General features: G+C 35.1%; 12 protein-coding genes and 1 non-coding gene across 19 annotated transcripts; 11 read left to right on the forward strand and 2 right to left on the reverse strand.

Moving 5' to 3' along the window:
• The first annotated feature begins 9597 nt into the window (after window positions 1–9597).
• On the forward strand, window positions 9598–12034 carry LOC132046361 (protein trichome birefringence-like 34). 2 transcript variants are annotated; one of them, XM_059436968.1, is made up of 5 exons: window positions 9598–10081; window positions 10177–10348; window positions 10431–10624; window positions 10733–10891; window positions 11547–12034. In XM_059436968.1, exons 1-5 carry the CDS (start codon window positions 9732–9734, stop codon window positions 11899–11901), a joined length of 1230 nt encoding a protein of 409 aa, XP_059292951.1. In that variant the 5' UTR covers window positions 9598–9731; the 3' UTR covers window positions 11902–12034. The 2 variants fall into 2 exon arrangements, with proteins under 2 accessions (XP_059292951.1, XP_059292952.1); XM_059436969.1 differs by having other exon boundaries at window positions 9824–10081; window positions 10191–10348.
• Window positions 12035–14092: 2058 nt separating this feature from the next.
• On the forward strand, window positions 14093–16919 carry LOC132046362 (protein trichome birefringence-like 34). Of its 2 annotated transcripts, XM_059436971.1 has the most exons (6): window positions 14093–14675; window positions 14769–14940; window positions 15294–15487; window positions 15598–15756; window positions 16006–16190; window positions 16362–16493. In XM_059436971.1, exons 1-5 carry the CDS (start codon window positions 14344–14346, stop codon window positions 16148–16150), a joined length of 1002 nt encoding a protein of 333 aa, XP_059292954.1. In that variant the 5' UTR covers window positions 14093–14343; the 3' UTR covers window positions 16151–16190; window positions 16362–16493. The 2 variants fall into 2 exon arrangements, with proteins under 2 accessions (XP_059292954.1, XP_059292953.1); XM_059436970.1 differs by lacking the exon at window positions 16006–16190 and having other exon boundaries at window positions 14105–14675; window positions 16362–16919.
• A 1676-nt stretch (window positions 16920–18595) lies between these two features.
• Window positions 18596–20749, forward strand: LOC132046365 (basic endochitinase-like). The gene is made up of 3 exons (XM_059436976.1): window positions 18596–18907; window positions 19488–19641; window positions 20191–20749. Exons 1-3 carry the CDS (start codon window positions 18640–18642, stop codon window positions 20561–20563), a joined length of 795 nt encoding a protein of 264 aa, XP_059292959.1. The 5' UTR covers window positions 18596–18639; the 3' UTR covers window positions 20564–20749.
• Window positions 20750–22252: 1503 nt separating this feature from the next.
• On the forward strand, window positions 22253–25614 carry LOC132046364 (pentatricopeptide repeat-containing protein At2g17670). Of its 3 annotated transcripts, none has more exons than XM_059436974.1 (2): window positions 22253–23817; window positions 24873–25614. In XM_059436974.1, the coding sequence occupies exon 1, from the start codon at window positions 22396–22398 to the stop codon at window positions 23803–23805; it is 1410 nt and encodes a 469-aa protein (XP_059292957.1). In that variant the 5' UTR covers window positions 22253–22395; the 3' UTR covers window positions 23806–23817; window positions 24873–25614. The 3 variants fall into 3 exon arrangements, with proteins under 3 accessions (XP_059292957.1, XP_059292955.1, XP_059292956.1); XM_059436972.1 differs by having other exon boundaries at window positions 24748–24886; XM_059436973.1 differs by lacking the exon at window positions 24873–25614 and adding an exon at window positions 24283–24505.
• Window positions 25615–28324: 2710 nt separating this feature from the next.
• LOC132047808 (uncharacterized) lies at window positions 28325–29200 on the forward strand. The gene has a single exon (XM_059438792.1). The coding sequence runs from the start codon at window positions 28325–28327 to the stop codon at window positions 29198–29200; it is 876 nt and encodes a 291-aa protein (XP_059294775.1).
• Window positions 29201–33878: 4678 nt separating this feature from the next.
• Window positions 33879–35154, forward strand: LOC132048256 (uncharacterized). Its single transcript, XM_059439162.1, has one exon. The coding sequence runs from the start codon at window positions 34146–34148 to the stop codon at window positions 35034–35036; it is 891 nt and encodes a 296-aa protein (XP_059295145.1). The 5' UTR covers window positions 33879–34145; the 3' UTR covers window positions 35037–35154.
• A 445-nt stretch (window positions 35155–35599) lies between these two features.
• On the forward strand, window positions 35600–36497 carry LOC132048257 (stress-induced protein KIN2-like). Its single transcript, XM_059439163.1, has 3 exons — window positions 35600–35756; window positions 36040–36108; window positions 36198–36497. The coding sequence occupies exons 1-3, from the start codon at window positions 35700–35702 to the stop codon at window positions 36270–36272; spliced, it is 201 nt and encodes a 66-aa protein (XP_059295146.1). The 5' UTR covers window positions 35600–35699; the 3' UTR covers window positions 36273–36497.
• A 502-nt stretch (window positions 36498–36999) lies between these two features.
• On the reverse strand, window positions 37000–37083 carry TRNAL-CAA (transfer RNA leucine (anticodon CAA)). Its single transcript has one exon. It is a non-coding gene; the product is annotated as a tRNA-Leu (tRNA).
• Window positions 37084–42400: 5317 nt separating this feature from the next.
• On the forward strand, window positions 42401–44311 carry LOC132048259 (uncharacterized). Its single transcript, XM_059439165.1, has one exon. It carries the CDS (start codon window positions 43302–43304, stop codon window positions 44163–44165), a length of 864 nt encoding a protein of 287 aa, XP_059295148.1. The 5' UTR covers window positions 42401–43301; the 3' UTR covers window positions 44166–44311.
• A 2490-nt stretch (window positions 44312–46801) lies between these two features.
• LOC132047809 (uncharacterized) lies at window positions 46802–47653 on the forward strand. The gene has a single exon (XM_059438793.1). It carries the CDS (start codon window positions 46802–46804, stop codon window positions 47651–47653), a length of 852 nt encoding a protein of 283 aa, XP_059294776.1.
• A 4041-nt stretch (window positions 47654–51694) lies between these two features.
• LOC132048260 (uncharacterized) lies at window positions 51695–53105 on the forward strand. The gene has a single exon (XM_059439166.1). It carries the CDS (start codon window positions 52174–52176, stop codon window positions 52987–52989), a length of 816 nt encoding a protein of 271 aa, XP_059295149.1. The 5' UTR covers window positions 51695–52173; the 3' UTR covers window positions 52990–53105.
• A 3275-nt stretch (window positions 53106–56380) lies between these two features.
• LOC132047810 (uncharacterized) lies at window positions 56381–57963 on the forward strand. Its single transcript, XM_059438794.1, has 3 exons — window positions 56381–56417; window positions 56745–56958; window positions 57005–57963. The coding sequence occupies exons 1-3, from the start codon at window positions 56381–56383 to the stop codon at window positions 57510–57512; spliced, it is 759 nt and encodes a 252-aa protein (XP_059294777.1). The 3' UTR covers window positions 57513–57963.
• An 83-nt stretch (window positions 57964–58046) lies between these two features.
• On the reverse strand, window positions 58047–62926 carry LOC132046366 (putative disease resistance RPP13-like protein 1). Of its 3 annotated transcripts, none has more exons than XR_009412693.1 (3): window positions 62725–62926; window positions 59468–61346; window positions 58047–58745 (listed from the first exon to the last, which is right to left on the reverse strand). XR_009412693.1 is itself a non-coding variant. In XM_059436978.1 (3 exons), exon 2 carries the CDS (start codon window positions 61296–61298, stop codon window positions 59532–59534), a length of 1767 nt encoding a protein of 588 aa, XP_059292961.1. In that variant the 5' UTR covers window positions 61299–61346; window positions 62725–62925; the 3' UTR covers window positions 58047–58734; window positions 59493–59531. The 3 variants fall into 3 exon arrangements, 2 of the variants coding, with proteins under 2 accessions (XP_059292961.1, XP_059292960.1); XM_059436978.1 differs by having other exon boundaries at window positions 58047–58734; window positions 59493–61346; window positions 62725–62925; XM_059436977.1 differs by having other exon boundaries at window positions 59493–61346; window positions 62725–62925.
• Window positions 62927–69431: the final 6505 nt, after the last annotated feature.

Here is a 69431-nt window from a genome sequence, read left to right on the forward strand (position 1 = left end):
AAATATGATTGCATAAAAGAAGATTCTAAAATACTATTTGAAATAGAACTCATGAATGTTGCTGAGGTTTCGAAGAAAGAATATAATAATGCTATTTAAGAAATGCTTGTAAATATTGTTAATGCTCAAATAGAAATACAATAATGTTATTTGAAACAAGATTTGTAGTAGATATAGCAATTTGCATAAAAAGGAAACTTTAAATACCATTGAAAGTAAATTAAAAAACGTAATGATTTGCATATAAGTAATAGGTTTTAGCAAATTTGAATTTTGACTAAAATGGTATTAATAAGATAGATATTAAAGATAATGTAAATAATTTAGGATAGATATTATAGATACGTAACTAAAAATGAAGCCTGCGGAGTTAACTACTAACTTCCTTCTCTAATTAACTACCCATTTCCAAACTAAACCTACCAATCATTAGGATTTATCTAAACTATTAAAACAAACTAAACAAAAGAGTTAGTTGCATGATACAAATTAATATGCACAAACTAAATAGAGGAATAGATAATTTAAATGGGTTCAGCCCATTTTAAAATAGAACTGTTGCAATCGGGCATGGGCTCAGCCCCATTTAAAGATGCTACGGTCTGTTTGCTGCTGTTGGGCCTCGGCCCAGCAGAAATTTCACAAACTGCTGCGGATGGGTTGGACTCGGAGGAGATTTCGTTGTTTCATTGGGCCTTGGCCCAACATCGAATGCGGAAGACGAGTCCCTCGGACTCGTATGCGAAGGCCATGCATAAAAATGAGAGGAAACGGATTAGTATATAATAAAGACTATGGCCTAAATAAAGAAACCAAGCATACGGGTTGAATCAGCATATAACCCAATAATAGGACATTTATAGGAAAATGTTCAACGCAAATAAGACAATGATAAGGAAACAAACTGAAGCCCATGCGATCACTTTGAATAAACGTAGGCCAAGTAGGGTCATATTCAATATTTTTTGGAACAAAGGCCTAGTGAATAAAGAAAGGAATTCCCCAAAATGATCAACACTTAATGGTAGAATTAGCTGTCTAGGACGATATATTCAATATACATTAGATACACCATCATATACATGTTGAGATAAATGTACGGGGTTGCATATATTACGTGTATATGAGTATATGCCCTTGGTATGCTACATCAATTCAGTCAAATAAGAAAAGAAATAGGAAAGAGCAATCCTGCTGAGTTGTTTAACACACAAAGAACTCTATGTAGGCATCATCAAAGGACCAAAATGAAAACAAACGAGCCAGCAGACCATATGATTAGTTGTTGGTACAGATCTCAGAAAGCGACAAATTAAGCTTCAAGTAAAAGAAAAAGCGATCTAAAGGCTAGTGAGCGAGATATTTCACATTGCGGCGATTAGAAGTTAACCTAACAAGGTGCTAGATATAAATGTTCCAAAAGTGTGCAAGCAGGTTCCTAACTACATGAAAGCTCCAAGTAACAAATTTACAGAAGAAAACAGAGAACCCATATCCTCATTAACGTGCTTGAATGAAAGTATACTAGTAATATACTTCAATATATACAACCAAATACAATATGCTTGCAATACACTAACATATACAAGCAAAAATCATTACAACCCTTTTTACGTATCCGGACCCTTTCCGATTTAAACATTCAATGGGTATCTTGTTTTTGTTATTGTGGCCTCGTTGATACTAACTTTAAACAAACGAAACGGGGACTAAAAGAACTACCAACCAAATATCCTAAACGTAATCAAACCATAGCTAAAATAGAAACTCAAAAAGAGGACGGAGAATTATAATTTGCAAACACGTTACTACGTTTTGAATCTCGATCGCACCATCAAATTAACACATCACAAAGACATGCTAACACAAGTTCATTAACCGATTAATACTAAAAGGCATTAACTAGACAATGAGCAAAGACACTCTAATCATGTTGAGTTGCTATTAACATGAAGTAAGCTAAAGCAGCATGTGAAAAGCATATTAGACTGGACGATGCCAATATGAACAAGTAATTAACCTAAAATGCCTAATCATGCTGAGCTACTAATATTCACAAGTTTATTAATAATGGTAGCTAATGTCCATTAATCGTGCTTAAATCATTATTAATAAAGGTACTAAAAATAATCACTGATGCACATTAATTATGCTTAAGCTGCTATTAACTGAAAATTAAACCAAACAGCAACCAAGCATACAACAGCTAAGGCACAGAATCGGGATTTGTCCTAACACATTCACAAATACTACATACACGAATCAAATAGGGGCAGAAAAATGAATCAACACAACAAACGAGCCTAAAATAAAACAAAAAAAGACGGAATGGAAAGGAGAATCACCCGCTTCGGTGCGGCAACGGTGTGTAGGGTCTCCGATTTACACTCGAACACTATCACACTCGAGCTTGCGAGGCTCGGATACACCGCAGCGAAAAAATGAGCAAAAACCAAAAAATTGATCTAATGTTGTTGACCCGATATTCAGAATATTGCGACTAAGAGTTAAGATATTTTAAGGAATCTGGCGGTTGAAGGGAACTTCTTTTGTGACTAAGAACTTAATATTTTCAAGGATGCAAGACTGCTAAAAAAGATTTCACTTCTAGAGGGAATTTCTGCCGCTAAAAAAATCCCCCTTTTCACTTCCGAAAATGATTATTTATAGGCAAAAGATTAGGGTTTGGGCTGAGGTTTGAAATTTCGGGCGGGGTTTTTCTGGGTCAACAACGTTCGGATGACCATGGTCAGAAACCAACTAAGAAGAGAACAAAGACCATTAAAACTCGTACCCAAAAATACGAAAAGGGACTGATAAGATAAGATTCGGGTTCACGAATGAACAAAATTCATTAATTGCTTTTTTCAGATGCAAGCAGAGGGAAAAAAAAGAAGCAAACAAAATCTTTCCCTTCTTCGACCGTCGACCTCTGAACCGATCATTAATTCCTTTCCTAAGATGGGCACATGCACGGCCTACGGAATCAAAAGAAGTTAGCTTTTGCTACATGTCTTTGAATGGGAAAATGATGAGGCTGTAGGGTTCGCAAACGGACGAGTTTTGCACGGAAAAAGGGGTGGACAACTCTTGTCCATGGCTAAGGTAGGCTAGGTTTTGCCATTTTTGGTTGAAGAAAGGAGAGAGGGAAAGAGAGAAGGTGGGGTGTGCGGCGAAGGGTGAAAGAACCTTAATGGTTCACTATGTTTTGACATAGTCGGGTCGGGTCATCGGGTAGCGGGGCTGGGTAGCGTGGTGGGTGAGTTTAAAATATGGGCTAGTTATATTGTGGTGGTCATTAACGGGTAGGGTATTATTTTAGGTGACAATGGGCTTATAATTCTAAATGAAGACCTATTTCAATTAATTATATGCTACCGCGTGTTAAAATATTATTTGATATAAAAGTACGTATTTATTAGTAATCAGATAAAGATAAAATTATATGACGTCGTAATAGCCGTGCAATATTTTGAAAGTCGATAATAAATAAAATGTTGTTATTTAGTTGTGCGGAAATAAATGCGATGCGTGTGCATAAGATGGTAAAAATGCTGAAATGATAAAAATGCAGATTATCATAATACAGGTAATAATAATTAAATAACAATGATAATAATAATAATAATAATAATAATAATAATAATAATAATAATAATAATAATGATGATGATGATGATGATGATGATGGCAGTAACAAAATAATAACGGCTAGCGCATGAAACGCCGGCATTAATAAGAGGCTGATAATTAAAGCAAAATACAAATAATTATTTTAAAGTTGCCAAAATATCAGAAGCGTAACTAAATATTTTGGGGAGGACGGGACACAATTGGGTGTCAACAAATGGTTACAAGAGTCTATAAATAATATTAGTAAGTGGCGGAAGATTTGGAGGGTGAATGAATCGAAAGAAGCATGAGTTTCGTCAAAGTCGGCAAGTTGGGAATATGATAACTTGTATTTTGGGTGAGATTAGGAGTTCTTCACATAATAATAATAATAATAATAATAATAATAATATGAAGTTTTAATTGTATAATGGTCGTTTGTTAAGTTTGGAAGTCAAACAAGTTGTAATACAAAAGTCGAAAAAGGGCGTCGCAAGTTAAGTTTGTAAATTTCACTGAAATTTGGGTCAGATGTCTCGGAGCTTTTCTCTCAATATACTTGGAGTTACAGGATGATCCACCTACCAAATCGAATGTCTACGAGTCTAGTTTCCAGAGCATTTTACCGTTCATCGATACGACATCGGAGTAGAGAGATATTCGCATTTCCGTCCAGGAACATAAACTGTCATAGGAACATAAACTGTCATGGGAACAGTTTGCTGTTTTAAATTGCCCAAGTATATATAGGCCCTTGCACGAATTATTCTTCCATTTTTCACCATCCCCAACCTAGAAAACCCTCAAACCCTCTTAATGAATCAAAGAAGCATGAGTTTCGTCAAAAGTTGGCAAGTTGGGAATATGATAACTTGTATTTTGGGTGAGATTAAGAGTTCTTCACATGCTAAGAAAATAATAATAATAATAATATGAAGTTTTAATCATATAATGGTCGTTTGTCAAGTTTGGAAGTCAAACGAGTTGTAATACAAAAGTCGGCAAAGGGCGTCACAAGTTAAGTTTGTAAATTTCACTGAAATTTGGGTCAGATGTCTCGGAGCTTTTCTCTCAATATACTTGGTGTTACAGGGTGATCCACCTACCAAATCTAAGGTCTACGAGTCTAGTTTCCAGAGCATTTTACCGTTCATCGATACGACATCGTAGTAGAGAGATATTCGCGTTTCCGTCCAGGAACATAAACTGTCACGGGAACAGTTTGCTGCTTTAAATTGCCCAAGTATATATAGGCCCTTGCACGAATTATTCTTCCATTTTTCACCATCCCCAACCTATAAAACCCTCAAACCCTCTCCATTAATCCTCCATCAATCTCAATCCAAACCAAGAGCAAATATATCAACTTTAACATGAAGAACAAATACGGCGACTTCAAAATTGTGATTTCTTCACTATTTCACCTTTCGGAGGAAAATTTTGCTTTGAAGTAACTTGGAGTTTGAAGTGATTTTCATGACCTAAGGTATATTTTAACTTCCTTTTGATCTCTTTGAACTTCTACAAGTAATTGATCATAGAAATTGGTCAAAACCCCCGTAGAACAAGCTCTTGTATATTCTTTTGAAACTTTCGCGAACTTAGCTTATTTGTTGGGCTGTTTTATATGGTTTTGTTGTGTTGTTTGAAGTTATGGTGATATGGATGGGATCACATTGAAGAGGAGAAGTAGAAAAGTAGAATTTGGTAGCATTTTACGGGAAAATTTCACTACAAAAAGGGCCTATAAATTCATGCCCATGAGTTGCTCGATTAAATGTCTAAATGAAGATTTCTATAAGCTATGACCTTGGTTTTGATCTTGAATAGTCCGTATTATGTAGGAAATCATTCGTAAGGCATTCAAGGACTCGGGAAACATATATAACTCCATCGACGAGGTATGTAGGGCTTTCTACTCTTTTTGTGGCATGGTAAACTCGATGAACGTTTCATTGATACATTCATTTCGTGAAAACATAAGTCAATCATATTCTTATAATTGAGCAGCCCTCTACTTCATACATGACTTATATTAAAGTACTGTCCATATTTCCATGTTTCTTTGGTTATTGATTGAAACGTTTTCATAAAACTTAAGTCGGCCGTATCCCGAAATGGTTAAGTTTACCTCTTCTCTGAAATAGCTTGTATTAAAGTGTATTCCCGCACCCTTATTTTTCTTTTCCATCACATAAAGATGACAGACCTTCCATTGATATAAGTTTCCACTAAACATGAGATGAACACGCTTCCTTGTGATGGACTAATCTTTATTTCATATATGATTGCATCAAACGCCTTTCATGCTTCTATATCTCTTTTGGCCACCGAATTGGAATGGTTCCGCTAAACTTGGATTGATCATAAACCATCCGAACACGTTGGACTCTATTTCATGTGTAACTCATACCAAGTATCTTACATGTTCTCCATGTTGTTGTCTCTTGAATTGAAAGGTAAAGAACGTAGCGACAATAATGATAGTCGGAGGGTAACGACGATAGGTCACTCCGTCTCTTTTTATGATTTCTCTTCTGAGGTTAATCCTGCATTGCACTTATATATATGTATTTATTTTCATTACCGAGCTGCGCTATAGTCAGCCGGGTAGGCACTTATATGTGCACCTAGATGTATTTCTTTCTTTACCGAGCCGTGTTGTAGGCGGCGGGTAGGCACGTAGCTATGCACAACGATCGATTGGGCGAGGATGATGTTATGATGATAGGAAGCTCACCCCACGGACGGATTTATTATTGTTATATGATATGATATATGCCTCCACGTGGAGGAATGATTTTACGGGCACGCATTTACATTTATGTTATGATTATGGTCGCCCGCCAGGCCGCGTTCGAGTTTCGAGGTTGTCTACATCTTTTCCCAAGTTATCTATATCTCTTATGCTTATGTTACGTTTATGCTATCGTCTTACATACTCGGTACATATTTCGTACGACGCATTTTGTCTTGCTGTGATCATGCCCACAGGTACAATAGGCGGATTGTTGTACCTTTCTCGATGGGATACCAAAGTTCGGCGGGGATGTTCGCACTCATTCTCGGAGTTCTTGGTCGAGTCATTAAATAGGATGCATGCATATATATAGAGAGAGTATGGCTATGGGTACGTCGGGGCATCATTTGTCCCGACCGCCGATGCATATTAGTGCTCTTAGAGGCTTACGGACTATCGGTCGGTGTACGGGTATTGTGTTTGGCCTTACGGCCTTTCCGACTAGTTGTCTTTCTTAGTTGTGGCCTTATTGGCCTTGTAATGCATATATGTGTTATTGGGCCTTTTACGCTGCAGTTGTTATGATATACTTCTTACTATTGTTATTCGGCGGCCTCGTAGGCCTATGATTCACGTTACAGAGTTTAGATATCACAGCTGGTTCGCTCGGCCCTTCGGGTGCCAGGTGCTGGCCACACCCCAAGGTTGGGGTGTGACACCTAACTTTGCTACCAAATTCTGAGTCGGTGTTCGAACTCAAACCTCATGTTATTAGGCAATATGGGCAAAAATTAAAGACCGCCATTTTGAGGGGCAAAAATTAAAGAACAGTGCATTTGCAGGGCACTCCGCACAAAAAATTGAAACATTTTCAAGTTGAAAAGTCTTGGGCCGACTACTTCATTACGTAGACAAATTTGGGCAATTTGCAGGAATCTCCTTCAAAGGCACTGGTATTTAATTTTTGCCCCTCAAATTGGTGGTCTTTATTTTTTGCCATTCACCTAAAACTCCTAGGTTCCGGATTCGAACTTCCACTCAGTCAAAATAAAATAAAAATTCGCAAGGTAGAGTTTGGATTCGCTAGGCAGAGTTTCAAATCCTACCTTAAGGTAGAGGTTTGTATTTTTTTACCGCTGTTACCATCTAAAAAAACAATGGAATTGTACTAAATCATGATTCTGCTTAGTGCTTTCTTTCATCTATAATCTGTATTTCTGCAAAGTATGTAGAACTAGCTATTGGCTTTACGAGAAAAGTGACACGAACTTTAGTTGTGAACAGGGAAAGCAAGTGTGATAACAGCTGGTGGGCTGGTTGGATCAGCAGTAGAAAATTGGTTGCAAGTAGACATTCTCCCGTTTCTAGGTATACACACTCCTCCTATGGTTGTGAGTGAATTTATACTTTTCTCGCAATTTCTGGTCTCGTTGTATCTGATATAGGGCAACACAACGGCATGCAAACTCTGCCTTAAGGTAGAGTTTGCTACCATTTTTTTTCCGGTAATTATCAATTTTATTACCAAGTATGAAACTGTACAGCTCAAGATAAAAAACCAAGGAACCAGCTGATGAACACAAACCGTCCACTACAGCCAGTGCTCTACGCTACCAAAACTTCCTCATCTATAGCTTAAGGATAGAAATTTAACGTGTCCAGAATCGTTGTTAGCTTCAGTTTACCACAAGGCCTCTGAAAGACGTCTTGTATGATCTGTTTGATAATAGCTTCAGGTTGTCTTTGGGTGTTTTTGAAGGCTCTTTGATTCCTCACACCAGATGTTGTACACACTTCCTGCCAGAACAATCTATATAATTCAGCCTTTGTTTTTCCCCTTCATCACAGTGCTTGCCCAGAAAACTTCATCTTGCCATCCCATTGGGATTCTGTCCAGACCTTTCCAGTTCAACAACTTACTCCAAATGTTGTATGAGACTATGCGTACACTTGAAGAACAGGTGCTCCACATTCTCATCTTCTACTTCACACAAGGGGCATGTCTTTCGGTCAGTAATACCCCATTCAGACAACCTATCCCTGGTGTATAGTCTCCCCATAATGGCCAAGTATAAGATGAAAGTCCATTTAGGAGGTCCACCATTGCTCATTAAATATGAATGAAAAAAATGGAAAAAGTTACTTTAATACAATAATTGTTGGGTAAAAATTTGCCATACGAGCCTATTTTGGATAAAAGGCATTCTGACGAGTTGTCATTAATAAATTTCTTTACGCACATATACCCAGATTCTTTTTTTTTTTTTTTTTTTTTTTTTCTTGAAATCGATGTTCGACAGCTAATTTCTCCTTTAAAAAATTCAAAATTAAAGACCAGTGCCTTTGAAGGACAATCCGTGCAAAAAATGGACAAATTTGATACCCCAGAACTCGGCATTTTGTAGGATCGGAACAGCAATGTCTTCTTAGTAACAAATAGGGATTACAGTAGGGTGACAAAACTATTGACTAGACTTGGTTTACAAGATAAACTCAGTCTAATTTCACCACATCAAGTGAGGTTTTTAGTGAGATCTGAATTTTGTTTAGTATATGGTGAAGTTACCACACTTAGTATATGGTGAAGTTACCACACATTAGATTGTGATATCGACATACATTTTGTCATATCTAAAACGCCTAGGTTACTACAGGTGAAGAGAAAATTCTGTATTTAGATTCTTGATATTTGTTTCGGCTATTTATGATGACACACGTACATGACCCAAACAAAGAAGCAAACTTGACAATTACAATTCTGTGGAAAACTGAGAGTACAAATTAATGGTCGAGGGTTAAAGTGTTCACTGTTCAAACTTTTTGCCGTAGTTCCATAATATCATCTAAAAGGTAGTCAACTTTTCATTAAATATGAATGAAAAAAATAAATACTTAATTCAATAATTTCCCAAACTGAACATAGCAGTATGGTTGGCATTCTGACGAGCTGTTGTTTGCGACAGTCGTCATTAATAAGACACACACATATCCAGATCGACAGCTAATTTCTCCTTTAAAAAATTCAAAAGATTTGTCAAGCTTCAATCTTGCACGTGCTTCAAATTCAATTTATTAGTTACAGCTTGTAGTAGTAACAAGAGTACTGCTAATGCCGTTGAAATTGGAAGAAACTAATGAACATAACTCTTTACAATTTCAATTAAAATTGAATATATTATTCTACTCCATAATTTATTTAATCATGATTGTAAGTAGGAGCACGTTAGAATTTTAGGTGAAAACAAACTTACAACTACTACCGGTCAATTTTTTATTACTGCAGAGACAAAAATCAAGAAAAAGCCACCAGGAAGCAAGCCAATCAATAATGACATATTTCAACAACTTGTAAACAGAAACCCAACCAAAAAACTGAAAAATGAAAGGAAGACCAGTACTATTCTGTAGTAATTTGAATAACAAGGTAATGGGGGTTATTCAGCTGCTTGTAGCAATTATCACTGCAGTTCTACTTATCACAACTTTGTTCATGTCCAGAGAGATTAAGCTGCAGGACATTGGAAAAAAGCCTCAGTTGAACTCATTATCCAGCTGCAATTTCTTTTCAGGTAAATGGGTATTTGATAATCAATCTCGCCCTCTTTATAATGGGTCGAATTGTTCGTTCATTTCGTTCTTGGATGATGGAATGGCTTGTCAGAGTTATGGGAGAAAAGACCTCAACTACCTCTATTGGAAATGGCAACCCCATGATTGTGACCTTCCAAGGTAGTAGTAGTATTTTTCTGTTTTTCTTCTATTTTTTCGGCTTTTGGTTCCTGGGTATTGTTTGTTTTGGATTGTAATTCTTGATTTTGGCAAAGATTTAATGCCACAGCAATGTTGGAGAAGTTGAGGAACAAGAGGCTTGTGTATGTGGGAGATTCACTCAATAGGAATCAGTGGGTTTCAATGGTGTGCATGCTAGAGTCATCAATCCATACTCATCTCAAACATGTTCACTTCAATGGTTCTTTGGTCACATTAAAAGCTATTGTGAGTTTCAACTTTGCTAGTATTTGGTTTTTGAAGCTTGAAAATGCAGTGGGCTTAGATCTTGTTTCAAAAATTGGTGAAGGAATACAATGCTACCATTGATTTCTACTGGGCACCATTGTTGGTGGAATCTAATTGCGATGATGCATGGCATCATCGTGTGAAGGATCGCGTACTGAGAGTCGATTCAATAGAGAAACATGCTAGATTTTGGGAAGATGCTGATGTACTTGTCTTTAATTCCTATTTATGGTGGAGACTGGATTTGACTGTTCTGTGAGTACTTAGCCTTGCAACCTTTAACCATTCATATGAAGTACTTAATTTCAAAGATTTTAGGCATAATATCATGTCCATTAAATATGATAGATTGTGTAATTTCAGGTGGGGATCGTTTGAAAGTACAGATGCAAAGTATGAACAATTAGGGATGCTGCATACATACGAATTGGGGCTTAAGACATGGACGGATTGGTTGGACACTCATGTCAACCGCACCAAAACTAGAGTTTTCTTTGTTGGCACGTCACCCACGCACAGCAGGTATATAATTCACAACTTCTCTTTATAAATTTTTTTGTAATTGCACCATTGAACCAGAAGCGGGTTTGAAGTTTATAAGTTTCTATAATAATCTCAAGTTAATACTATAATAATAATTGTGTCAATTGCAAATATTTATAGAATTTAGTGATTTCTTAATATGTATACAAGAACTGGGAAAAGCTAATAAGTTCACCTGAACCCTAACTGACCCTCTAGATCTGCAGTTGCATTGAACACGCTATAACAACACCACTTACTACTAAGCTTCAACCCAAGCTAGTAGGGTCGGTTGTATGAAACCTCAATATCATATGCTCCATTTGGGGTCCATAATATTTCAATACTCCGTAAAGAGTTTTCTAAACATTAGGAGTAATCTAAAATACTCTAGTAAGCACTAGTCTTCTACTAGTTGGTATCACCTGTACGGATTTGTTAACTTCTGTTTCTGTTTATCTTTTGCTAGACCTGTCGGGACTCAAGATATTCTAGATCTTTTGAGATACTAACTTCTTTGCATATGATTTTTGGTCTACCTCTTCCTTGTTTTGACACACTTATTATATGATTTTAAAAAATATGAAAACAGGTTATCCAATTAATCATAGTAGTAACAATGGTTAGCAAATATGACTGATAAATATAATGGCAGGGGTGAAGAGTGGGGGAAGGCAGAGGGTAAGAATTGCTACAATGAAACAGAGCCAATTTCTAATGTCTCTGAGTATTGGGGATCAGAATCAGATCCAGAAATGATGAGATTGGTGGAAGTAGCCATCAAGAAATTGAATGAGAGAAGTGGTATCAAAGCAGATTTGCTAAACATTACTCAACTTTCTGAATATAGAAAAGAAGCTCATCCATCCATCTACAGAAAGCACTGGGATCCTCTAACCAAAGAACAATTGTTAAATCCAAGTAGTTATGCAGATTGTACACATTGGTGTCTTCCTGGAGTCCCTGATGTTTGGAATCATTTTTTATATGCATACCTTCTTTACTTGTGACCAATGTGGAATGAGACTAGTTCTTACAAAAGCGGTAAGAATGTAACTGGATCATTTGTTCTTTTAATGAAGATTCTTTGTGTTGTTAAAAGCTTGAACAATGAAGATTAATGACAAGTGCCAAATTGATCAAGTCATGTAGGAACAGACCTAAAGAGTTTATCAGTCTTTACGATGTTTTGAATTGCTCCATCACATTTATTTCTGGAACATCTGCTCTGTGCTCAATTGGTGCATGTCCTTAGAGCAGTCAACATCAGAGACTTAGTACACAGTCCGCAAGCGAACTGCGTAGGCACCCATTGATAGCGGAGGAGGTTACCGCTAGCAATGTAGCTGAAGACAACAACCCAAACAAGCCAATTCGGGGTTACTGTTAAGCAGTCTCATTGGCTACATAATTAAAAGGTGCCATCCCTCTAGGGAGATGTAGGAGAAAGTGTAGATATAGCAAAAGAGGTCGTAATGTAATAATCTAAGGGAAGAAAAAGTTAAGATCTAGGAATTCTGAAGATAGAGGAGAGAAGTGAACATTAAGGCGCTTGGTTCGAAACCAGGACAATCCAAGATTATAGTCCTAAGATTATAATCTGGATGATCAATCTCACCTTTTATATGGAGTAAGTTATACTAAATTTTGGTATAAAAATGATATTTGTGTTAACTAATACCTCCAACCAAACACTTTACGAATCTAATCGTAAAATTTATACTAGATAACTCACCTAATCCCTTAAACCAAACGGCCCCGAAGGAATAGAAAGATCAAAAGAGTTAACTTTTGTTCTCTGTAATACGATGATTACACAAGAAACTACCCGAAAATGACAAGGGAAAAAAATAGAACAATAAGGAAAATTTGAAACTAACAGAAACTCAAGATTCCTCCGACATTTAAAAAAGATTTTTTTTTCTTCTTTTTATATAGCAATGCACACAAGCTGAAGTCACTATTTGGGAAATTATAGATCAATTCAGATAATTGTAAATTTAACACGATCAGAAGATTACTAGAAGTTACTCGTACAAGAGGAGAAAGGAATATAGAGAATATTATCTTGTTGTTCGGGAGGTTAGAGCCCAAAATCTCAAGAAATCAGAACTTTTAAGGTTTCATTGGAAAAGAGAAGTAATGGAACGTAATTATTATGATGCCTCATGTTCACAACCAAATTTTTGATCTTATTTCCTCCTCTGGAATAGTGTTTTCAAAACTTTCGCAAACGTAGAGATCTAAAATATGCATTTGTTCAAAGTTCATACTTTAAATCGAAATCATTAAAAGAAGAAAAAGAAAAGAAATAAATGAATACAACTTTTATTTATTGTAAAGGAAAATCCTTTTCAATTTTCATTTGCCACTTTGACAAGGTATTGAGTCGACAGTCGTCATTAATAATTTACACACATACCCAGATCGGAGAGATACTTTCGCTTTCAATAAAGGTCCAAAAGCACTTGCTCCCTCCTCGATCTTGCTTAATTACAGTAGTGCCAATTTATTCTTCTGTGATTCATATGAAATTTTAAATATTATTTTAAATTAAAGTATTAAATTAATAATCATATTTTATAGTAATTTAATAAAAAAATATCATATTAAAATCGTCAAATTGAATGGTTAATGCATTTGAGTTATTAAATTTGCAAGAGAAGTATTATTTTATTATTATAAGAAAGAAAGGAGGAATTACTACAAAAATATCATATTAAAAATCCTCAAATTGAATGGTTAATGCATTTGAATTATTAAATTTGCAAGAGAAGTATTATTTTATTATTATAAGAAAGAAAGGAGGAAGTAAGATCTCTTGGCCTCTTACAATTTGAATAAAAGAATTTTTTTTTCCAAAGCTCTTATGTGGAAAAAATAAAAATCTCCTGTAAAAAGGTCATAAAACTAAAAAAATTTGTAGAGAAATTAAAAAAAGGGTTTGTTCCATAATAAGTAGCTAAAAATCTATTTCTCCCTAATTTACCTTAATTAATGAAAGAAAAGTATTTAATGATTACTCCCATTTCATATTGAAACAATAAGATTATAAATAAGGATAAGTTTGAAAGAATAAAATCAATTTTTTTGTTGAAATTCTAAAACACCACTTATTTTGAAACAATAAAAAAAATCTAAAACACCACTTATTATACAATAAAGGGATTATCAAATATTTTAGGCTGCTGGAAAGAGGATGTCGAATATATTGGGAATGATAAAGCAATATTAGTACGGAATTTGTTATTGCTGCAGAGACAAAAGGCACCTGTTGCCAAATCAGTCCCAAATTTGGGTTGTTGGACTGGGGGGTCAAAATAATCAGCCTAATTGGTTGCTTCTTTGACGAGTTCCCCATTTTCATCTCACACCAATCATGACTAATTCCATTTCGAAATAGGAAACCAACCACAAAAAAAGAAAGCAAAAGCCTGAAAAAGCACAGACAAATGAATGGAAGACCAATTAAGGGAATGGGTATTCAGCTAAGTTTTCAGTTATTGGTAGCAATTATCACTGCTGTTCTTGTCATTACAGCTTTGTCTATGTCTAGAGGGATTAGTGAAGCTCCAAAGTTAATTGAGAAGGAGACCAAGAAAAGCTCATTATCTAGCTGCAATTTCTATTCTGGGAAATGGGTATTTGATAACCAATCTATCCCTCTTTATAATGGGACAAAGTGTTCTTTCATGGATGATGGAATGGCTTGTGAGAAGTATGGTAGAAAGAATCTTGATTATCTTTATTGGAAATGGCAACCCAATGATTGTGACCTTCCAAGGTACAGTATTATCTGTTTTTTATTTTTTCATTCTCCTACTTTTTGTTCTTGGGTATTTGTGGATTTTAATTGTAGTTCTTGAGTTTTACAAAGATTTAATGCCATGGCGATGTTGGAGAAGTTGAGGAACAAAAGGGTTGTTTATGTGGGAGATTCACTCAATAGGAATCAGTGGGTTTCAATGGTCTGCATATTAGAGTCACAAATCCCTAATCGTCTCAAATATGTTCACTATAATGGCTCTTTGGTCACCTTTAAAGCTATTGTGAGTTTCAACTATTGCTTCTCCAATACCCCATATTGCTCTTGCTCTGTCTTAATTTATCTGACATTTTTTCATTTTTAGAGGGTCAACAAGAAAATCTTTTACCGCGATTTATCCGTATGCCCTTTAAATATTTTAAGTTAGTTCATTATTGTGACTTATAGTACTAATTTCTAAATATGTAAATTATTTTTCAAAAAGCTTAAAGATTGTATGTCCGAGTTCACGGTCAAAATAAAGAAGTCTGATTCTCGAAATCCGAACTATATCACATAAATTGGGACAGAGGGAGTACCTTGAAATTTGATTGCAGTTGCTAATTAGTTTTCATTTTTGAACATTGGTAAATTAAGGAGTACAATGCTACTATTGATTTCTACTGGGCACCATTGTTGGTTGAATCAAATTGTGACGATCCATCGTATCATCGTGTGGACGAGCGCATAGTGAGAGTGAATTCCATAGAGAAGCATGCCAGAATTTATAAAGATGCTGATGTGCTTGTCTTTAATTCATATCTGTGGTGGAGATTGAATTTGAAGGTTCTGTGAGTACATCTTTGCAACCTTTGGCCATTCATAAGAAATTATAGTCCTTAATTTCAAGATTTTTGGCATAAGGTGTTCATTAATATGAGAGTGATTTGTGTAATTCCAGGTGGGGATCTTTTGATAGTGCAAATGCAAAGTATGAATATTTGGGTATGTTGCGTACATACGAATTGGGGCTACAGACATGGGCAGATTGGTTGGAAACTCATGTTAACCGCACCAAGACTAAAGTTTTCTTTGTTAGCTTGTCACCTACTCACAGCAGGTATATAATAGGAGTATTACTTTTTTCGATCCCAAATATTATTCAATTTTAGCAAATAGAATTTGTTTCCAAATTATTTGACGTTTTAGAAAAACAAGAAGTCAGTGCTGTTTTCTCCATATGCTCTTACTGTTAAAATTAGTGAAGTGTTATTAAGTGTGACATATTAGGAGATATATGGTAGTTTCGACAATACTCTTACCACTAAGCTATTCCTAAAGTAGTATAATGGACTCATCGTTTTTACAGATGCTTGGCCATTTCTGAAGAACCTTTGTCACTTCAGTGCCCTCAACAACCCTTACTAGAAGAAATTATTAATTGCATCTTTGATTGCCTCCATATTAATTTAAAACGTGAAACCAAGGGTGGGATGGCAAGTCCAAGAAAATAAGTATAAATAAGTTGGACCTGATGTCAAGTTCCGTGTAGGAGTAAGTCTCCTGTGATATTAGATCATGTAATGGATCATCTTTTAAATTTACCTTTGGGGTTTGTACTTTGTATATAGCTAGTTGATTTTTGACTCTCAATTAGTTTATGACTTCACGCATACTGACTGAGTCATAGGAGTACTAATTTAATGAAGAAACATAAAATGGCAGGGGAGAAGATTGGGGGAAGGCAAATGGTCAGAATTGCTACGACGAAGCAGAGCCAAATTCTAATGCAACGTATTGGGGATCAGATTCAGATTCAAAGATGATGAAATTGGTGGAAGTGGCCATCCAGAAATTGAATGAGAAGAGTGGTCTCAAAGTAGATTTGCTCAACATTACTCAATTGTCTGAATATAGAAAGGATGGCCATTCATCAATCTACAGAAAGCACTGGGATCATCTGACCAAAGAGCAATTGTCACATCCAAGTAGTTATGCAGATTGTATACATTGGTGCTTACCTGGTGTTCCTGATGTTTGGAATAACTTTTTATATGCATATCTTCTTTACTTTTGATCCGTACAGAACAAGACTAGTTGGTACAAAAATAGTAAAAAAATAAAATTAATTTTTTCTTGAAAGGACTGAATCACCCTATTTCATTCCTTTGCTAAGCTGATAGTCCAGGCTCAATTAGAGCACTAAACCATGTCGTTGAAGGGAAAAAAGCTTATATGTACATGTTTATACCAAATCAATGAATGCAAGACTTGTGTTTGTAATTGATTCTCACTTTAAGTTGTGTTTTCATGTAGTTAAAGGGATTGGTTTTGCATAAATATCGGATGTGAGTACGTATTTTCTGTTGTTAAGCCCTCATGACTCAATAAAGGAAACAGAGTACGCACACCATAATTTGTCTGAAACACTTGGGGGAAAACAATCCGTCAATTGTCAAGGGTGGATGTATGAATGACCTATATATAATGTTCAAATCAGCTTATGTAATCCATGTTTGTCCAACATAGAATACACATCTGCCAACCCTGGGGTATGAACAATTGGTACTTTTGATTGAAACACGATGACAAAATAAGCTAGCAATGACACCCGCAAGGGTGGCTCAGTTAGTTGAGAATGGGGGAACTACATAATGGAGGTGCCGGGTTCGAAACCCCCCACGGAACGGAGAGATTTGCGCCTTTTCCGGATCGAGCTCGTCGCACATGGCTTGCTAGTGCGGGTTATCTCTATTGTGTAGGCGAGCTATTACACAAGAAATGGGTTCTTCCCTTGGAAATAAGGCGAAAGGGGTATGTAGGTTCCTTGTCATAAAAATAAAAAATAAAAAAATAATAAAAAAAAGTGAAAAAAAGCTAGCAACGACAATAGGAAAATAGAGACACCGAGTTACGTCCAGAGGCAATGAGAAGAATCCCGCTGGAAATTGTTGAAGCGTGTTAAAAAAGAAAATAACTCTCAATGTTTTACACTTATGCCCATTATAATTAATAGAATAAAAAATTAAAAACACTTCCCTGTTGATGATTAGTCCAAGCCAGAAAAGTATATCAACACGAGTTCGCTAGTGTAAACATGAAAATGTAGTCTTCGATTTGTCTATCAGAAGTGATGGAAAATCTAGGACGCCGTGTCTATACATCGTTCGACCTAATAGGGTTCAAAATCCTGACACATTGGCAGTTTCTTATCATACACAAGATTATCTTCTATTATCTTCTACTTCTGCCTAATTAACTAGTCCAACGGTCAATTCCAACAGGCGTTCTATTGATTAAGTATGCATTAAGAGAATAAAATTTATTTACCTAATTAGATCACTTATAAAGTAATTATAAACAAATCTTTGAAATAATATCGCTCCCAAATGTTCCAGTTTATGTGATGGTATTTGACTTGACAGAAAGCTTAAGAAAGAAAGAAATATTTTTGAAATTTGTGGCCTAAAGCAAGTCATACATAATTGTGTGACTAAAAGTGTCTCATTAAGGGTGAAATGATAAGTTTAAAACTAAATTATTTCAAATTGTAAGAAATATATAACTCTAATCATTTATTTATCTCATTCAAGAAAGAACAACAAATAGAAGTAGGCAATCAGGAATGGTAAAGCGTGTTATTATTTAGCAGTTGTACATTTTGTCAAGATGTATGAGTCATAACAGCTGATTGATTAGAAAAGAATATATCTAGTAGTAACAAGAATTCTACCCAAGACTAACTCAAGTGTTTTCCTCCCAACTTTGTCCATAATATTCATCCAAAATGGATTATAATAATACGCGTAACGTGACCCATTGTGCAAGCAAATGTCGTACTCATCAAAGGTAAGTGGAAGTGTTGAGATCAAGCAGCCACATAATTTCTCATTAAAACTCAGTTTGAAAAGTCTACCCACCCCTTCAGTCTGCTACCTATAAATACCAACCTTACCATAACTCTCAAATCACACAGCTTGGTATAAATTTAATTAAGAACAAAATGAAGTTTTGGGCAGTGGTTTTGTTTAGTGTCTTGTCTCTAACAGGAGCATTGGCACAAGATGTTGGTGCTCTTGTTAGTAAAGACATGTTTGAGAAAATGTTATTGCATCGCAACGATGCGAATTGTCAAGCCAAAGGATTCTATACTTATGATGCTTTTATAGCAGCTGCGAGGTCCTTTGGAGCTTTTGGAACTACTGGAGACACCAACACTCGAAAGAAGGAAATTGCTGCATTTTTGGCTCAAACTTCTCATGAAACTACTGGTATATATAGTTTTCTTAATAACTCCTTTCAACAATTAATATGCTTGAGTGTCCTAGCTTTACATTTGTTAGAAAAATGACAAAAATATACGGAATCAAGGACAATGTCATTAACGACCCCATGATCCAACAAACTCTTAGCTAGGCTTTTAGCAGGAAAAAAAATAAATTAAAATAAAGAAAACCCAGCATATCAGAATAGAGAAGGACAAATTTTCATGTGTATCAGAAGAGAAATCAGAACTTGGATTGGGCCTAATATTTATCTCCTGTGCATGCCCAACATCTTTTACCAGCTCTTTACAAACCTAATAAGAAATAACTCACTGTAAAGTGAAAAAGAGAAATTTTCCTGATCAATGAGGACACTCATTTTGAGATACTATTCACAACCTTTCTAACAACGTTCAACAAACATATATGTACATATATGTGCATGAGAAAATTGACCTTATTTCCGAGTATGAGACCCATTAATATATAGTACTACTAGTTAAATTAAAATGAGACCCATTAATATATAGTACTAGTTAAATTAACCTTACACAAGATACATAATATGAATTATGATGATAAATAGGGGGGTGGGCAACAGCTCCGGATGGTCCATATTCATGGGGATACTGCTTCAAGCAAGAACAAGGCAACCCTCCAGATTACTGCGTCGCAAATCAACAGTGGCCTTGTGCTCCTGGTAAAAAATACTTTGGTCGAGGTCCCATCCAAATATCCTAGTAAGTGGATATAGTATAATATTTTCGTTTTAATTTGTTATACCAAGTTATCTATTTTATTTTTAAAGTCACTTATTCTATATGTTTTGAACGGTTACTTGTATAGAAGGCTAACTCAGTAAGGATTTAACTTATATACACTAACAATATAAATAATTTTATGCTATAATAGTGTTTTTTGATCTTTAATACTATCGTTTTACTTGTCTTAGTTTTCAGGTTGCTATTATCACTTTTTGTGGACGTAGTTAACTGTAGTTATCTAGAGGTGATATGATAGTGTAATGCAATCTAAATTTATAGAAGGCACCAGAGGTCGGTGCAACGATGCGAAATTGACTTTATCTAAATCCATTACTTTTCATACGAAACATAAATTAGTGTAAAAATTCATTAAAATTGCAACAAAGAGTACATTTGAACCCATTATTCTTAAAATATAAGGTGTTCAACACTAAGAATATTACGAACTGAAACCTAGAATTTAAACCCTGAATGCTCTATTAATAACTCAAGTTACTCAACTATCAATTATTTTATGACATGCAGCAACTACAACTATGGACCAGCAGGAAAAGCCATAGGAGTGGATTTGTTGAAGAATCCAGATGCTGTTGCAAATGACCCAGTGGTTTCATTCAAGACAGCTGTGTGGTTCTGGATGACACCCCAACAACCAAAGCCATCGGCACACGATGTGATTACTGGTACATGGAAACCATCAGGAGCTGATTCATCTGCTGGTCGTGTCCCTGGCTATGGTTTAATCACCAACATTATCAATGGAGGAATTGAATGTGGAAAAGGTTCTAATCAAAATATGGAGAATAGAATTGGGTTTTACAGGAGATACTGTCAGATTCTTGGAGTCGATCCTGGCAACAACTTGGACTGTGGTAAACAAAGGCCTTTTGGGCAGTAGACGCCTTAAATAAAGTCTGCTAAGTTAGTCGTCTAATTTAGACTGGAAAAGTTGCTACCAAATATGTGTGTGTGTACTTTCGTGTTCCATAATGAGGCGTAAATAAAGTTTGGTTCATCCAAACTAAGATCTCTGCCTATCTATGTATACGTTATACAGTGATTAATATACCAGTGCTTTGTGTTACATGTATGTTCTCTTCCTTTTTTCTCTGCCTAGTGACTGGTGAGAAATACATTAATTATTAAAATGATTTGGGTTATACGTTAAAAGAACTTTACACACTATTAGTGTAACTCAACACGTTATAGTGGTTTATTTATCATTTATTTTATGATCAGACGACCACCTATACATAGAACTTCAAACTCTAATCAAATCTTAAGACTACAATAACGGAGCTTCTTATGAAAAGGTAAGTAGACAATAAATGGTCAAGATCGGGATTAATTCCACCAAAGAAAGGACGAATAAGAGAAATTAAAACAGCAAGCATTTTCAGAAGATGGTTCCAATTAGTCGGACGTACAGCGGTATAGTGCGAAAAACTGATAATTAATGTGGCAATGTGCATATTATTTTCCACTTAGTGCTTGTATAACCACTTAACTTATTTTCCAATTCAAAGTCAATTTTTCCTGCGGAGAAATTAATATGATAAGTCTGTTGATCAAGTTATAAACTCGAAGTGGAGGAAAAAAGAGCATTCCTTCTTGACCGGAGCCTATCTAAAAGTCTATCTCGTTGCGGTATGCAAGACTTTTTCTTTTAACCTTTTTCTATATGGTTTTTTTTCCCACGTTTAAAAATGAGACATAACTATTATTATACCATGTACAATGGAGTGCATCAAATTAGGCCTTGCTCTTTTCCTTTTCGAAGGTACTTGCATAAATCATCCATTATGACAAGGCTCTCCATAAGAAAGTTTATCGATACGAAATAACGATATATACCATGCTGTTCTCAGCAGAAAAAAAAGAGGTCATGAGAGAAAGATGAAGGGGACCAAGTTTAATTCGCTAAAGCACATAACTTTCAGAACTGAGGAATGATTTGTTTTCTTCACTAATTAATTATCGGTAACAATTCCAAATACACAAGGAAAATGTTAACTTATAAGCTTTGCAGCTTCCTGCAAGAAATCAACTCCTTAAGAAAAATGTTTGCTTTTGAATTTTCTAAGAAGGTTGTAGACATTTCGACATCATGCTATAGCTTTCTTTTTCAGTGAAAGCTATCATACATGCTTCTAGTCTTTGAACCGACAAAGTAGTTTCTAATAGGGAACGTACTTAAATGCATCCTACAGCCAACTTATTTACCAATATGACCGAAGTATACACTACCTATACACTTCAGATGTATATATTGTGTACAAATACGTATATTATATGTATAACATATGTATATTAGTATAAAGTATACACCACTTATACATTGTGTCCATATTTTGTAAACTGGATGGTCGAATAGTATTTGAATGTAATTTTCCCTTTTTAATATAGCCTTGTTATATAATATCTTTTGGGCTTTGAGTTTCAATGGCCGAAAGGCCCTTTAGCGGGGGTTGTTTAGTAGGAAAATGGGCTTATTGTATTCCAATGGGCCTTTTGGACCTGGTAGTCTAATCTCTGGGCCAAGGTCTTTGTCTGACAAACTAGACATCCAATACTGTACTCTGTAGTTCTTCCATAGCATTATGGTATACCTTCTGAAGCTCAAAATGATAAACCCTTGCAGAACCCTAATTTAGTCCTCACACAGCTAACAGAAAGGAGAACTGAAAGACTTTGAATAACAAGAACAAGAAGCTGAAGTAGACACACAAGATGGGGAAACTACCACCATCCTTAAGGTCAGCCAACTTTGCTGTAAACACTCTCATTAAAACTCCATCTTCGGTTCCTCACCAAAATATCCCACCCCCAACCACAAAACCCCATTATTATCCCAAAAAATCACAATCACCAAAGAAAAAACCCACACAAAATACTGAACCCCAACTCCCATCAATTACAGCCTTTGATTCAACATCTCTTTCAGATGCTAAAACCCTTTTCAACTCTCTCATTTCCAATACCAGGAACATCCCTTCAGACAATAAATTCTATAATGCAATCTTACAATCATTTTCCTCCAATTCAACTCTCCAAGATTCAATCTTTTTCCTTAATCACATGATCAAGATTCACCCACCTTTCTCACCTGACAGATTTACATACCATGTTCTCCTAATCCAATCTTGCAAATCAGTTGACCTTTCTTTAACCCCTGTTCTTCAAGTTCTTAATCTTATGACTAACAATGGTTTCCCTCCAAATAAAGTCTCAACAGATATTGCTGTGAGGACCCTTTGCTCTTCGAACCGCGAAGAACAAGCCATTGAACTGGTAAAAGAACTTTCTTCAAAAGATTCTCCACCTGATACATATACTTACAATTTTATTGTCAGGCATCTATGCAAGAACAGGCCTTTGAGTACTATGAATAACTTTATTAAAGAAATGAGGGAGGGTTTTGATATAAAGCCTGATCTTGTTACATATACTATTATGATTGACAATGTTTGTAATGGTAAAAATCTTAGGGAAGCGACTCGATTGTTGGGGGTGTTGAGTGAGGAAGGTTATAAGCCTGATTGCTATGTTTATAATACAATTATGAAGGGTTATTGTATGTTAAGTCAAGGGGGTGAAGTGTTAGGTGTATACAAGAAAATGCAGGAGGAAGGAGTAAAGCCTGACCTTGTGACTTATAATACGTTGATCTATGGATTGTCGAAGTCGGGAAGGGTGAAAGATGCTAAGAAGTTTTTGAATGTTATGATGGAGGAAGGCCATATTCCGGATGCAGTCACGTATACTTCGTTAATGAATGGGATGTGTAGAGAAGGAGATCCGTTAGGAGCGCTGGCATTGTTGGAGAAAATGGAAGCACGAGGCTGTGAGCCTAATTCGTGTACATATAATACATTGCTTCATGGGTTATGTAAGGCAAGATTATTGGATAAGGGAATGAAACTGTATGATGGTATGAAGCATAATGGTGTGAAACTTGAGACGGGGTCTTATGGAACGTTTCTCAGAGCTCTCTGTCGGAATGGCAGAGTAGCAGAAGCTTATGAAGTTTTTGATTATGCAATAGAGAGCAAGAGTTTGACTGATGCTTCTGCTTATACAACTTTGGAGAGCACTTTGAAGTGGCTTAAAAAAGCTAGAGAACAGGGACTTGTCGTTTGACCTCCATTGCTGGTATTCTGATTCATCTGTAGTGTTTTTTTTACTTATTCACGGGCATTCTTAATCTTCCTTAGAGATTTTTCACCTCTCTAAATGTTCTAGTCTTCTCATCATTTGATCCTTTTTATGTACTTTTTCATGTTAAGAAATACACAAGAGTGTTTGAATTAATTGTACATATGGCAGGAAGTATGTGTTTGAATTAATTGTAAATACAACAGGAGTTATCCAACTGGAGAGCATGGAACATTAACTATTTTCCAATTATTTAGATAATAATACTAAGTTCTCGTTGTGTATATAATACACCCCGCTGAGTGAAACACTATTTGCATCAGATTGGAAATGTATTAAGGTCATCTTAGTGTCTTGAATTGTCTTGTGCTTTATCGATTTTTTAATAATGGTAGTGTTTGGGCCAGCTTGTCCGCAACTTCGACTATTCCATTGGATACCTACTAACTCCCACTAGCATAGGTACCGGGTAACTCTGCCTACCAAGGCTTACGCTGATGGAAGAAATCACCTAGTGTTCTTTGTCTTGGATTTGAACTGGTCTCAAGGTTCTCTTCCCACTGCATAAACTACTCAGCCACACCCTTGGATGCTGTTTAGCGCTTTATCCTTGAACTATGAAAGATGAAAAAGTCAACTTCAACATTATATTTTTTTCTGTTTGTTTGGTAAAGAAATAGGTTTATTCCAACACCCCACCCCAACCCCGCCCCCCCTCCTTTTTGTTTTTGTTTTTGTTTTTGTTTTTGATATAGTTGTATAATCAAGACTCTGATGTTCCTAGGGATCTGTGTCTGTTATTACTCCCAGTAGTTTGGGTCCTGAAATTTCTCAAACACTGATAATTTTGGCCTTTCTGTACTTCTTTAACTTGATTTCCTATCTTATGCCTCTTAATAATTGTCATTTTTACTTGAATGGTGCTAGATGAGCATATATTCCGCTGAAGAATAGTTCACAATGGCATGTATCTTGACCTTAGATTCTCGAGCCAGCAAAGAATATTCTTTTGAAAGACTTTGCTGAATCCTTGCTCTTTGTTTCCTGACCAGTCGTTCTGCTTCGATAATCATTTGAAGCATGTGTTCAGCGGCTCTGTGCGGTATTTAGTTTTGCCTGGCACAAATGTAGAACGGTTGATTGAATGAATGACTTGCCTGCTGGTAAAGCTTTGATCATCTTCCAACATTCTGTTCTGCCCGTCTTTCGGAGCAATTCAAAACTTTTACAAACTTATGCGTTGTCTTGTTGTGCGCTTGTTTGGAAATCTTTGAACTGAACATGGGTATAGGCATACAAGAGATGAACTTTCAAATCGAAGCAGGTAGTTAATAGTCTAGTGAGGTCAATAGCTGGCTTTCTAGCGTGCTGATTAATTATGCAAAGAGTTGGAATGGCAAGAAGTGATCCCAAGAGGCTGAGTGACATTTTAAGGCACAAGGCCGCAGCTTGGCTGGCTTGAAAATTTATTGAACTTTCTTCTAAATTTAAAAACCATCCTGTTATTGAGTATGTGTTATCAGAGATTGGAAGCACAACCACTAACCGGAGAGGGATCCTTATATACAGCTGATCGAATAGATCCGAAGACCATCTTCAGTTTATATGTTGCATTTATTTCTGAAATGAAGCAGAGGAGTCCATCTTAAGTCTAAATTTTCCAATTTGGATCTCTGTTGCTTATCGTAGTGTTGCAGCTTTTGGTGTCTGAAATGTTCTGTTCCCATGTTCAGCCCGTAACTCAGTTAGCCCATAAAACGAATTAGTCTGAAATAAATTTACATGATGTTAAAATAGATTCCAAGATAGAATATGGATCAAATCTAAATTCCCAAACAGAGTCCAAGGCCCAAAATTTGTTGGTCGAAGCAAGTGCATTTTTTTTGCGCGGATTGCCCTTCTTTTGGGGTGGTCTTTAAATTTTGCCTCTCATATTTGTGGTCTTTAAATTATGCCCCTCATATTAATAGTCTTTAATTTTTGCCCTTCGCGTTGCAACCACGAAGCGTTCACGCGAAATCATGAGGTTATGGGTTCAAACCCCGCTCGATAAATTAAAAAAAAATTGCAAGGCAAGTTTTGGGTAAGCGTGTATGCGGACCCGGCAAGATACTTGTTAAAAAATTCACCAAAGTTATGCGGACGGCATACTCGTGCCTTATCGGCCGGACTTGGCATAAGTATGTCGGATGCGGCATAACTTTGTAATTTAACAAGTTTATGCGGGTCCAACATCTTATGGGCAAACTTTTAGTTAAGCCTTAACTCAAAGTCTTTTCTAGTTTATGTCTTATAGAATGGAGACTTTTAGTTAAGGCACAACTAAAAGTATGCCCCATAAGGCGGAACTTTTTCTTAAGGCATAACTAAAAATTTGTCTTATAAGACAAAATCTATGTCTTAAGGAAAAGTTATACCTTATGGTGCATACTTTTAGTTATGCCTTAACTAAAAGTCTGCCCCATAAGGCATAACTAGGAAAAGACTTTTAAGTAAGGCTTAACTAAAAGTTTGCCCATAAGTATGCTAGATCCGGCTTAAACTTGTGAAGAAATTACCAAAGTTATACCGGACCTGACATATTTATGCCAAGTCTGCCCATAAGGCATAGTATGCCGGGTCCGGCATAACTTTGGTAATTCCTTAACAAGTGTATGCCGGTGGGGGCATAGCGAAATTTAAACTCTGCTTTGCAATTTTTTTTTAAATTTTTGACTGAGTGGGGATTCGAAACTGGAACTCATGGGTTTTAGCAAAATTTAAAGATTTCAAATATTAGAAAAGAAAATTTAAAGACCACCCCAAAGAATTGCCCAAGCAAGTGGCTGACTGGGCTGAGTATAGGAGCATTATGTCCCTAAAATGACAAAAATAGGCCCACACACTCTTTTGATTCTATTAGAACGGGTTTGGACTCAAAAGAAGGCTATATTGCTCCATTGCATGGATTTTGGCTTATGATTCTGTCACATGTTGATGTCTATTCTTTTCATGGGATCTGCAAACAAGAAATCTGCTTGATTGTCTGTTGGTTTCTTTTCAGTGCACTGAAGAATTTCAAATTGAAGTATGTAAATACATGGATAAGGTTCTATGCTCAGAATTTTCTGACACTGAAATCACATGTTATCTTTATTATCCTAGGTTTCAGTGTACCTCTGTGCCATTGGGGTGTCAACTGTCAACCAACTGCTTATTTCTTGCGAGAGATGAATCTGAGACGGGTTTAGCAAATTCAACTAACTGTATTACTTTCAGCTTGAATCACTAATGCATATACAAAAAATAAAATATTTAAAAACGTAAATATATAATCAGGAAGGGGGCCTTGGCGTAATTGGTAAATATGCTGCCATGTGATTAGGAGGTCAAAGGTTTAATAGATCATTGAGCTCCGGCTCTTCTCCGGATCCTGTGCATAGCGGGGCTTCTTAGTGCACAGGGTTCTCCTTTTTATCCTTGTGCCGAGGGTCTACCGGAAACAACTTTTGTACTTCCTAAGGTAGGGGTTCTATGCACGCTCTACGCTTCTCAGATCCCACTTTGTGAGATTTCACTGGGTATGTTTTTGTTGTAAATATATAATAGATTACTTTCATTTTGAACCTGTTGATTCTAAATTTCGATTTAATAGCCCCCGTTTGTTATACGTTTAATGAGGCAAGGAGGGCTTCGCAAACTGAAGCTGTGACTGAATTAATGGCAAATGGTTCACTCAAGAAGCACGAATAAGCATGTAGTATATTAAATTTTCCTCTGTTGCTTTAGTTACCCAACAAATCGCCGCCCTCCTCCATACTAAATCTTTTTTTGTTCCTATGTATATAATCTTTAAACACCACCTCAGCTCAATTTCCAAGATACGATAATTAACTATACAACCTAAAGTTGTTCTTTGTCTACCGAAAACACAACCTATTACCCATTCAAAACAAATAGAATAGTAATTCTTGTAATTGAAAATGTTTTCCAGCTAAATGATTCTTGTTCACCTAAAACTCTATATCTAGCACAATGCAACCCTAGGCTGATAAGTGATAACTAATCCAAATTTTCCTGATTCTTTATGCATGCAGTGTCTAGAAACATCCACATTTCCCCATGTATGTTAAAAAATAATCTGAATTCAACTATACGATAAAAATCCAAAAATAAAAAAAAATGGAATCTTGCAGAAAATTGTTGGGTGAAAACAAGGCATAGTCCAGCTCTAGAGCACTCACTATTGTCAATGATTGAATTCAGAATTCATCCAATTAAGTAATGAATGCGAAAACGTTGCTAATTCTGAGGCCATAAGATGCAAGGGAAAGAAAATTGTATCAAATTGCATATTGTTGCTAAATGACGTAACAAGATTACTAAACTATTGTTGGTTACCTAGATTAGCTGTCGCATGCAAATTAATTCCAGGAAAAGGGCATGTCCCTATAAATAGATTCTTGAATGATTGATTGTTACCTCAAAATCAAGCGAACCTTTCTTCCAAAACAAATCAAAAACAATGACAATGTCATCTAAATCTAAAAGTCTTCTATATCCTGTTAGATCCATTAGCTTGCCTACAAGATTACATCCCAATGACCTAAATATTGGGGCGGAATTAAACAAACTGAAAACCTCAGAACCGTCGTCTCATAGTGTAGAAACAATTCAGGCTGGTGTTCTTGGTCTTGTAGAATTATACAATTCCTTTCAGGAACTTATTCAGTGTCCAAACACACAAAAAACTCTTGTACAACATCAAAATGGGGCTATAGTAGAAGAGGCACTGGAGGGATCCCTTGAGTTACTCGAGTCATGTGCTAATATTAGAAACTTATTTTGTACTATCAAGGAACAAGTGCAACTTCTTCAGTCAGCGTTACGACGAAAAGGTAGAGATTCAAGCATTGAGAAGGACATTGGAAATTACTTTGTCTTCAGGAAGAAAATGAAAAAAGAGATAGTAAAGAACTTGAGGAAATTGAAGCACATGGAGAACAGAGTTGGATCTTCTTTGTTTTTGGACATTGAGCAGCACTTAAGAGAAGTAACAGGAATGACTATATCAGTTTTTAAGGCCCTTTTGGTATTTTTGTCCTGCCAGGAAACAAAAATTAAGCCTAGAGGGTGGTCAATGATTTCAAAATTACTGATCACAAAATCAGCTTCTTGTCAAAGTAGCCAACTTTTCAGTGACATGGGGAGTGTTGATATAGCTCTTGGCGATCTTCGCGAAGATATTAAGAGCAATGTTGCTAAAATTGATGTCAATATTGCACGAAGGAGATTACAAACGCTTGATGGTAGCATCGAGGGATTTGAGGCTGGATTAGAAAGCTTGTACAAGCAATTGATCCAAAGTAGAGTTTCATTTCTTAATGTTCTGGCACATTAAGAACACAATAGTGTACATATCCTATAGGTCATACACAAATTTTTTGTTATAGAGAAGTATAGTTGACACGAAGCTATAATTAAATCTTAACTTTGAGATCAGTGTGTCTTCGTGTTTTTGTCTCATCTTTTACAATATCGCGTCTCAGATAATTAGTTTACTATTTATTTCATTCTTGAAATACAGAAGTTAGTGCTAGTTGTAGATACAATCCCACAGTCTAGTGGTTCTACCACACCGTACCCATCAAAACTACTTTGCTAAGTTCAATAACTATTATTGAGTAAAATTTTGCATGTGCCGTTGCCAAAATATTTTCTCCAACTTCTGAATCTTTAACGAAGAGCCAACAAGTTCATATTAATAAAGGCTAAATACCTACATAGATAGTTCCTTAAACTTAACACGTTTTGTAAGATAACTTTATAAACTTACAGGGTGACCAATTTTTGACATTTTTAGACATCTTAACTTGACATATTTACTTTATGGATGTGCCGTATCACCTGTGGTTTGCCTTATACTAACACCGGTTTCGGTCCAGACATAACAACTGGGCTTCACCTGGAGTGACATCAGCCCACTCAAGTTAGGCATGTCTGAAGCATGAATTATTTCAGGGAGGTTTACGCAATGGGTAAGTTACACGTTTGACCGGTAGACAAAAAATAATTATACTCGATAGCTAATATATATAAAAAAATATACACAATTATGTATGAAAAATATATATATATATTATGTATATTTTACATTAATATACAAAAAATTATACATTCGCTAGCTATTATTTTGGCTAGCGACTATTTATGTCAATTTCTCGTATGAAGATAATTTATTTTAGTTGCTTAGTTTAAATTTTGATCACACTTTCGCATGCGTTTAGTACAAAAATATCCTGGTAGATCATCAGGAGTTTCTAATGGGTGGACTTGCCACTAGTCTTGGTGAATCACCAGGATTTTAACACAAATTATGTTATGAATTTGGAACAAATTATCCAATTTTTAGCGGATCACTAAAAGTTTCTACTAAGAAATTTCACCTAACATGTTTTTTTTTTTTTTTTTTCAAAATTGGTCTAGATTGGTTCAAATCAACCCGAATAACTCCAAATTTGACATTTTAATACCAATCCCAATAATTTCCAATGGTTAGATTCAACCCAAATATTCAAAATCAGTAGACTCACTCTGTCTTTTTCAACAATCAATCTCAATAAAGCCTATCAATGGTTCTCAAGGAGGACACCGGGCAAATCTTGTCCATTATTATTAAACATAAGCTTCATGCGTCTAAGCTCAGTCACATGATATATGAAATATCTCGACCTACGCGGCTAAGCCTCCACCTTACACTTAGATTGATAACAATCTTAGATGATAATTAATTTAATTAAAAGATGATCTGAAATTTGGGGTTTAGGTTCTATACATATCTTAAACTAGTATTCTATAGTTTATATGCATGTTGCAGAATCCATGAATTTGAAAGTACTAATAATTGTCATCCATGCTGTAAAGCAAAGAAATTCAGTACTGACAATTGGAATAAGATACAGTAGCCAGCAGTGCTTCAGATTTGGTGAATGTATAATCAAAATACAATGAATTAAGCTCAGATAATTATCTTCACTTAGCAATAAATAAAACCACATGCATGAATGGCATTGGTTGTTTTAGTAGTTTATAACCATTTGAGTATAATTCTCAACATCTTTACCTGCTAAAGGACAATTTCTTGTACGATTATGTGAGATTGAAGCCATAGACAAAAGTATAAGACAAGATGTTTTTCCTTTAATTATTTTCTGGTCTTTTGGAGAACAATTAATGAGCACTTAGCACAGGACTAATTTATGGAAAACCACATGCTAATGACAACCACAAAGGAACTGGATGATCGTTATTTTGATAAAACATGTTCAATTGTTTCAGTTTTTCTTGTCCGAAATATTTCGAAGGTTCATGGACTAACGATGAATGTTGCTTCATTAGTCTTAATTACATGAATTTATCTAGGAGGAATAATTAATTGAGGGACAAGAAAATGACAAGATGTGTTGTAAAGTCTGATCAATCCTAACACAGAACCTGATAATATGGACAAAATAGTATCTTTGAAAATCCACTAATAGATCATATGGACAAAGTTATACCTTTGTAAATCCAATTTTATTAGCTAAATGCCTAAATGGTTTTTATATGGAACCTATATATGCTCTAATTATTTCATAATGACGACAATAAGTTGCAGAACCAATAATTTATATAACGGGATTAAAAAAACAATATAATGTTACACCTTAATATTAGAAGTTGTGACTTAAGGAATTTTTTGAATTCCTTTGTCACTATATTAGAATTTTTCTTTATGCCAGGGAATTTGATATTACATTACAATTTTGAAGATTAATTTGCCACTATACTAGAAGTCTAGAGTTTCTCTTATGTTAAAGAGGATGCAGCAATTTATATACATTGAAAAAATTATTTTGACCCTATTTGCACAATACTCCTATAATTTTGGACAATTTGGACTAGCTCCATACCTGAGTAGTACAGTAATGACAAGAAACATAATTTTTCGCCATGGATCTGATCTTTCGAAATAAATTAAGCAGATGAAATACAGGAAGGAATTTTAATTTGTTTTAAATAATCTACAGTGTCACCTGAATGAGCTACATTTTCTGTCACCACATGCAGTTCATGGTAAAATAATGGGAGTGGCAGTGGGATCTGTCCAGTAAGTGTATCTTTCCGCAGAAAAAGGGCCTAACGAAAATATTAGCCATTAGAGTCCTTGTTTGATGTTGGCTATTCAAAATCTAGCACTGTTTAAAACTGGCCCCATTGAATTTCTTCCCATGCAAAATTAATTCGTTATTTGAATGGTTTTTTCATTCTTGGTACGTATCCAGCAAAAATGATAAGACAGCTATGAAATTTTGGAAGTTCACTGTTTCTGTAGCTACTTGCTAGAATATGTCTCTCTTGGACTTTAAAATAGGAAATCTTTTCATATATAAGATGATTGGGGCGGCAAGAAAAGGCTATCTTGTTTACTGTTCTCCTCTGTAGCTGGGAATGATGATTACAGATTGAGGAATCAAATTGTGAGTAGCCTATTTTGTGACCACAAGATTTTAAAAATTTATAGGCTGCCGACTGTTTGCAAATGACTATGACTGAGGCACTGCAACAAATTAAATTGTGGAAAACGAAGAGGAGACCGCAGTGCTTAATTAGCATGGAACGGATGCCAAAATTAGCTCATAAAAAATATGACTCATCCAACCCGCTTTAAGATAATCTTAAAGTAAACCACAAATAGAGGGCCTCTAGAATGTTACTCGATTTAAGATAATCTTATTTAAAACTATTTTAGATTGCTACTATCATATAAAGAACATATTGTGGTCATTAGCATAGAAATTTTAAGATCAAAGCCTAAAAGATTATGTTATCAGAAAAGGAATCTTAACTTCACCTCGAATGATTTGTGTATTTCTTTCCTCAGATCCAACTCAAAATCAATCATATCGACCCTGACTAATTTAGCAATGAAAATTTATCAATCATGCTAGCTGATAATTGCATTATATGGTTCAGATTTCAACGAAAATATATCAATGCTTCACTAATTAATCATCATGAAGAAAGAATTGAATTATTTGTCCAATGAAAGTATTATTTGGTACTTAGCTGTACTGTACTGGAGAACATTATCACGTACGGTTATAACACACTCCTAAATCTTCTCACCATATTTTAGGAATCAAATGGTAATGATAGAAACAGATCATGATGCCAACCCTGGAGTTACATTGTTGGGGATCATTTGGTTCACTGGAAAAGTCATGCAAAGATTATAATGCAACTATTGTACAGAAGAATCATATCATGTACGGTCATCTGACACTGAAAATTCAACCCAATTAAAATAAAAATGTCTTCTTTTTATGTTATATTCTATTTTCTTAATGTGCTTTCCTACCCTTCTGCCAAAAATCTTGCATGATTAAATTATTTAAAAAAAAAAAAAAAAAAAAAAACATGACAATGATAGACATCAAGACAAAGAATGTTTACGGATAACTAAACATCACCTAATTGGTTTTAGATTCCTGCCTAATGATATGTTTTAACAGTTTAAAGGTTGAGACTTGATTTATTTTACTGCTTTATTGATCAATGGCTTGAACTCCTTTTGAATTAGTTTTACAGTAATCATCTAGCGCTAGCTAACAATCAGATTAATTGGTACTTAACCAAGGAATAAAGTATTCAATGTATTAACTGAAAGATAAAATAAACTCAATTTTTAAACTAAAATGGACGGTTAAGGGGCAGTGGATTATATTAGTCGAATTGGAGTTATCCTTTTCAGAAAATAGCGATTTGAACAACTCTAGATACTATAATAATTGCGCAAGATTGTCTTCAAAGAGCACAAAATCCAGTATTTCATTCTCTATATCTTTCTTGGTGAAATTAAGAGTTTACTAATTGAGTATGTTTAGGTTTGCTTTCATTGTATCCAGCAAGATTGATAAGCCAGCTATTGATGTTGAAACCTGTAGAGTTGTAGTAGGAATAACTACTAAAAGATGCCATTTTACTAATTTCAACTCTCAGGCAGTGAGGCCAAATTTCACTTAATGATTGGGCGGCAACAATATAACTATTCTCAATATGAGAATCACTATTGGAGAAAAGGACTAGAGCCTAATGTAACCTATTTTTAGAGCCAACAGATAAAACAATTGTAGAGTGCCGGCTGTTGGCTATACCAATAAACATCACTACAATTATTGAAAAAATTAGAACGATCCATAAGTCCACATTGGCATTGCTTTAATAGAAGTAGAGGCAAACATCATTCTTCTAGCATTCACTTGATCAGAGTTTCTTTCAGCATTAGCTAATACTTACACATAGAGATGGCCAATTCAAGTCATGTTAGGTCCATTAGTTTTCCTTCTCGTTCACCGCCAGAGTATCTCAGAGTTGAGATTGAGCTAAACAGGCTAAAAACTTGGGAATCCTCATCAATTTCTTCCGCAGCAACTCCTCTTAGTTTAAACACAATTCAAGAAGGCCTTGTAGGCCTAGCAGAGTTGTATAATTGTGTACAAGACCTTCTCAAGTCCCCTAGAACTCAACAATCTCTCCTCAAACATCAAATGGGACGATTAGCTGAAGAAGCCCTTGAGGCCTCTGTTGGACTAATAGACTCGTGTGGCACGACGAGGGAACTAGTCTTGATGATGAAAGAACAAGTGCAAGATCTTCAATCAGCATTGAGGAGAAAAGTAGGAGATTCAAGCATACAAAATTTCTTCAATGCCTATATTAGTTTTAGAAAGAAAGTAAAGAAGGATATAGCCAAGAGCCTCAAAGCACTAAAACAAGCAGAAAACAAGATAGAATCATCTACTCAATTTTCTTCAGATCAATCTTTATCTAAGCTACTTACAGTGTTAAGACAAGTATCTGCCTTAACCATCTCAGTCCAAAGATCTCAACTTTATTTCTTGTCTACGCCAGCTTCAAAGGCGAAGAAAAACGGGTGGTCATTGATCTTAAAAATGCTTGTCACAAAATCAATGGCTTCTAAGGGAGATGAAAAGACAATCAATGAAGTGGAATGTGTTGATTTTGCTCTTTGTTCTTACCTTCACAGCAGTGATTTTAAAGTTGATGTACCAATGATTCAGCGAAAATTGCAGACATTAAATGCTGGTCTTGAGGCTATTGAGGCTGGCACAGAGTGCTTGTCTAGGCTATTAATCAGAAACAGAGTCTGCCTTCTTAACATCCTAACTCCTTAGAAAATATTGTACATTAGTTCTAATATTTAAGGCATACATTTTTGTAAGGATATGCCTTTTCCTGAAAACCAATTCTGTAAAATTTGGAAGTGAAATATGCAAGCCAAAGTTCAATCAATCCTTTGTCTCAATCTTTTATTCATCTTTTCCAGTTTGTTTATTTTCATTCGATTACTTTACTATATGACAAAAAGTTCACAAACTAATCTACGTTGAGATCAATTTTGACAATGGCTGACAATAATAATGAAGTAATTAACTCGTGCAATTTATCTACTTGGGTGAATTGAGCAGTTATAATTCTAATTATCATTGAGCTTTGATTAATATCAGCTATAAATAACCATATTAAAGAAGACGCACCAAAAAATAAAAATAGTTCTGAAGTGCCTAATGATAATGAGACCCATTCTTCTTGAATTATGTTTTTTTTCATTACTGAAAAGCTAACTTTTCGCAACTGCTTCCCCATATTGAGGCCTAGAATGGGTCTTGCCCTTCAACCAAGATTAACAAATGTCAAGTGCTGAGTGGGCTTCAAGATCTATAAATACCTGAGTCTTCCTAAAACAACACATCAACAAGCAATTCTTAAGTTCTTCAAAAAATAGTTTGATTTCTAACCGTCTGTAATATTACTTGCTCAATCTCAATCCCAAAATCATGGATAACTCCCAGAACTTGAGCTACCAAGCTGGCCAAACCAAGGGCCAAGCCCAGGTAATTTATCTGCTATTTACTTGCACATTCACTTTTCCTTTAACATGCTTGCATATAATTGACGGAACCAGAAATTCTAATAAATGGATCTGAAAAAAATGCAAGAATGGCATATTCGGGACTTGGAACCTGTAACATAAAGCAATTTTTGGGTCATCATTTATGGCTACTCTAAAAGTTTCTCTTATATTAAAAGGATGCAACTATTTATGTATATACAAACAAAATTGCTTTTACCTTATTCGCACAGTAGCATATGATATATGTTGTCATATATAATCAGGAAAAGGGTAACCAGATGATGGACAAGGCTGCCAACGCTGCACAGTCTGCCAAGGAAACAATGCAGCAGGTAATTTGGCCATTGGTATTCCATTATATATTTGTTGTTCCATAAGATTAAAAGAATAATGCATTATCTTTTGGTTGATACCCTTACAGGCGGGACAGCAAATGCAGGCCAAGGCGGAAGGTGCAACTGAGGCAGTTAAAAATGCCACTGGCATGAACAAATGAAATCCTATTTTCAACCAAACGGGCTCTTTTTCCCCTTCAAAACTTTGAAGTTTTTGTTTTTCTCTTTCAAATTAGGAAAGCAACTTTTGTTGCTTAGGATTGACTATTGTTGAGAGTCTTCTTGTTTTTGAATTAAAGAAGAAGTTGTGTATAGGTTACATTGTCACAACTCTCTTTCTTCTATATTTCCCTCTCATAATAATAAATTACTATTGTTTGGTTCTATGTAATTTCCCTACTTTGCATTCCTTGATCACATTATGATTAAGCTTATTTCCCAAGGTTTGCATGAGATGATATGGTTATTAATTTTTGTTTTTTATTTGTCTAACAATTTATCTCATCAGGTCAATTTTACCAATTCTTTTAAACTTTATCAGATCATGAGATTAATTTAACTTTAAAAATTAAAAGTTTAAAAGTTAGATACTCACAAACCATTTGATAAATACAGTAAAGTACAATTTTCCCTCCTACCAAAATAGGAAATAATACACATTAAAATATTATAATATGTAAAAAAACAAAAATATCTCATCAGGTCAATTTAACCAATTTTTTTAAACTTTATCAGATCATGAGATTAATTTAACTTTAAAAATTAAAAGTTAGATACTCACAAACCATTTGATAAATACAGTAAAGTACAATTTTCCCTCCAACCAAAATAGGAAATAATACACATTAAAATATTATAATATGTAAAAAAACAAAAATAACTCTAGATTGTCAGAAGTGGGATTTGAACCCACGCCCTCTCACGAGGACCAGAACTTGAGTCTGGCGCCTTAGACCACTCGGCCATCCTGACCCAGTTGTCCTTTGCTTTTAAATTTCACACTATATACTATGGTATCGATTCAATGCTCGTGCAAGCTATTGATCTGGTTTGCACCAAATTGTGCTGTCTTGCATGTAAACTGTAAGCAGACATATTATTCCACAAATATGAAAGTATTTACGTTCCAAGATTTTCTCGATTTGAGTAGTTATTAGTTGTGTTGAATCAAATAAAATGATTATCAAAAGGTCAGAGTAACAATTAATATGCAACATAACATTATAGTGCTAATGTTCCCTTTTCCCCTATCGGTCTTATAGTTGTCTTATTCAATCCAATTAACATAATCCCGACTAATTCACTCACACCGTCCAAAAAAAAAAAATGACTTGCAATATTGCAAATTAATCCTATTCTTTAGGCGAAGATTTTGTTTGGCATTTGATAAGTGTTCTCCTAATTGCCTACTAAGGAGAAAAACAAGGCGACATGCTGCTGGTCTGCTGTGATAGCTATATTGTTAGTTTAAAATGTGTTTCATTTTTGTCTTGTAAATTTAAAGAAAATTATTTGATATAACTCAGAAAATAAACTTTTTTCATTGGAGTGTGTTTATATTATTCACATGTGGCCTTATGATATGGGTTAAGTTAAACTTTCAAGTGAATGTGTGTATTAAGTAGATAAAAAATGGGGATCGATGAGGTAACCTTTATTTCCCAGAATGATTATTCCCTATTGTTCATGAAAATGTTATCCCATCAATTGAACGGTATTTCAAGTGAAAATGTAAAATTTTATTTGATAAAAACTTATTTGAGGAGATTTGAGTTTATTCCCTACTATATCCACCCAGAAAATATATTATCATATTTAAAATATTGTGATTAGCAGTTTTAGCACTTTTAGACTTAATTTTTATGTTGACGAACACCAGGTTAGAAAATAAAAAGAAAAGAAGTGTCAGAAGTGGGATTTGAAATATACCCTATCTTATAAAATTATCTTACGAGGACCAGAACTTGAGTCTGGCCCACGCCCTCTTACGAGGACCAGAACTTGAGTCTGGCGCCTTAGACCACTCGGCCATCCTGACATTGCATGGATGAATGCTATTTTTATTCTATATAACCAATTCAATAATTCACTGTTGGGTCAAATCTAAACCCATCTTTTAAGGGAATTTGGCACGGTGTGCCAAGTGTTAGACTAATTTGGCATGTATTAGTCAATCTTTAATAAGTTGGCATAAAAAGGCCCAATATATATGTTTTTGGTCAAATATTTTTAGCACAACATGACATAACTTTTGAGAAAAAATAGCTCCCATCTTCTCATTCTCTCTCTACTTTGTTCTCTTTATACGTTGGTTTCTCCATTTCTTTTGTCCACTTTATTTTCTTAGTTTCTCATTCTCTCTCCAAAATTCCCCACCACTTTTTCTCTAAAATCATTCAATTAAATCATTCAATTAGAACTTCCACTACAAGAATCTTGTTTTTAAAAAAAAAATGGATTTAGTGGAGTTCAAGAGTCGGGCTTCTGTTTCTGATTTTGAACATTCCAATTTCAAAAATTCTGATGGATAATTCTGAATCTAAAGATTCTGAATCTGTTTGATAGAATTCGTGCATTGGATGATGAATGCAATTTTGAGTTGTATACACCTAATGTATACATATGTTTGGGTTCTTGTTTTTTATCGCATCACTATTTTGTATACATATATTTTATACACCTTCTAGTTTTTTTCTCTCTTCAGGTTGTTATAGTCACCTAATGTATACATGTGTTTGATTATTGTATTTTGTTGAATACGTGTTAAAAAATATATTGTATGCACCTTTTGGTTATATAAACGAAATGTATACACATGCCGGGTTTTATTGCATATGCTTGTATACATCTATTGTATACACGTGCTTGTTTGTTGAATACAGTTGGTTTATTGTTTGATTTTAGTTGGGTTTGCATAGACATATTGTATACACCTTCTGATTTGGAACATATGGTTGTGCACATAACAAATTGAACTCGTTTTTCTAAATTATAAAAGAATACATGAATTAAATGTATACATCAAGTATTTTATTCAGACGACTACATGTATACATAAATTATTCTTGAAAAGGAAAACAACTTATTTTTATTTTGTACATCAAATGTATACGTAAACTATTCTCGTAATCAAATTCATGTTACTTCACAATATATATCATAATGTATACATGATACTTCATAGTATACATCAATATGTATACATGATACTTCACAATATATATATACCATAATGTATACATGGTACTTTATAATATATCATGATAGATTTTCGATTTTGATCGGAGAAATTTAAGAACATGGAAGAAAAGAGAGTGAAAAAAATTAATGAGATATACACATTAATGGAGAGATGGAAGAAATAAGAGAGAGAAACATTAAAGAGATTTCTTTACTGGAATTTTCTATTTGTTGGGTTCCTGGATCTCTAATTTTAGGGATATCACGTAACAAAATAAAGGGAAAAAATTGTATCCCTAAGTTTAAGGATACAATAATTTGAAATAAGGAATTATCTTTATATGAATACCCTTTACTAACAACTCTCCACTTTTTAAGTATATAATAATTGGGTAAAAAATCTAATTAATATCTGAAATTGGTATCCATTTGTGACATCTTATCTTCAGTTGCATTTTTTTTAATTTTTTTTTTTTTTTTTTAACTATTGATAGGAGTTTTTAATCAAATATATAAAAAGACATTCATTACCCTATTTTTGGGGTGAATAGCGTGATATTAAGGGGGGAATATTCCTTCCCCTATTTTTGAGCTGGCATAAGACTAATGGCTACTCAATGCCATTTCTTTTAGGTTTCATTTGCTAAATAAAATATTTGGTTAAAAACATGCCAATTTTATTTAAGAGTTGTATATTTATGTCAATTCGCCATCTTTTAATGGTATTTGTCACGAGTATTGGAGCATGTGATGTTTCAGTATAATGTCCGCGTTCAATTGTGTCACCCATACCATCAAAGGCCCATGTAATAAAATTCTTTGGTAACAACTGATTCATTAATTCCTTTCTCCTTAAAACCAAATGTTAGACACTTTGCTTCATTGTATTCACAAATCACAGGATCGCTGCCATCAACCGGCCCTTTAAGTAACTTTTTAAGTTTTTGCACGTTAGAACGGTGCTATAAAAGTTTAATTTATACTCTTTGTCTCAATTTATATGACACACTTTCATTTTTAATCAATTCAAAAAATAATGACACATTTTCTTATCCGACAACAATATAACTTTAAATTTTACCTTTTACGCTTAACGTGATGATTTATAACCCCACAAATATCTTTAGCTTGTTTTAGACCACAAGATTCAAAAATCTTCTTTTATTTCTTAAATTCCGTGCCCAATCAAACTACAACACATAAATTGAGACTGAGAGAGTACTATTTATTTATTGCGTAAAAGAACTTTACAAAATGAAGTTAACTAAGGGTGTGCTAACCAGGAAGAAAATGTTTTTCATGGAAAATATTGTTTTCTTGGAAAATGTTTTTGAGGAAAATAATGGGGTTTTTGCTTATTTTCTTGTGTGTTCGGTACATAAGCAATTATCAAAAACATTATTATATAATCCGGACAAACATTATTGGGGGGGGGGGTTTAGGGTTTGGGTGGGGGTAGGGGGTGGGGTGGAGTAGGGTGAGGTAGGGGTTAAGGCCAGGTGCGTTTGGGGGTGAGAAGGAGACAATCAGTTTGAAATGCCACGTGTAGACTTGTTTTTTTTCGTATTTCAATTAGGAAAGTTATTTTCCTCATATTTAAGAAATTTGTTTTCCTAGAAAAATGTTTTTCAAAAATTTTGATCCAATCGAACATGAGAAATTACTTAGCACACCCTAAAAGGAAACTTTATGTCCTTAAAATTATTTAATACATAAGCATTGTTGATGTATGTGACAATCTCATCTAAAAGCTTAAGATGTTAGAGATAACACATTTTTATTTACTTAATTATATTTTTTACACGCCACGTGCAGCCTGATTCTTTTCATGAGTCCAGCACGTATGGACATTTGGAGTGTAAGGGGGACCCAACATCGACAAACGAGAATTGATATAGGTCCCACACTACAAACAAATGGGTAATTTGCGGAGGTTGAAAGTTGCAATTCGCGGAGGTTTAATTTTAGCCTCCACTAGTTGCTAGAAGAGGCTAAGACCTCCGCGAATTGAACTTTCAACCTCCGCAAATTATCCATTTCTTTGTAGTGTCAGCTCTAATATCATGATAAGAAACTAATTAAGTAAATAAAACGTGCTCTCTTCAATAAATTAAATTTTTAGAAAGAACGCACTTTAATTTGTTTACTTATTTTTATTCTCAACGTAACAAGCATATGTTAGTAACATTGAAAACAAATAATGAGTAGCATGTTGAAACTTCGAACCCGTTAAATTACCTCAAACTAACATCTATTTTTTCTTAATTAAAAAAAAGGACAAAAACGGTCGCTCCCTCATCGCCCACAACCCGCACCCACGCATTCGTTCATGAACAATCCATCACTTTAACATTAAACTCCCATGCATGGATAGCATGAGTACACGCTGTGTATTTGTCTTGGTTATAAGTTCTTTGAATCGACATTAATTTACTTATACTGCTTATTGCATGACATAGATTGATTCAACCCATTCAACATTTGTTACGTCAAATGCTTTTGTCTGTTCATGCTCATAGCTAGCAATTAGTCCATGCATTGCATTCTTCATAGCGACAGGAGCAATAACAACTGTTCCATCCTCGCCTTTCATTTAATTTTTTTGGGACCTTGGCCCTTGGGGAGTCCTGAAAGTTGTTTTTTCTTTACAATTGTCCACTAGTTTCTGCTTGGTTTTTCTGTTGTTTGTTACTTTACCAAATACCTTTAAATTGAAATTTCTTTTATTTTTTGTTTGATATTTCATATTTTCCAAAGGACGGATGCAATAAAGTATAATAAGATATATATCAAATTGATGATTGGCTAAAATTCGGGTAAGTAAAAAAAAAAAAGAAAAAAAAATAACCGAAGAAAAATGTAAAGCTCAGATCGAACTGATGAAAGCTCAATTTGAAAAAAAACATAGAACAAAAGTAAAATAAAAATCTACTTGGAAATTATTCAATTCAAACCAAAACAATTAGGAGCTTAGAACCTCAGTTTGACCCCACATTGTGATGCGTCCATGGTCATCATCTTTGTTTCGCACTCAAACAATTCAATCAATTATTTGAGTTAGCTAATAATTACTTGATAAGATTGAAGATGTGCTTATATATTGGATTGATCTGGGTGGTTAAGCCCTTCAATTTCATTATTTAACAAGACAATACATTGACAATTCATTAAGCATATATTTCCCCAATTAGTTTTAAAGTATCTAAAAAGTTGGACCTTTATAGTCTTTTTTTTTTTTTTTTTAAATCTCAATGAGTGTACTTTATTTATTTCTTGTAATTAGCTAGATCGACATCCTTAAAATTGATTCCCGTCCACTTAAAATAATCACGGACGAAATGCATGATTACAAAATAATGTGATATGTATGTCGTGGCTAAACCTAAGCAATAGCTCCCACAAAATGGATTAGAATTCATTAGGTTTAAACAATTACATTAATGTAAGAGAGGAAGGTAACCAATAATCCATACGTGTTACAAATATAATATTCATCTTGCCACTGTTGCACCACTCGTGTTCCTCCTCCCTTCAATATAAATCTCCCTTTCTAAAATGTTCCTTTTAGATTATCTTTTTGAAAAAGTCGTACGCAAATCTCCCATAGAAGATCTTTATCTAAATTTTATAATGGCGCTTTGCTGTAATGCTGTTAAAATTGACAAACTGTGGCTCTTCCAACCAAGAACAACATCAACAAGCCACGTATCGGCTGAGACATCTTCTTCATCACTCAGAAGCAATAAGGTAATGCAAAGTGGCAACCTAAGGAAGACAACACATTAAAGAAATCACTAATGATTGAATTTTTGTTTTCATGAGGCACAACAATCTACCCGAACTCTTAGGAAATGCCCATTCTCTCGTCACATGGCAATCTAAAAAAGAAGAGTACCTGCTTCTTGTCGCTTTCTATACAACTTCGGTATAAATAGGATGAGTTTTGAAGGTATTGGTTCATCCCCAAGTTTTGAGTCCCAAGTAAAAGGAAAGAAACATAGAGAAAAAAGATGGCAACTTTCTCTGCAAAATCAAACAAGAGATCCATCAGTTTGCCAAGTAGATCACATCCAGCTACTGAGAGAATTGAAGAGGAGCTCAACAAACTCAAGACTTGGGAATTCTCAGCTTCACCAACTGCAGAAGCTGTGTACAACGGTCTACTTGGTTTATGTGAGTTGCATAAGTGTATGGGTGATCTTCTTAACTTGCCCCTTACCCTTCAAGCACTTTCCCAATGCCAAAATAAGAAATGGGTGGATGAAATCTTGGATAAATCTGTGAGATTTCTTGATATTTGTGGCACAACAAGAGATATAGTGTCACAATTTAAAGAAAATGTTAAAGATGTTCAGTCTTCACTGAGGAGGAGAAAGGGAGATTTGAGCATTGAAGCCAGCAGCACTAATTACACCTCGCTTAGGAAAAAGATGAAGAAAGATGCCAAAAGCTTGATTACAGCTTTGAAGAGAATGGATCACGAGGAAGTGGTTGCAGTAATGGAAGTTGATCAACTTGTCTCAGCTGTTATCAGGATGCTAAGAGAAGTTACCACAATGGGGATTTCAGTTTTCCAAATGGTGTTAGTTTTCTTGTCAGCCCCAATTTCTAAGCCCATTAGCAAATGGTCTTTGGTTTCAAGATTGGTGAACAAGGGATCAGAAAACAATGTGAATGAGATAGACAGTATTGATGTTGCATTAACAAGCCTTTCTAAGTGTGGCTCAAGTGAAATGGAGAAGATCCAATTTGTGCAGAGCAAATTGGAAACTCTAGAGGCTCATTTTGAATGCATTGAAAATGGTCTTGACAACACCTTTAGATGCTTGATTAGATCAAGGAGCAAACTCTTAAATGTTGTCTCTGGCCAATGATCAGAATAGCAATATTCTTGTCTTGTATTGCATAAGCATCCAAATATTTGTAGGATATGCTTATGAAATCCATGTAAAAGATCAATTTTGTAATTACATACATACAGAGAAATGTATATATATATACTTATATCAAAGTTATTATAGTACTCACAAGCTGTGCCTCTCTTTATCTTTGTAAATTCAACCAAACCAAAATGAAGCGATGAACTTAAACATACTTTGTTAGATCGTCAAAATTCTTCCTCGAATGAACAAGTTACTTTGTCGTTCACTTCAGATATATAACTGTGATGTTTGAAATGCAAACAACGAACTCGACACATGAATTCCAATAGTACTCCTCATGATTATCAATAAAGTGATACAATAAACCTAATAATAAGGTACCTTAAAGATGCCCAAGGGGACTTAAAATCTCACAAGTGCAAGTAAATTAAAGCGGCATGGCTGAGATATCTGGTGATCTCGACTGACTTACTTCTGAATCTTTTTAGGGTCCAATTAAGTCCACATATGTTCTGTATTATGCATTAGACGAGTAGCATATGTAACACTACTATAAGCAAGAATACATGTTGTCGGAGCTCAGAGCCATAGTAATATGTAAGTATGAAGTAGTCCGGGTTACGCAAAACTTTTGGACATCTTGGTATGTTAATTCCCAAGAGAGTTGTACATTAATCTGGAAATACAATGCAGTTGACTTACGTGCTTACTGCGCTTTATTAAAAAAGATTGTTTGAGGGAATCAAAAAGGATAGGAACAAGAGATCTCTTGAAAGGGTCCACAAGTATTTTTATTATAGAACCAAAATTAGTGATCATTTTGCGTGAAAATCTATCCCTATTCAGATTCAGAAGACTTGTATAAAATGAAAAACTGCTCTTTCAGCAGGATTTGTAATTTGAAAATTAAGAAATAAGCTGTATTTAAACATCAATTTAATTACCTATGAGGATTCTCTAGGTAGAAAACATGGAGCTAGGAAACATCAACGCAACAAGCCACTCGTGCACAGCTAATTAAAATAGATTCGTCTCTATCTTCTTAACCACTGAATCTCTTCATTGATTAGTGAAATCTCGAGTGATTCTAAGTCTGTTTAATTAGATCCAAAATTCTTGAAATGCTGACGTATTCTTCTCCATTTTTTTGGGAGTTATTCTAATTTTATTTTTTAACATTATCTTTGTGCATTATAAAAAATAAACCATTATCAAAAGTCTTTAACAATATCAAATTAAATTATCAGGAAGAATACCGTTTTTAGCTAGAAATTTATCTCAATATGGAATAAAAAATTAAAGCCTAAATTTAGAATTAATCTTATAGGAGTAGTTCACAAACTGCACAGATATAAACCCCTAGACAATAACTAGACTACTTTAAAAAAATAATCTAAATTGTTGATTTAACATGATGAGACAAAGTCACAATAGAGGGTCGTATTCTTCAGATTAGACGATTTTATGGATTGCTGAGTTAAATATCATGGACACACAAATCCAACCTTCCATTCGTGCACAATTAAATAATTTACTTCATTAGTCTTAATCTCCATTATGAGCAGATGATCTATTTAAATAATCATATTGGTGATGTCTCCTTCTGGTATGGAAGATTTCCACTCCTCCAGCTAAGACGACCTCAGAGAGCCATTTATTTGCAGACAAACTTGTAGGAAATAATATTAATTAGAAAAAACTAACAAATGAGTTGCTTGTACTGGCGCAATGCCTGGGAGGAAGGGAGCCTAGTATTTACTCGTGGCTTCATCTAGAAGATCATGTCATACCATCTCATAACTAGAAGGATTAAATAAATAGCAAAATATTGGATATTGTTGCACAAATAATGTGACAGGTCAACTAGGTTAATGGACTACCTACGGTGCAATCACATATTAATCAGATCGTTGCACACTTGCACTCAAAGATATAGTCTAGTGATTACTGAGGTGAGGTAAAATTAGGAAGAAGATTTTTCTATCTAAATTTTGGTAGATTAAATTACTTAGAACAGGTAGGAGATAGCAGCTATATATATGTGCAAGTTAATTTGAATATCACCATTATTTTTAGAAAATACAAATCACTTTTTATGGCTCATCCTGTTTTCTTGTGAGGAAGGTAACAACAAAGCAATACGGGTACAAATTTAATATGCATCACTTTTGCCACAGTAGCACTCAGAGTTCCCTTAAGTTATCCCTTCAATATATAATACATCTTTATTAAAGTTCTTTACGATTTTCTTTTGAAACAGAAGTATCAAAATCTCTCATAACAGATCTTCATCTCAATTTATTACTGGCGCTTTGCTGTTACCATTGACAAATATTGGCTCCTCCAACAAAGGCAATATTAGAAAGCCACGTATTTGCTGAGACATCTTCCATCACTTACAAGCATAGGGCAATGCCTAGTGGCAATCTATGCAAGAGAACAACATTAAAAAAATCACAAATAATTAGGGAATGCACACTCTCTCGTCACATGGCAATCTAAAAAGCAGAGTACTCTGCATCTTGTCGCTTTCTATACGACTTTGGTATAAATAAGATGAGTTTCAAAGGCATTTGATCATCCCGAAGCATTGAGTTCCAAGTAAAAGGAAAGAAAAGATAAAAAAGATGGCAACCTTTTCTGCAAAATCCAATAAGAGATCCATCAGTTTGCCAAGCAGATCACATCCAGCTACTGAGAGAATTGAAGAGGAGCTCAACAAACTCAAGACTTGGGAATTCTCAGCTTCACAAACTGCAGAAGCTGTTTACAATGGTCTAGTTGGCTTATGTGAGGTGCATAATTGTATGGGTGATCTTTTAAACTTGCCCCTTACCCTTCAAGCACTTTCCCAATGCCGAGATAAGAAATGGGTAGATGAGATCTTGGATAAATATGTGAGATTTCTTGACATTTGTGGGACAACAAGGGAGCTTGTGTCACAGTTTAAAGAAAATGTTAAAGATGTTCAGTCTTCACTGAGGAGGAGAAAGGGAGATTTGAGCATCACTATCTACACCTCGTTCAGGAAGAAGATGAAAAAAGATGCCAGAAACTTAGTTACAGATTTGAAGAAAATGGATCTTGATGAGGTAGTTGCAGTAATGGAAGTTGATCAACTTGTCTCAGCTGTTATCAGAGTCCTAAGAGAAGTCAGTACAATGGGAATTTCAGTTTTCCAAATGGTTTTGGTTTTCTTGTCAGCCCCAATTTCTAAGCCAACAAGCAAATGGTCTTTAGTTTCAAGATTTGTGAACAAGGGATCTGAAAACAATGTAAATGAAATAGAAAGTGTTGATGTTGCATTAAGCAGTCTTTCCAAGTGTGGTTCTAATGAAGTGGAGAAGATCCAATTTGTGCAGAGCAAATTAGAAATTGTGGAATCTCATTTTGAATGCATTGAGAATGGTCTTGACAACATCTTTAGATGTTTGATCAGATCAAGGAGCACACTATTGAATGTTGTCTCTTGCCAATGAAAATAGTACTAGTCCTGTCTTGTATTGCATAAGCATCCAAATATTTGTAGGATATGCTTATGAAATCCATGTAAAGGAACAATTTTGTAATTAAACATATACTGGTAGATATATATACCTCTATCAAAGTTATACTTACAAACTGAGTCTTTCTCGTCTTTCTAATTATATCGCACAAAAATCTGATTCCACTTCTTATGATTTATCTAAAAGCTTATCAAAGATCAGATGAAATAAAGTATACTACTTACAATAAACCCAATACAAAAAGGTTCTTTAATCTTATAAGTGCAAGTAACTGCAGATATGCTTAAGTTTGCCGTTTCGCAATGTCAAAGTAATCGCCACTGTAAGCAAGAATACATGTTGTCTGAGCCACAGTGATAATTCAACCATTGAATTTGACAATAATGAGCTGGAATTTTTATAATTTATTGGGACCAAAGGTGCACTCCGTAAAATGATCATCGGTTCAAGAACAGAAATGAAATAGTATCACTTTTGAAATGAGAAAATGCCTCAAGTAGCCAGAATGCTAAGTAACGGAAAGATTTAGCTTTTGATCGATTGGTTCAAGTAGTTAACGTTTCATTTTTGGTCGCATATCCAGATTAACAGTTATATTTTTGTTAATACTGATTCAGCATTACTGAAAGGGTATTTATTTTAGTAGTACATAGTATAAGTAATAAACTATTAGAGGTAGTAACACATAAAGCCACCCAACTATGGGTAATGATCTCTCAAGGTCATGTTTTCTTGTTTTGTAATAACAAGGTCACCCAATTATGGGTAATGATAGCACAAGGTCATGCTTATTTATTTTGTAATAACAAGGTCAACCAACTTTTCCTATATCACATCAAAAGTCACTCAATAAATATTTCACAAAAAAAATATGACATGACATTTTTATTTAGTCCACATGAACTTTTCCTTTTTTTTATTAGTCCACGTGGCAAAAAGACCCGATCCGGCCCGCCCCAAACCCAAATTAACCCTTATTAACCCTATTCTCTCTTAATTAAAATAGAGTTTCTCTCTCTCTGAAAAAAATGGCCCATCATTTTATTAAAATCGTGTCGTCTTCTTTTTCCTACTTTTAACACTTCTTAGACTTCTTGTACATAGTTATTCATGACTCTTTTCTTAAAATGTCTTCCTCTTTTTGAAATACCCACATAACATCAGAAAATGCAATTTGTTCATTCACACTCTCCGCGACTCCAACTTGTTCGTTATTGGCACTCTCAAAACCTTCTGTAACGTCAACTTGCTCCTTAGTCATGCCAAATAAGAGAAGGAAAAAGAAGATGACACGATTTTAATAAAACGATGAACCAATTTTTTTTTTTTTTGAGAGAAACTCTATTTTAATTAAGAGAGAATAGGATTAATTTGGGTTTGGGTCGAGTCGGATCTTTTTTTGCCACATGGACTGAGGGAAAAAAAAAAAGGAAAAGTCCATGTAGACTAAATTAAATGTCATGTCATATCTTATTTGTCAAATATTTATTGGGTGACTTTTGATGTGATATAGGGAAAGTTGGGTGACCTTGTTATTGCAAAATAAAACAACATGATCCTGAGATATCATTACCCATAGTTGGGTGACCTTATTTGTTACAAAACAAAGAAACATGGAGAGATCATTATCCATAGTTGGGTGACCTTCTGTGTTACTACTTCTAAATTATTTATGAACAAAACTTTTTGTTTATCCAAGGTTGCATCTTATTCTAAAGAGGGAAAGAGCTGCCATCGTCAAAAATGTAATTTGTATGATTTTGTTATATAGTTCCGTCCATTATCTTTGAATGCTCAAGGAGTGCTTTGATCTTGTATAAAATGCAAAAAAAACAAAAAAAATCATATTTCTTTGAGCGAGGTAGAAATAAATTATACTCCCTCATTTCATAATAAGTGACTCTTTTAGCTTATGCACACTCTTTAAGAAATTGCTTACTTTTAGAAAATTATGAATATTTTTACTAACTTACCCCTAATTAATGCTTAGAAAAAGATTGTTATTTAATGATTATTGATTATAAATAAGGATAAGTTTGGAAAAATAGGATTAATTTCTTCTTGAAATCTTAAAGTGTCACTTATTTTGAAATAAAATAAAAGGCCTAAAAGGTCACTTAATATGGAATGGAGGGAGTAAGAAAAAGTAACTTGCATTGAGTTAAATATTCCTACAACTACTTAAATTATGCCCAAGAGAGTTGTTTATTCGTCTTGAGAATTTAACTTTAAAAAAAAAAAGTCTTGAGAAGGGCAAAAAGCGATCCTTATGATAGAACCAAGAACTTATTATCCTTTTGCATGAAAATCTATTCCGACTCGGATTCAAAAGTAGGGCCTAAATTAAAATGGACGTTTACTTTTGCAGTAGGATTTGCAAACTAAAAAAATTAACAAATTAGCTTTATTGTAACCATTAATTTCGAGATTCTCTTGGTAGAAAACATGGAGGAAATATATTGCAACATGCCACTCGTGCACACTAAACTGAACTATATTCGTCTTTATCTTCTTAACCACTGCATCTCTTTTAATGATTTGTGAAATCTCAAGATTCGTCGCCTCCCTCTTTATTGGTTTTTTCTTAAGGGGTATAGATCCATAATCCTTTTGCATGATAGAAATAAATCATTATCCATCTTTCTTTACCACTAATTATTAGAAACATTAAAGCTATTGGCTAAGAACAATAAATTAAGTTGGACATAAATAACCTATTATAGTACGGATTCAGGATTTTAAGATTATAGGTGCAATATCGATTTTTAACGTAAAATTAATGCTTATTATAGTATCAACTGATGTGAGAAAATTTATTATGACTTATCATTAATTTTTAACATTCCAAAGAGATAAATTATGTTCTCCTCGGACCATTCATGTTGCCATCAAATTATAAGACAGAGAGGGAAAGTGCAAGTTTTAGTGCAAAAAGAAGCACGATTATGCAGCAGTGACTCAACTGAGGCTGACAAGGTCAAGATCTTGCTGAACAGATTGGAGAGACTGGAGTCTCAACTTGAAGTCATCGAAAATATCTTACATAGCAGTTTTTGATGTTTCATGAGATCAAGAAGCTCTCTTCTTAATGTCCTGTCATGCCAATGACTTCTCGCGGAATTTTTCAATCTCCATAATATCCACTTTACAGGATATGCACATGAATTTCAATTGTACATAAGTAGATGTAATACAAAAAATATATATATCTAGCGAAATGTGGAAGTTTATTATATTCAATATTGCAACTCTATCCATCCATGAGATCTTTCCTTTGCTATTAGCTCACTTCGAATAAACATAAAACTATTTGTCTATTGCAAATTAAAGACGGAGAACCTCAAACTAGGTTAGAGGAACTTATTAGTCTTCTAATACAATTATGGCCTCATAATTGCAGAAAGAAATATTAGCAAGGATTAATGAGATACAGCTGACTCACTTTCTCTAGGGGATTAAATCTTAAACTTTATCTCTATCATCTCTTTTGTATGTGCTTATTGGGTTTGAATTAGGAAAGATGTATGTTCTTGTTTCTTTATTATCTGCTAGGTTTAGCTTCAGTGAGTTAACCCACCCTTTCCAATCTTGCCTATATAGCATGATTTAACTTTCAAACTAACTTTTTCCACTGTCTAATTCTCAAAGTAGTGGTGTCAATTAAAATTTGCCTCTCAGAAGATAATGAACCTGGCATTAGGAAAGAGGATATTTCTAGCATGTCAAGGACTAATTACTTGCCATCTTATTGAAATAGGACACAGGACAAAAGAAAAATCAATTCAATTCAGGTTAAGAGGGAAGGAAATAGAAGCTGCCCAGTACCGACCTCTAGCATTGAATATCCTCCAGCAGTAACCTCTGAGACTTGTCTATTTCTAACTGATAATTTGGAAACAAAATGTTTGGTGCAAGTCAGATTAAAGTACATTTGGCATTTATAAGAACGTGTTGTATAAGGGTCCACTTCATGTTACCTGTGGATGGCAGGGAACATTAGGAGAACAAGCCACTCGTGCACAGCTATTAAAAAATCATACCACCTTCTTTCATTAGAAGTTCTTGAGCCGACGCGCCATCCGTGTGCCAAATTGAATATTGGCTGAATGTCCCAATGATATTTGATACCGCGTCAATGGAGACACATGGTAAGCATATTATTGATTGCTATACGGTAGCAACGGCACAACTCTTGGCAGCCAGGAGAGAGCTGACCTGTAACTGATGCCCCATATGAAGGCAAAGTCACACAACCCTTTCAGTTCTGCGACAGTGAAGGCGACAGATATGGCAATTAATTAGAGTATTTGTTTGCCAAACGCATATCAGTTCACCACATTAAAAGGCATATCCACATGGCCACATTACAATCACATGCTCAACGTCCCCCTTTTTGTGCCCATCTACCTATATAAGTAACCTTGGTTGATACTAATTGCTCACCAAAATTTAGTCTCTTCTCTCACAAAGGAAAAAGTAAAACACAAAAAGCCATGGCTTCTCTTCCTTGTTCAAAAACCAGGCCCTTTCGATCAATCAGTTTGCCCGTCAGATCACACCCCACAGCTCAGAGAGTTGAAGAGGTGCTCAATAAGCTCAATCGATTGGAGACATCCGTTGCACCAACAGCTGAAACAATCTGTGACAGTTTGCTCGGTTTGGAGGAACTGCAGAAGTGCATGGATCATCTTCTTAACTCGCCTAAAACTCTTCAGTTACTCTCCCAACACCAACATGGGAAATGGTTTGAGGAGTTTCTGGAAAAATCAGTTAGGATTCTTGACGTTTGTGGCACAACACGGGAACTTATCTCTCAGTATAAGGAAAATGTAAGAGCTCTTGAATCCTCACTTAGAAGAAGAAAAGAAGATTCAACTGCCGAAGCTGGAATTGCTAGATTAACCAATTTCAGCAAGAAAATGAAGAAGGACGCTAAAAGACTAATCTTGGCTTTGAAGCAAATGGATTGTGAGACTCTCACCGCAGCATTCCTTGAAGCAGATCAGGAGACAGTAGCTGTGATTAGAGCACTAAGGGAAGCCAATGCAGTTTGCATTTTGGTTTTCCAAAGGCTCTTGTCCTTCTTGACTGTGCCACTTTTGAAGCCAAAGCAGCCAAAATGGTCATTGGTTTCAAAATTGATACACAACGGAAGAACAGAAAACAAAGGCCTAAAAAACAACATGATAGTGGAAACAAAACTGGAGACTGTTGAGGCTCAACTTAACAGCATCGAAGAGGGATTGGAAGGAACATTTAGGAGCCTGATTAGAGCAAGAAGCTCGCTCTTGAATGTTTTCTCCTGCTAATCTAGCTGTTTCTACTCTATTAACTGTATAGTTCACAATATTCTGTACATGGACAGTTTTGTACTTATGTTATAATAGAAGTACATAATACACAAATTGAAAGATTATACTCCAAACTTCGTGTATCTTTTTCTCTATCTTTTATCGGACTCCCTTCCTTCCCCTAAATAAGAAACATAAACTTAAATGAAAGAATCAGATCTGATATGCATCTTATGGTTTACAACGTTGAAGACAGTTTCAAGTTTTCTGAACACAACTTATTAAAGTTGCTTGAGCTTGGATTTTCCAACAAGATGCCTATAATAGATGCATTTTCTAGCTACAGATTTTCAGTGTATCTGGTGAGTTGATCCATAAGGTAATTTAGCAACTAGGTTGTAGTAACACCTCTTACCCCATTTGTGGCACAAAGTAGTAATTGTTGATAATTCTTTCTTCAACATTTAGGGTGTGTTCGGTATGGAGGAAAACATTTTCCGGACAATCTTTTCCAATTTTTTCATGTTCAATTGGTCAATATTTTTGGAAAACATTTTTCTTGTAAAAACAAGTTTCTTAAAAATGGGAAAAATAACTTCCCTAATCAAAGTAGAAAAAATAAATCCATGAGCGACATTTCACCAACCACCCAACCGCCCAACTACCAAACCCCAGCATTCCCGTTAATCATGTACCCGTTGGTCCGTCAACCCACCCCTACCACCAAACCCCAACAACTCTCGCAACCGTACGTGTGTCGGACCACCCTAATCCCCCAACCGTGCGGGGGCGCAACCCTATTATTGCACTACCTCCCACGTTCCCCACCCCACACCTTTTTCATGCTCAGAATTTTTTTTAGAAAGATATATATACCAATTCTCCCTCGATATCTACACCACCACATCCCCCCACTTCCATTAAGTATTCAATTTATGGCTCCCGTTCATAAATCCTCCCCCCCCTTAAAAAAAATTACCATTTTATCTTTTATTTTTTTATAAATATACATCAAGATCCAAGCACATATCCTATACGCCACCCAATTGGTTTCCCCAAACCCCACCCCAAAACCCCAAAAAAATTTTTTTTTAATTTTTCGACACTACTACATTCCTCCCCCTCACCCTCCAAAAAAAAAAATTTTTTAAATTCTTTTTTTAATTTTTTTCGGGTTGTCTACACCACCCTCGCCTTCCCAGCACTCTTCTATAAAAAAATTTCGACACTACTACATTCCTCCCCCTCACCCCCCAAAAAAAAAAAATTCTTTTTTTAATTTTTTTGCCCCACGGACCCCACCACCCCCTCCAAAAAAAATTAATTTTTTTAAAAAGTTTTGAAAAGTTTTTTTTTTTTTTAATTGTCTACACCCACCCCCGCACGCGTCCCCTACCCCCTCCCGAATTTTTTACTTAATATTTAATTTCACCTTTATAAAAAAATTATGAAAATTGAAAGTTTGCGTGGTTAAAAATTAAAATTTTTGGAGGGGTGGTGGTGTAAAAATCCAAAAATGGTAACTTAAACTTTTTAAGAATTTTTTTTTTTTGTGTGTGTGTGTGTGTGTGGGGGGGTTGGTGGGGGCTGAAAAACGTTTTCATCAACCAAACGAATATGAGAAAATAAGTAAGAAATTCACTTATTTTTTACCTAAAATGTTTTCACTTATTTTATCAAGAACACATTTTGTGCGAAACATTTTCCTCCTTTGAACACACCCTGAATATGAGAAAATTATCCCAGTTAAAGAAATTCATTATTTTATTTTCCATTATCCAATCAACGTGAAAATAAGTATAAATTTATCGCGAAAAATTTTTACCAAAAAGACAAAAAATTTTTCCCAATTTATACCAACACAAACGACACCTTTAGAGTTTGGCTCACGGGAAAATGAAGGAAGTTCGGATCATTGAAAGTCTGAAAAAAAAAAATTAATGAGCCACTCGTGACAACTATGTAATGTTAAAAACTGTCTTTACGCGTTTTAAACTTCATCTGGAGTATCTTCGAAAAAGATCAGTTACAGAAGTTACCTCGTTAGCTGTGGGCCTGTGGTGCAATTATGGAATCTGTAATCTACAGGGCCAACAAGCCAGATGTACACCAATTTATAAATGGAACAGAAGCTCCTGAGAACGAGACAACAATTAAACAACGCCACATACACATTTAATTCCAATACTTAAAAAAATGATTAGATCCTCTTATCGACAAATGCATTGCAGTTCACAAAAATCATCAAGGCATATGCATGACCACTTTACTAAGGCATGCTCTTCTTCTATCCAATGCCTAGAGTATTAAATGACATTATTGTTCATCACAAGATTTGTCCTTACCAAGCAAGAAAAACAACAAAAACCATGGCCACTTTGTCAAACTCTAACCACATTCTCTCAATCAGTTCAGTTTTCCCTGTGTCACAACTAGTCCTAGTAAATATAGCCCCTGAATTATATACATACCTGACATTCACTTTGCTTTGGGAAACGAATTCTAGAATTCTTCTCAGTAGTCTTTTTTAAGATGTTGACAGTGTAACATCTAGGCGAAAGAGGCGAAAAAATGTTGAAAACTGAAAACTTTACAATTTGAATGGATACCCTACAAAATATTTTGTGTTCTTTTATTGATGTACTATGAGAAAAAATCATATAACTAAAATAGCATTTGTAATTGATTACAAAAGCATATTTCCTTACCCTATTCTACGAATTTCCTTTCTAGTCTTGCCTATATAGTTATGATTTACCTTTGGAACTAATTTTTTACCACTGTCCAATTCTCAAAGTAGTTGGTGTCAATTAAAATTTCCTTCTTAGAAGATAGGAATGAACTTGGCTTTACAGAATAGGATGTAAAGGAGATTTTTAGCAAGTTATGACTAATTACTTTCCATCTTATTGAAATAGAACAGCAGGATAAACAAAAATAAATGAATTCATAAGATCAATTGGAACAAAGGCAAGCTAAGAGGGGAGGAAATAGAAGCTGCCTAGTACCAACCTCTAGCATAGTATGCCCTCCAGAAGTAGCCTCTGAAACCTGTCTATTTCTAACTGATAATTAGGAAACAATATGTTTCCTACAAGTAAGATTTAAGTACATTTGGCAGTAATAAGAAAACGTGTATAAGGGTCCACCTCATGTTACCTGTGGATGGCAGAGAAACATATGATAAACAAGCCACTCGTGCACAGCTATTTATTAATCTTACCACCTTCTTATGCTGTACTTAAGCACCATATCTATCTACACTTTAACCATTTATGATTGAACGCGAAGTTCTTGAGCCGACGCGTCATCCGTGTGCCAATTTGAATATTGGTTGAATCTCCCATTGATACCGCGTCGATGGAGCCACATGGTAAGCATATTATTAATTAATTGCCATCCGGTAGCAATGGCACAACTTTTGGCAGCCAGAAGTGAGCTGACCAGTAACTGATGCCCCATATGAAGGCAAAGTCACACCATTATTTTAGTTTCGCGACAGTGAAGGGCTGAAGGCTACAGATATGACAATTGATTAGAGCCTTCGTTAGCCAAAAGCGTGTCATTTTACCAAATTTTTAGGCATACCATGGCCACATTACAGTCACATGCTCAGTGTTCCACTTTTTGTTCCTATGGACCCTATATACATGTCCTTGGTTGATGCTCATTGCTCACAAAAATTAGTCTCTTCTCACAAAGAAAAAATGTAACGCACAAAAAGCCATGGCTGCTCTTCCTTTTTCAAAAGCCAAGACCCTTCGATCAATCAGTTTGCCTGTCAGCTCACACCCCACAACTCAGAGAGTTGAAAGAGGTGCTGAATAAGCTTAATGGATTGGAGACATCCATTGCACCAACAGCTGAAACAATCTGCAACAGTTTGCTCGGGTTGGAGGAGTCACAGAAGCGCATGGATGATCTTCTTAACTCGCCTCAAACTCTTCAGATACTCTCCCAACACCAACACGGGAAATGGTTTGAAGAGTGCTGGAAAAATCAGTTAGGACTCTTGATGTTGTGGCACTACAAGAGAACTTGTCTCTCAGTATAAGGAAAATGTAAGAGCTCTTGAATCCTCACTCAGAAGAAGAAAAGGAGATTCAACTGCAGAAGCTGGAATCGCAAGATTCACCAATTTCACCAAGAAAATGAAGAAGGATGCCAAAAGATTAATCTTGGCTTTGAAGCAAGTAGATTGCGAGACTGTCACCACAGCATTCCTGGAAACATATCAGGAGACAACAGCTGTGATTAAAGCACTAAGGGAAGCCAATGCAGTTTGCGTTTCGGTTATCCAAATGATCTTTTCCTTCTTGTCTATGCCGCTTTTGAAGCTGAAGCAGTCAAAATGGTCTTTGGTTTCACAACTGATACACAATGGAAGAACAGAACACGAAGGCGTAAAAAACAGCACGATCTTGGAGACAAAACTGAAGACTTTTGAGATTCAACTTGACAGCATCGAAAAGGGATTAGAAGGAACATTTAGGAGCCTCATTAGATCAAGAAGCTCGCTCCTGAATGTTTTCTCCTGCTAATCTAGCTTTTCCTACTCTATTAACTGTATAGTTTACAATATTCTGTACATGGACGATTTTGTACTTATGCCCTTATGCTAGAAATACACAATACACAAATTTAAAGATACACTCCAAGCTTTGTGTATCTTTCTCTATTTGACTTATATGACTCCCCTTCTCCCCCTAACTAAGAAGCATTAATCTGGAAAGGAACAAAAAAGAAAGATAGAATCCAATGTATTATACATCTCATGGGTTATAACTTAGAAGACAGTTTCAAGTTTCCTGAACAAACAATAAAACTTGCTTGAGCTCTGATTTTCCAGCAAGATGCCTATAATAGATACATTTTCTAGTAACAGACTTCAGCGTATCTTGCAAATTGATTCATTAAGTTAATTTAGAAACTAAGTGTTACCCCGTTTCGGCACAAAGTAGTAATTTGTAGACAATTCTATCTTAAAACATTTAGAGGATGGCTCTGGGGAAGACGAAGGAAGTTTATGTCATGGGAAGTCGGAAAATATTAATGAGCCACTCGTGCACATCGTAAAAACAAAAACTATCTTTACGCGTGTTAAACTTCATCTGCGGTATCTTAGAAAACAATCAGTTCCAGAAATGTGCACAGCAAGTTTCCTCGTTAGCTGTGGGCATGTGGTGCAATTATGGAATCTGTGATCTACAGGGACAACAAGCACGTGGACCAATTTATTAATGGAACAGAAGCTCCTGAAAACGAGACAACAATCACAAAGACACATAATCCTTTAACTCCAAGACTTAAAAAACAAATAATTAGATGCTTCAATCGACAAATGCACGCAGTTCACAAAAGGCATTGGGCCATATGCACGGCCACTTTACTAAACACATGCTATTCTTCTCTCAAATGGCTAAATGACCTGACTTGGTGCTAGTATTCATCCCAAAAGTTGTCTCTTCCAAGCAAGAAAAAGTAAAATCCATTGTCACTTTTTCAAAATCTAACCACGTTCGCTCAATCAGTTCGGTTTCCCCACTAGATCACAAATAGTCGTAGTAAATTTAGCACCTTGAAGTTGACAGAGACCCTCTGCTAATCAAAATGAATCTCAGATGTGCATAAATGTTAAGAAGTTAAAACAAACAAGATATGCAAAATGAATGTTTAGCCTCCAACTTGGAACTCTATCCATCCATGTCACTGAATGGAGAACTGCTACGACATGAGTGTGTTTGCCTTTGTTGTCTTCATAAGCTGCATTTGAACTGTTAAAAATCTGTTAGAAATGATATTCAACAAAGGTATAGTATAAATGAAGAATCAACTAGGATATATTTGACATTCACTTTGCTTTGGGGAATGAATTCTACAATTTTTCTCAATAGTCTCTTTAAAATGTCCAATGTGTCCTAATCTAGGCCAAGAATGTTAAGCTTAATAATATTACAGTTGTGCTTACTGGTATGATTCAGGAAAATATGTTTCAGTGTTGTTTCATTACTAATGCGTGAAAATATAATACCAACTGCAATGCTTCCTTATAAAAATAAATAAATAAAAAATAAAGTTGTAATGCAGGTTAACTGGATAAGTATTAACCTAAACAAGGTGATGAACTTCTTCCAAGAGCATGTCCCTTTTCAACCTACACCCCCACAGCTGGTTCATTAAACAGAATTATAAGGGCATCAACGAAGCAATAGACAGAATTATAAGGGCATCAACGAAGCAATAGTGAGTCATACTAGAGGTGAAAATCCCCATACCGCTAATTAAAAGATGGGACAAGCTGAATGAGGACTTCCAAGGGACCAAAAACACATGCAAAACAAACTAGGTTGCCATTGTTTAACAATGCATTTACTCAATAACAATCGCAAAGGTAAAGTTGTGAACTCAATAATTGTGTGAAAAATCATCCAAGGGAGGGACAGCTTAGAAAAAAAGAGATGATAGAATGGATTACAAGAAAGAAAACAAGTAATACCTAACAGAGTAAGAAGCACACATACCAATCTAGCTTTATGTTGACCCTTAGTCTTCTTCATCCTTCATCGATACCACATAAGATCAATTATTATAGAAGGCACATGAGCTATCTGAAACCAACCACTAGCTGTTCTTGATAAGGAAAACCAACCACTAACTTTAGGCTTGCAGTATTTTTCTTTTAGTTTTGGGCAATTACTTATACTCAGAAATTCAAGCGAAGATGAAAGCTCTTTGTTGCCCAGGGATGAAATTTCCCCAGAGTCAGTTATTTCCAAATTTTTTAGAGAACACAAATATGAAAGCCATCGAAGGGAAACAAGATTGGGGCACCTTCTTATTACTAAGACAGAAAGGCAGGGGAAGTCACCATTTACCACTCCAGACCACTCTTTTAGACCATGCAAGCCATCAATTATCAGCTCCTCTAGCTTTGGGAATGCGTGATACACTTCATTACCATAACTTCTATGGAAGTGACTATCAATAACCCCCACCAACGGAACCTCAATTATGTGAAGTGACTTTAACAATGGCAATCCCCCAAGCGATGGTAGAACAAGACAATTTCTGCAGTCATACAATGTAATATTAACAATGTTGCAGAGATATGAACTGTTAATCCAATCGGGAAACACTGAACCACTGTAGCGAAGGATGCGCAATTCCTGAAGGCATGCATCAGGTTGAAGGCAATCTAGTATCTCCTCTTCAGCCTTTGGCCTACCAATGCCACGATGCCGCCATCTTAGCTCTAGTTTGCGAATGTATTTCTTATTGGTCATGGCCGCTTCCTTTGCCTCATGAGAGGTCAAAACATTTTGAAGCTCTGAAAGGCAAAATGAACCACTGATGTTATTTAGATACTTTAACTCCTCAATACGACAACCATCCTCCCTTCCCACCAGGAATGCTCTCAATGTTTGTAGACTGGTTAGATTCCCCATCTTAACCGGCATTGAACTTAATCGGCCAAGTATGTCAAACTCCAAATGACGGAGTTTAGCTAATTTGCTTACATCAAAAGGTAACCTGACAAGATTCAAACAACCATCAAGTTTTAGTGTTTGTAAATTATCAAGAAGAGCTATAGATTCTGGCAAATACTTGATTGGTGTTTCTGAGACATCTAAGTAACGCAAATATTTTAGACTCCCTATACAACTTGGTATTTCAGATATGCTACTTCGACGCAAACCCAAACTTCTCAACTGCTTCACACTATAAAAAAGATCTTGAGGTACACGTCCAGTAGAAGAGCCAAGTTGACAAAACAATGTGTGCAAATCCTCAAACCTGCTGAGAATCTTGAAACTTGATGGGTTAATGTTCTTTGAGATCAAAAATAAGTGTTGGATATGTTTCGAGACACTGCACAACTGAGCTTCCTCTACTTTTCGATAACCTAGTAGTGATGCATCTCGTAGAGAATGATGGATCGCGTCTGTGATCTTGTACTTCATTGACCTCCTGACGTAATCAAATTTACAAGGTGACACATATTTCTTTTCTATCAAGTAATCAAAGTAGGAATTGGCCAAAACTTCCATTCTATCCCCTTCTTCAGGTTCAAAAAATCCTTCAGCCACCCATAGCTGGACAACTGTTTCCTTCTCAAATTCATAATTATCAGGAAAGAGGCAGCAGTATAATATGCATTTTAAAATGCCCTTCAATTTGCGAGGTTTTTCAACATTTTGATCCTTCATTTTGGAACTTTCACCTTTGTCTTGCTCCACAGCTATCTTGTTATGATCAAACCTTTCTATTGGTAGCGCACTAGGACACCCCGAATGAGTGAGTGGTAGTTGGCTGATTTGTGCACCCATCTCTTCCTTGTCTTTTCGCTTGGCTTTGAACGAAGCAGAATCCAATCCCTGTCATTTACAAATATGCGTCGTCAGCTTCAACCACACTTTGTAGTAAAAATTAGCATTTATTGAAAGAACACCCAGTTGGTGCATGTTTGTTCATGCATTAACCATGGTGTCTAGCCAACTGTTATGCCTACTAAGCTTTTGCAGATGTCATGTGTATGTAGGTGTGTGAGAGAGAAGCATGAAAAAAAATGGACAGAGAGAGAGAAACAATTACACAAACAGAAAGGAAATTTTGGAATTTATCTCATTCAGATTATTATCAATTCTACAGCTTAAAACTTTTAAGTGAAAAAGAATTGAGAGGACCTCAGTCCAAGCAGTACAACCTTCACACACACGCAGACAGAGAGAACTCATAAGTCACCTAAAATCTTTAAATAACGAAAAGCTTTGCCATGTGCCTCACACAACTGACATTACTTGTGTGAGACACCTTTTTGTAAGACAAAAAAAGTATCTTACACTTTTGGGTTCACAAATTCTTTATCTCACAAAAAAGAGCCTCACACTATTAATGTCAATTGTGCGAGGCACATATTAATTTTTTTCTTTAAATAACAATAGGTGCAATTGTGAAAACAGTTCCAGGGGCAATATAACCATTGGACTTGATTCAAAGCCCCATTTCCACAACCACGAGAATTTGAATAATAATTTTAAATTAAGCAAGAGGTATAACAAGTAAAAGAAAAGATAAACAAATATCACAAGAAGCACGATTGTGAAAGAAATTGGGGTTTATTTCCCAAGAACAAGTATTGGCATAAAACTGCAGGTTACTAAAATAGTCACGGATATCAATTTACAGAACAAATCTCCAATCAAAGACATTGGCGAGATAAAATGACAGATATCAACAGACATATGAAATTTTGGAATTTACCTGATTCAGAAGATTATTGTTGAAAGGGAGTTGTTTTAGTACAATGTGATTGCAAATTGAACTATGAAGCTCTTGTTGGAAGTTAGAATGCAATACACATCTGAATATTAAGATGTACATTAAGATTACGACGTTTGGATAATTTTTTTATAAATGAATATTTTATATTTGACAAATACTTTGAACGGTCTGAAGTCAATATAAAAAATTATAACAAGGTAGCATGATATTTTAAATGCTGAGAACTAGTTTTGCATTCATCATCCTTCTTAAACTGCATGTGCAGATATGCTGATGATTGTAGGCATACAATGACGAACCATTATATTTTAGGATTTCTATGTAAGGTATTACATGCCAATCCTATTTAACTAGGTTTAGCCAGTACATAGTATAAATAAACTAAACCCTTTTTTTTTCCAGAAATATTCATGTTCTTCTAGTGCTTAATAATAATACATAATCAAGTGGATAAAGATTTTAGAATCTTACCAGTTCAAGCGGAAAATAAACTGGTCGCCGATTGATAGTTGGACGAGTGATTTTTTTGGCAGAGAAGAAGAAAAACGCAGCGTGAAAAAAACATCTGTGTCTACAGTTTGATACAGATGAGATTTATTGAGACAAGATTAAAAAGGGGACAAAACAAATAACAGATGTGATTTCTTGAGACCTATTACGACTAAAAAAGGGACAAAACAGCCGACAAAACAAATAGACTTAGATGGGCTCCATCTCAATGATTAGGGTTATTCACGGTTTAGTACTTAAATTTAACACTATTAGAACAGAAAAAATAATATTTCCTTTATTCCATAATAACTGACTCTTTTAACTCATGCATACCCTCTAAAAAATTACTTATTTTTAAAAAATTATGAGTATTTTTACTAACTTATTCCTAATTAATACTTAGAAAAAGAAAAGTTATTTAATAATTTTTTATTATAAATAAGGATAAATTTAGAAGAATAGAATTAATTTCTGCTTGAAATCCTAAAGCATCATTTATTTTGAAATAAAATAAAAGATCCAAAAGATCACTTAATATGGAATGGAGGGAGTACGTTTAGTTTTCAAATTTGACTTTTAATAATCAAAAAGGAACTTGACAAACAAAAAGACATGAGAATAATCCTATTACAACATGTGTGTGATGAGTACATGAAATTTGAGGGGAAAAACACATATAAACTTCAAACGGCAGAAATAATAACAGAGGCTTGAGATGCCTACGAAAAATCTAAGACAGAGAATAGAAGAATAAATATTTTCTCCAACTAATGTCTTCACTTTCAATAATTAGCCTAATATCTGAAAAATCACACACAAAATTAAAGAGAAATTAAATAGGAGTCACCTTACTTAATGCGGTGTTTACACCTTTTTGTTATAAATTTACACTGTGTAGATAAATTATATATGTATACATATATTAATAATACTAGTTTTAGCGTACGTATGTTGCACTGTCAATAAATTATAAATTTTATATATATATATATATATATATATATATATATATATATAAATTAAAAAAAAAAAAAGGTATTGTAAAATAGGAATGAACGTCAAAATATATGCAACATTCATTTAAATGACAAACCAATAACGATTATGAAAACCAAAAAAAATTCTAACCTTTCTTTGCCTTCAACTCTATGATATACAGATAGATAATGCCTTGATGTAGCAAGGTAGAAAAAACCCAACAAGACGTGCAAGAAAAACTATGTCATGAATCAACCAAATCTCTAGAAAAATAAGAAACAATCAAATCATCAATTGCACATCTGGCTAGCTACGATATCCTTAATTAACCTATGTGTAAATCGTAAAGTAACTATATATTTCCAAAAAGAATAAAACCTGAAAAGGAGAAAAATATTGAGTTGTGTAGAATGGGTAATACTCTATGCTACCAAACCTTTTACTAATTCGTAGGGGATGCCAATTAAAATTATGACTATCACGCCAATGGGCTGGTAGCGTATTGGGATCTTTTTTTTTTTTTTTTTTTTATATTGTTTTTATTATATAGGGGGTAGGGGAAGGGGAAATGGGGAGAGGATTACAACGTGGGGATTCGAACTCTCACCAACAAGGTGAAAGTTTAGGTAGAACTCCTAAATATGCAATTATTAAATGACTACTTTACATATTATAGAGTCTTTTAATAAAGGGCAAAAAGTTTAATCAATATTTTTAAGGTCCTTCTGTAACGACCCGTTTCGTCGTTATCGTGATTTCTGAAATATTCGCAATATTGACCCCTTGAACCACACTTAATCCTTCTTGTATCACTGGAAACCCTTAACTTGATCGGTAAATCGTACGAGTTACGTGAAAAATTGAATCTGGACCACGCAGCCCGGCATGGCCGGCAGGCATCCTCCATGCGCCCTAGCTGGTGACGCGGCCACGACGCCGGTTGGTGTATCGCAGAAGTGGTGTAGTCGATTTCCTTCAAGGACCGCCCCAGCGATGCCTCGGTCGTAGAAGCGGTACAGCTGGAGCGGTGTCTCAAACCGCAACATGTGTTACGAGCAGTGATTTCCCCTATTTAAGTGACATTTTGGGATTTAACCTCATTTTTCCAAACCCTAAAGAGTCCAGCCTTAGTGGGAGTATTTATGGAGCCAAAAATGATATTTTCTTGGAAGAGGTAACACTTCTAACTTCTTCCATTCATTCTTCCCATTAGTGATTCCTATTAAAAATCCCTCATCTAGAAACCACAAATGGGTATCACAATCTCCTAAGACTGAAAAAGATGATTGGTTAGTTTTTCTTAATATGGATTTCATTGAGTTATTCCCTCTTGTTCACCCCCTTAGAATGGTTACTAATTTAACCTCTCATTTCCCTACTAGATTATAAGTGAGTCTCTTCTATGAACCTTGGAAATGGATTTCTAAGGATAGATAAAAATGGCAATTTGACCTAGCTAGTGGCTTAAAATAGTTGACATTAGTCATGAATGGAGGTTGATAAATCACCTAGTGTTGTATAAATGAAATCTCGAGGTAGGCTAATTTCTAATTTCCCATATCTACCTTATCAATTCGAAGTCTTTCATAGGAATTCTAACGGTGATTCCTATTTTGGGTCTCATTATGGTATCGAGCTCCTTCGTGCGGATTACGACGTGGTGAACGAATTGAAGAATCAACGGATGTTCGTAGCACCTGCTCGGCTTTGAGGTAGGTTACGGCTTTCCTTTTTGGTAGACTCCAGTTAGCTTCCCATATTCATGTACTAGAAGGATCGGAGAATGCATGCGTAGAAATTGGAGATTTGGGATGGACCCATAGGATGGTATTGTTGTGTGATTGTGTGTTCGGGCTTGTGGCCTGTAGATTCCTTAGGATGTTTTGAATTGGTTTCCTTCAGTATCGGTGGTTTCTTTGTGACTTAGAAGAAGCGGGTGATTCATACTTTTCTATGGTTTGAGTATTTCTGTAAGCTGTGCCTAGGTTATGCTATGCTATTATAGTGGGCCTAATCGCTATTGGGCTGATAAAGTGTACCAATGCTTGTGTATTAATTCTAGATGGGTAGTAGTATTGTCATGTAAGTAGAAAGTGAATTTATCATATAGTAATGATGGATAGGCAGAAAAAGGGAAAGTGGTAATATTATGTTGTGACTTGTTTGTCCTATTGTGTTGGCTTGATGCCACGTGCTGTTAGTAGATGTTGGAATCTCTTGTTCCTTTTTTATTGTGATATTGTAGTATCTTGCGGGTGACGTTGATACGAGGATAGAGATTATATGACTTGTGTAATTTTTCATGATATTATAGGCGTCCTTATGTTGGTACTTGTGACATTGATTATATTGTTGGCGTACCCACGATTGGTACTTGTGACATTGATTATATTGTTGGCGTACCCATATCGGTACTTGTGCTATTGAGCTGATTCTTGATGTTGACGCATGCATTTCACTCATTCTCATTATTCATGATATATTGTTGAGACATTGTTGGTACTTGGTGAAACAATGTGATGAGCTTGGCTCAGTTTTTTAAATAAGAGTGATGCCAGAGTCTGATATCCGATGTTAGTTCTAGAATCGTAAATTGAGTGAGTGCATGGACTCCTTGGGTCCCTCAGGGTGGTACTGATGAGAACCCCTCGTGGGCAAAGATCCAGGGTCTCATCTGTTTGATGGGCAAAGATCCGGGACGAGTGGCACTTAGAATTCGCGAGTCACCTTGGGTTGTGCTACCGAGATATCGATATTTTCGTTCAGAGTACATGCGTACACAGCATTTGCATGGCATTGCATTGCATTCATACATTATTGCATTGCATTGTATTATGGCTTATTTTGTGATGACTTGGTGCTTACTTATGGTATTGATTTCGGATTGGATGCATTAGGACTTGGCCTAATTGGATTTAGACGTACTACCTAGGCGAAGATGTGTATTTGGCCATGATTATGGTTGCCTTATATTTGCTAACTTATTTCTTAGACCGTTCGTAAGATCAGATATATGTTTGGCTTATAAAAGAATGTAGGAAAGGAATACCTTAATGATGAGTGAACTCCTGTACTGAGATTGTATTATGATAGATGACTAGCCTAAAATAGTTGTGGAATTGAAAGATGATCATTAGAGGAGAGTTTACATGATTTTTAAGAGGCTTGATGTTTATAACGAGTGGTAATATATGCATGGATTTGATTTAGTTGTTTATCCTGCTTATTTGTGAATTCTTTTACTGATATGTGTTTCCAACCATTGTTGGCCTATGATGCTTACTCAGTAGGTGTGATTGTACTGATACTACTCTTGCTACATTCCTTTTTGGGGTGTAATGTTTTTAGGTGTGATTTCAATATGTTGGGAGACGCACGGTACCTATCTTGAAGATCCCCTTCCCCTTCAGTTCGGAAGGAGGAATTAGTGATTATCGTTGTATTCCATTCTGAAAAGTATATTAGTCGCTCTTGTACTAGGCTAGACCAAGTCATGGGAAGTCGGAATGAGTCTGTAACTATTTAACTATTGTAATATGTCACGATCCTAATTACCGATCGTGCGGGCACCTACCTTATTATCACTAGTAGGCGAACCCTTACCTGTTAACCCATTAATCATTAGCCAATTTCAACTTCTTTAATCATTTATTGACAGTCAATAGATAAGTGGACAAATAAAGAGTCTAACCAAGTTATCATTAATAAATAATACAAGTGCGCAAGTCTTAACTATTACACCCCCAAAATTTGAAAGTTATCGTACAAGGACTCTAACTAACAATGTATATATAGAATGAAATATATATATATATATATATATATATATATATATATATATATATTATAATAATAAATAATGTCCGGAATTTGAAGTAGACATTTGGAAAGAGAAATCTTCGAGTGGCATGGCATGGGTAGAAGCTCACCTCGTATCCGATCAAGCAAACCGAAGCTAGAGATGTAGCACTGGATGAAATCTCTGGAACACAATCTGCACTCAAAAAGAGTGCAACAAGGTAATATCAGTACAAACACTATGTACCGGTAGGCATCATAGGCCGACTAAGATTAGTTCACGCATATAAGTATAAAATCAGCAAGATAAACAGATAGGCACTTAATACTCAAATCAAAGTCACAGAATATCCCATAACAGAGTCATAACCTAAGATGAAGCTTCTAAACCACAAGTCTGTCGAGTTTCAATAATCTCACCTGATAATCACAAGTCCAAGTTCCATCCCTTGGTAGAGTCAAAAATCCACAATTTAATCCAGTCAATGATCATATTGATATCACAATAGGCATTCAACATCCATATCAAAATCAGAACCAAACGAGCATATAATAATGCAGAATAAAATGTAATGATGTGCAATGCAAAATATGATAAAGTGCAATGCAATGCACTGGCCAATCACTCGAACTGTACATACATGCTAACTGATTGCATTTGCTCAGTAGTCATGACCTGCAGGGGACTGACGAGACCAATGTGCATGGGTATTTTCTGATCATACCCTGTCAAATTATAGTAAAGTTTAAGATATCGTCCCACAGAGATTGGAACCACCTAGGCTACTGATTTGTATTATTTTTGTTACTATTTGAGATGATCAAATTGATGAAAAGAGAGTTGTTCAAAAGTCTTGAAAATTATGATAACAAAATAAGAAATATTTTTGAATTTTTCTAATAATAGATAGAGGTTGGGATATTTTGAATCGGCAAGATAAAATTATTATAATAAAATCAAAAGTTTATTAGTTATTTCTCTGTTTAAAGAATGATTACTTATTTCTAATACAATCACTCCACATTAAACAATAATTAACTAATAACACCGCTTTCGATTAGTGTAGTTAACCAATTAAAGTAATGGCTTCAAACAAGAATTATCTTAGTTGAGTACACCAAGTGAACAAAAGCCTCTTTCGATTAGCTTTTGCTAAATCAATAATTTTATTTGAGTCAATCCCTCCGTGAGAATTAGGACTGAAAGAAATAAGATAAAGATCTCTTAAATCAATAAACTTATTTGAGTCAATCCCTCCGTGAGAATTAGGACTGAAAGAAATAAGATAAAGATCATTTAAATCAATAAACTTATTTGAGTTAATCCCTCCGCGAGAATTAGGACTAAAAGAAATGAGATAAAGATCATTTAAATCAATAAACTTGTTTAAATCGATAAACTTGTTTAAATTGTTCTCTTCTCCCGAATAAGAAATAAAATAACAAGACAAAGATTTTTGTAAAGATATATAATTATATCCATAATAGATATAATTAATATCAAATACCTTGGTGTATAAAGATGATAAAGAGAAAATCCCAACATAAGAAGATAATAAAATAAAGATGTTTATTATAATAGCTTCATCAAGCTTCATCTAGTATCCCAAACTAAGGAAACTTACTCCACATGGAGTAGAAAAACTAAATAGAAATAAAGAGTAAGAAAATATATTTACTACAAGAAAGATCCAAGAGAGACACCAAGACTAGTTCTTGTGTCCTCTTCACTATTTGATGCAAATAGGATGAAAGATGGGTTTTTTCTTCCACAAACATATGCCTATTTATAGAAAAATTCCTAAAAGTCTTAGAGAGACATTGCAAGAGAAATTCAATATAATAATATTTCCTTGATGAGCAATTGGCATGGCAAATTATCATGCAATCTTGAGAAATTGGCATGGCAA

This window comes from Lycium ferocissimum, chromosome 2 (assembly GCF_029784015.1).
Source record: "Lycium ferocissimum isolate CSIRO_LF1 chromosome 2, AGI_CSIRO_Lferr_CH_V1, whole genome shotgun sequence".
In the NCBI taxonomy this organism is placed as follows: Eukaryota; Viridiplantae; Streptophyta; class Magnoliopsida; order Solanales; family Solanaceae; genus Lycium; species Lycium ferocissimum.

Coding starts and splice junctions, on each gene's coding strand:
- LOC132047810 (XM_059438794.1), top strand. CDS start 56,381: ATGGCACAACTTTTGGCAGCCAGAAGTGAGCTGACCA. Junction 56,418..56,744: donor AGCCAGAAGTGAGCTGACCA/GTAACTGATGCC, acceptor TCGATCAATCAG/TTTGCCTGTCAGCTCACACC. Junction 56,959..57,004: donor CACGGGAAATGGTTTGAAGA/GTGCTGGAAAAA, acceptor TGGCACTACAAG/AGAACTTGTCTCTCAGTATA.
- LOC132048256 (XM_059439162.1), top strand. CDS start 34,146: ATGGCCAATTCAAGTCATGTTAGGTCCATTAGTTTTCCTTCTCGTTCA.
- LOC132048257 (XM_059439163.1), top strand. CDS start 35,700: ATGGATAACTCCCAGAACTTGAGCTACCAAGCTGGCCAAACCAAGGGC. Junction 35,757..36,039: donor AAACCAAGGGCCAAGCCCAG/GTAATTTATCTG, acceptor ATATATAATCAG/GAAAAGGGTAACCAGATGAT. Junction 36,109..36,197: donor CCAAGGAAACAATGCAGCAG/GTAATTTGGCCA, acceptor ATACCCTTACAG/GCGGGACAGCAAATGCAGGC.
- LOC132047809 (XM_059438793.1), top strand. CDS start 46,802: ATGGCAACCTTTTCTGCAAAATCCAATAAGAGATCCATCAGTTTGCCA.
- LOC132048260 (XM_059439166.1), top strand. CDS start 52,174: ATGGCTTCTCTTCCTTGTTCAAAAACCAGGCCCTTTCGATCAATCAGT.
- LOC132047808 (XM_059438792.1), top strand. CDS start 28,325: ATGACAATGTCATCTAAATCTAAAAGTCTTCTATATCCTGTTAGATCC.
- LOC132048259 (XM_059439165.1), top strand. CDS start 43,302: ATGGCAACTTTCTCTGCAAAATCAAACAAGAGATCCATCAGTTTGCCA.
- LOC132046361 (XM_059436968.1), top strand. CDS start 9,732: ATGAAAGGAAGACCAGTACTATTCTGTAGTAATTTGAATAACAAGGTA. Junction 10,625..10,732: donor AGACTGGATTTGACTGTTCT/GTGAGTACTTAG, acceptor GTGTAATTTCAG/GTGGGGATCGTTTGAAAGTA. Junction 10,892..11,546: donor ACGTCACCCACGCACAGCAG/GTATATAATTCA, acceptor ATATAATGGCAG/GGGTGAAGAGTGGGGGAAGG.
- LOC132046365 (XM_059436976.1), top strand. CDS start 18,640: ATGAAGTTTTGGGCAGTGGTTTTGTTTAGTGTCTTGTCTCTAACAGGA. Junction 18,908..19,487: donor AACTTCTCATGAAACTACTG/GTATATATAGTT, acceptor GATGATAAATAG/GGGGGTGGGCAACAGCTCCG. Junction 19,642..20,190: donor GGTCCCATCCAAATATCCTA/GTAAGTGGATAT, acceptor TATGACATGCAG/CAACTACAACTATGGACCAG.
- LOC132046362 (XM_059436970.1), top strand. CDS start 14,344: ATGAATGGAAGACCAATTAAGGGAATGGGTATTCAGCTAAGTTTTCAG. Junction 15,488..15,597: donor AGATTGAATTTGAAGGTTCT/GTGAGTACATCT, acceptor GTGTAATTCCAG/GTGGGGATCTTTTGATAGTG. Junction 15,757..16,361: donor TTGTCACCTACTCACAGCAG/GTATATAATAGG, acceptor ATAAAATGGCAG/GGGAGAAGATTGGGGGAAGG.
- LOC132046366 (XM_059436978.1), bottom strand. CDS start 61,298: ATGGGTGCACAAATCAGCCAACTACCACTCACTCATTCGGGGTGTCCT.
- LOC132046364 (XM_059436974.1), top strand. CDS start 22,396: ATGGGGAAACTACCACCATCCTTAAGGTCAGCCAACTTTGCTGTAAAC.